Source organism: Mobula birostris, chromosome 2 (assembly GCF_030028105.1).
Source record: "Mobula birostris isolate sMobBir1 chromosome 2, sMobBir1.hap1, whole genome shotgun sequence".
NCBI lineage: Eukaryota > Metazoa > Chordata > Chondrichthyes > Myliobatiformes > Myliobatidae > Mobula > Mobula birostris.
In genome coordinates, this window is record NC_092371.1 from 31,404,276 (window position 1) to 31,476,364 (window position 72,089).

The 72,089-nt window shown below is 43.0% G+C and overlaps 1 protein-coding gene across 1 annotated transcript; it reads right to left on the reverse strand.

Moving 5' to 3' along the window:
* Window positions 1-5,194: 5,194 nt before the first annotated feature.
* On the reverse strand, window positions 5,195-60,144 carry LOC140185836 (protein-glutamine gamma-glutamyltransferase 2-like). The gene is made up of 13 exons (XM_072239607.1): window positions 60,046-60,144; window positions 59,544-59,723; window positions 45,566-45,805; window positions 43,769-43,887; window positions 34,608-34,736; window positions 31,368-31,545; window positions 20,387-20,522; window positions 15,628-15,731; window positions 14,606-14,848; window positions 12,313-12,585; window positions 11,562-11,722; window positions 9,682-9,818; window positions 5,195-7,084 (listed from the first exon to the last, which is right to left on the reverse strand). The coding sequence occupies exons 1-13, from the start codon at window positions 60,053-60,055 to the stop codon at window positions 6,931-6,933; spliced, it is 2,064 nt and encodes a 687-aa protein (XP_072095708.1). The 5' UTR covers window positions 60,056-60,144; the 3' UTR covers window positions 5,195-6,930.
* Between the last annotated feature and the right edge of the window lie 11,945 nt (window positions 60,145-72,089).

Consider the following 72,089-nt stretch of genomic DNA (forward strand, 5'->3'; position numbering starts at 1 on the left):
TCACCCAATGAGAGGGAACTTGATGGTGAGGACAATATGAGTGAGGTTGATGTTCTGGAGCATGTTGATATTAAGGGACAGGAGGTGTTGGATTTGTTAAAATACATTAGGACGGATAAGTCCCCAGGGCCTGATGGAATATTCCCCAGGCTGCTCCATGAGGTGAGGGAAGAGATTGCTGAGCCTCTGGCTAGGATCTTTATGTCCTCATTGTCCATGGGAATGGTACCGGAGGATTAGAGGGAGGCGAATGTTGTCCCCTTGTTCAAGAAAGGTAGTAGGGATAGTCCGGGTAATTATAGACCAGTGCACCTTACGTCTGTGGTGGGAAAGCTGTTGGAAAAGATTCTTGGAGATAGGATCTATGGGCATTTAAAGAATCATGGTCTGATCAGGGACAGTCAGCATGGCTTTGTGAAAGGCAGATCGTGTCTAACAAGGCTGATAGAGTTCTTTGAGGAGGTGACCAGGCATATAGATGAGGGTAGTGCAGTGGATGTGATCTATATGGATTTTAGTAAGGCATTTAACAAGGTTCCACACGGTAAGCTTATTCAGAAAGTCAGAAGACATGGGATCCAGGGAAGTTTGTCCAGGTAGATTCAGAATTGGCTTGCCTGCAGAACACAGAGGGCCGTGGTGGAGGGAGTACATTCAGAATGGAGGATTGTGACTAGTGGTGTCCCACAAGAATCTGTTCTGGGACCTCTACTTTTCGTGATTTTTATTAATGACCTGGATGTTGGGGTAGAAGGGTGGGTTGGCAAGTTTGCAGATTACACATAGGTTGGTGGTGTTGCAAATAGTGTAGAAGATTGTCAAAGATTGCAGAGAGACATTGATAGGATGCAGAAGTGGGCTGAGAAGTGGCAGATAGAGTTCAACCTGGAGAAGTGTGAGGTGGTACACTTTGGAAGGACAAACTCCAAGGCAGAGTACAAAGTAAATGGCAGGATACTTGGTAGTGTGCAGGAGCAGAGGGATCTGGGGGTACATGTCCACAGATCCCTGAAAGTTGCCTCACAGATGGATAGGGTAGTTAAGAAAGCTTATGGAGAGTTAGCTTTCATAAGTCGAGGGATAGAGTTTAAGAGTCGTGATGTAATGATGCAGCCCTATAAAACTCTGGTTAGGCCACACTTGGAGTATTGTGTCCAGTTCTGGTCACTTCACTATAGGAAGGATGTGGAAGCATTGGAAAGGGTGCAGAGGAGATTTACCAGGGTGCTGCCTGGTTTAGAGAGTATGCATTATGATCAGAGATTAAGGGAGCTAGGGCTTTACTCTTTGGAGACAAGGAGGGTGAGGGGAGCCATGATAGAGGTGTACAAGATAATAAGAGAAATAGATAGAGTGGATAGCCAGTGCCTCTTCCCCAGGGCACCACTGCTCAATACAAGTGGACATGGCTTTAAGGTAAGGGGTGGGAAATTCAAGGGGGATATTAGAGGAAGGTTTTTACTCAGAGAGTGGTTGGTGCGTGGAATGCACTGCCTGAGTCAGTGGTGGAGGCAGATACACTAGTGAAGTTTAAGAGACTACTGGACAGGTATATTGAGGAATTTCAGCTGGGGACTTATTTGGGAGGCAGGGTTTGAGGGTCGGCACAACATTGTAGGCCAAAGGCCTGTACCATGCTATACTATTCTATGTTCTAAAACTACTCTTTGCCTTCTGTGGGCAAGCCAGTTCTGGATCCACAAAGCAATGTCCCCTTGGAACTCATGCCTCCTTACTTTCTCAATAAGCCTTGCATAGGGTACCTTATCAAATGCCTTGCTGAAATCCATATACACTACATCTACTGCTCTACCTTCATCAATGTGTTTAGTCACATCCTCAAAAAATTCAATCAGGCTCGTAAGGCACAACCTGCCTTTCACAAAGCCTTGCTGGCTATTCCTAATCATATTATGCCTCTCCAAATGTTCATATATCCTGCCTCTCAGGATCTTCTCCATCAAATTACCAACCACTGAAGTAAGACTCACTGGTCTATAATTTCCTGGGCTATCTCTACTCCGTTTCTTGAATAAGGGAACAACAACTGAAATCCTCCAATCCTCTGGAACCTCTCCCATCCCCATTGATGATGCAAAGATCATCGACAGAGGCTTAGCAATCTCCTCCCTCACCTCCCACAATAGCCTGGGGTACTTCTTGTCCGGTCCCTGTGACTTATCCAACTTGGTACTTTCCAAAAGCTCCAGCACATTCTCTTTCTTAATATCTACATGCTCAAGCATTTCAGTCCACTGTAAGTCATCCCTACAATCGCTAAGATCCTTTTCTGTAGTGAATACTGAAGCAAAGTATTCATTAAATATCTCTGCTATCTCATCTGGTTCCATACACACTTTTACACTGTCACAATTTATTGATCCTATTCTCTCATATTTTATCCTCTTGCTCTTCACATACTTGTAGAATGCCTTGGGATTTTCCTTAATCCTGTCTGCCAAAGCCTTCCCTTGGCCCCTTCTGGCTCTCCTAATTTCATTCTTAATCTCCTTCCTGCTAGCTTTATAATCTTCTAGATCTCTATCATTACCTAGTTTTTGAACCTTTTGTAAGCTCTTCTTTTGTTCTTGACTAGATTTACAACAGCCTTTGTACACCACGGTTCCTGTACCTTACCATCCTTTCCCTGTCTCATTGGAACTTACCAGTGCAGAACTCCACACAAGTATCCCCTGAATGTTTGCCACATTTCTTCTGTATGTTTCCCTGAGAACATCTGTTTTCAATTTATTGTTCCAAGTTCCTGTCTGATAGCCTCATATTTCCCCTTACTCCAATTAAATGCTTTCCTAACCTATCTGTTTTATCCCTCTCCAATGCTATGGTAAAGGAGTTAGAATTGTGATTGCTATCTCCAAAATGTTCTCCCACTGAGAGATATGACACCTGATCAGGTTCATTTCCCAATACCAGATCAAGTACAGCCTTTCCTCTTGTAGGCTTACCTACATACTGTGTCAAGAAACTTTCCTGAACACACCTAACAAACTCCACCCCAACTAAACCCCTCACTCTAGGGACATGCCAATCAATATTTGGGAAATTAAAATCTCGAACCACAACAACCCTGTTATTATTGCACCTTTGCAGAATCTGTCTCCTTAACTGCTCCTTGATGTCCTTGTTACTAATGGGTGATCTATAAAAACACCCAGTAGAGTTATTGACCCCTTCCTGTTTCTAACTTCCACCCATAAAGACTCAGTAGACAATCCTTCCATGTCTTCCTCCTTTTCTGCAGCCGTGACACTATCTCTGATCAGCAGTGCCATGCCCCAACCTCTTTCACCTCCCTCCATGTCCTTTCTGAAACATCTAAAGCCTGGCACTCAAAGTAACCATCCCTGCCCCTGAGCCATCCAAGTCTCTCTAATGTCCACAACATCATAGCCCCAAGTACCTGATCCAAGCTCTAAGCTCATCCACTTTGTTCATAATACTCCTTGCATTAAAATAGACACATCTCAAACCATCTGTTTGAGTGCATCCCTTCTCTATCACCTGACTATCCTCCCTCTCGCACTGTCTCCAAGCTTTCTCTATTTGTGAGCCAATCGCCTCCTCCTCCATCTCTTCAGTTCGGTTCCCACTCCCCCCGCCCCCCAGCAATTCTAGTTTAAACATCCCCACCAGGATATTAGTCCCTCTGGGATTCAAGTGCACCCCATCCTTTTTGTACAGGTCACACCTGCTCCAAAAGAGGTCCCAATGATCCAGAAATCTGAATCCCTGCCCCCTGCTCCAATCCCTCAGCCACGCGTTTATCCTCCACCTCACTCTATTCCTATACTCACTGTCATGTGGCATAGGCAGCAATCCCGAGATTACTACCTTTGAAGTCCTGCTTCTCAATTTCCTTCCTAACTCCCTGTAGTCTGTTTTCAGGAATTCCTCCCTTTTCCTCCCTATGTCATTGGTGCCAATATGTACCACGACTTCTGGCTGTTCTCCTTCCCACTTCAGGATATCATGGACTCGATCAGAAACAACTCGGACCCTGGCACCTGGGAGGCAAACTACCATCCACGTTTGTTTCCTGTGTCCACAGAATCACCTGCCTGACCCCCTAACTATAGAGTCCCCTATCACTACTGCCATTCTCTTCCTTTCCCTACTCTTTTGATCCACAGGGCCAGATTTGCCAGAGACGCAGCCATGGTTGCTTCCCCTAGGTAGGTCGTTCCCCCCAACAGTACTCAAGCAGGAGTACTTATTGTTAAGGGGGACAGCCACAGAACTACTCTCTAACATCTGACTCTTGCACTTCCCTCTCCTGACTGTTACCCACTTATCTGTCTCCCAAGGCCCCAGTGTGACTACCTACCTATAGCTCCTCTCTGTGACCCCCTCACTCTCCCTGACCAGACCAAGGTCATCGAGCTGCATCTCCAGTTCCCTAACGCGGTCCCAAAGGAGGTGCAGCTCAATGCACCAGGCGCAGATGTGGCCGTCCGGGAGGCTGGGAGTCACCAGGACTTCCCACAACTGACACTGAGCACAGAACACCGGCCTCACACACATACTTCCTGTCTGTATTCTACACAGTTAACCTACCTGGCCTCGACCTGTTATCGCTGAAGCCCCGTTGAGCCAAAGCCTTCCTACTCTGTCTCCCTCTACTCCATTGCCTGCCCCTCAGACGCTCATTCTATAAGGTGTCTCCTTTTAAACTCTTCTTGCTGTTCTAACTGGCTGACGTCCACACGCTTGCACAGTCATGCCCCTAGCACTGGTGACATTTTCAAAAGGCAATACCTCAGAAAGGCAGAATATATTATTAAGGACCTCCTACCAGCTAGGACATGCCCTTCTCGGATTACTGCTATCAAAGAGGAGATGCAGGAGAATGAAGGCATTTTTTACATTATTTATTTAATTTTACATTTATCTTTCTTATTAATATCTATAGTATACTGCTGCTGCAAAACAACAAATTTCACGTCATATGTCAGGGATAATAAACCTCATTCTGATTCTGATTCAACATTCTTAATCTTCTGCCACCAAGTTGTTGGCCAGCAGTTGAAGGCAGAGTTCACCGTTCCCTCCGGATGACAGATAAACCTGAAGATAGCAGCCAAATATCCCAAATTGAAGAAAGATCAGCTTAAAACTGGAAACCTTACAACAGTGCAGTAAAAAAAAACATAATACTCCTCTGTACTCTTTGTAAGAGACTTTATTGATTGCAAAATTAGCAAAACTCCATTATGATGTTTTACAAAATGTTTATGATGAAGAAGACAGAAAAACATCCAATAAACAGAATGGCTTACAAAGACTTTGCCAAGTTAAAACTTAGATTTACATCAGATATAGAAATTGCTATTCCCAATAAAACATATAGAAACATAATTCTCATCCTTAATTAACATTCCAAAGGTGAACATAGGGCAGTTTCTGAAACTGATTGAAAGAAGGGATTTGTCCTTACACCTCAACTTCTACAAACTCAGGACACTCTAACACACTTCACAGCCCAAAAATATGAACCCAATGAACGGTGACTGATATAATGTAAAGAACCACAGCATTCTTTGGACACACTACTGTTACACAAACAGTAACGTAAGAAATGACCAAGGTTTAATGACAGCATTTCCAAATAGTGCCCCAGCTTTTCGCATTGCGCTAATGTGCTGAATTGCGCTAATGTGCTAAATTTCACTATATGCTCAGGTCAATGGGTTAGACCTGGAATAAAATTCCATAAGACATGGGAGCAAAATTAGGCCATTCGGCTCATTGAGTCTACTCTGCTAAAGTAAGATGATTGCTACTGATTTAATTCTGAACAATTGGTTCAGTGTTAACGTTCCTAAATTGGTATTAGTGCTATGAATTGCCTTGACCCAGTCTTTGATTGTTCTAACATTTTAAATGATCTATAATGCAGTTGCAGAGATGTTGATCAGTAACTGTTGCCTCATGTGCAAAAAGGTCCATAAACACAGGGCAGTGGTAGCTAATGAAATCTGGGACTCCATCCTCTCGATGAGTTATGTGTTAAATGGAATACAAAGGAGGAAACACAGGACAAAGATACAGAGACCACAGGTTTGACGTCTTTGGTTAGAAGGCAGGGGAATATTATTGGGCTGCAATCAAGCTCAGCTTGTGGCTCAGGGTGAGCGGCAACGCATTCCAGACACCATCAAAAGAACTAAACCCCCATTCCCATTCCCTGACCATATTCATCCTTCCTGAGATAAAGGTAAACAGCTCACAATATATTTCGGCTTTGTTTAAAGGCACCAAAGCAGAGATAAGCAAAGAACAGAAGATTATGTGGACATGATTAATGGGGAAGATGGAAACGCCATATGAACAAGAAGGTTGAAGTGCTCTGCATAATTCTTATGTTACAGCAGCTCTCGGTGTACATTCTAGAAAACTCTCCTGACCATAAAATGAAACAACTGCAGATACTGGGAATCCCAAATAAAATGATGGAAATACAATGTCCGATCCGGCCCCAATCCGTGGATTTCTCCACTGTACTACTTGACCACAGCTCACCCTGCCCTCGCTGCAGTCTCTCTCACTTCCCAACAAGCTTTTGCCTTTTCTTGGGGGACCTTGTGTTGCAGGTCTTCTATCTGACAGGACGTCGCAGCCGATCAGAAGGGAGAGCACGGGAGAAAAATCACCTAACAGGCGTTCTGAAGTTTTATTGGGTTTTCTTCCTTCGCCACACCCCATCACCCCACAAATCACTACACTAAAAGCATCAAGTCTTGTTCCTTCTTCGAATGAGAAGAAAGCTGGAACAAGACTGCACAGCAGTGGTTCACTTTATCATTCAAAGATCATTCTTTATTGCAGTATTTTTTTAAGGAGACAACACCTCTGCTTATTTTTAAAGGCACAGTGTCAGACGCATCACTCCTTTCATTCTGAGTGCCAGGCTTATTTATAGGGTATAACGATGACGTTTTTCACCCCCTTTACGTTATTCAGCCTGTCACAGTAGAAATGCGCAAGTATTTTCCGCGGGCCTGATCTGTGAGGGAAAAATTTAGCCCTTATCTTCACCTCCTGGTGTGGCTTAATGAACTGAACCCTGAAACAAAACAGAGAGAACGGTCAGTGCTTTTTGTTCATTAGACACCGTGAACGAGTCTGTTTTTTTTAAAATTCTGGTTCACATCCGGCAAAATAATGTCAACCATCCAATCACATTTTGTGCTCTACATAATATGTCACAAGTTTCACAGCCACACAAGGCTGAAACGCCCAGTAAGTATTCATACTTAATTCTCTAACTACTTTCTCAGGAGAATTGATTTTGAATGTTAAATTATGAATACTTAATAGACCTTGTCTATACTGCATTTATGTTTGAAATGATACTGGGTTGAAAAGTCTCCAGTACAGATTTAGACAGATTAGGAGAATGGGCAAGAAAGTGGCAAAAGAAATACAGTGTTGGAAAATGCATGGTCATGCACTTTGGTAGTAGAAATAAATGTGCGGACTATTTTCTAAATGGGGAGAAAATCCAAAAATCTGAGATGCAAAGAACTTGGGAGTCCTTGTGCAGAACACCCTAAAGGTTAACTTGCAGGTTGAGTCAGAGGTGAGGAAGGCAAATGCCATGTTAGCGTTTATTTCAAGAGGTCTGGAATGCTAGAGCAGGGATGTGATATTGAGGTTTTATGGCACTGGTGAGGCCTCACCTTGAGTATTGTGTACAGTTTTCGGCTCCTCATCTTAGAAGAGATGCGTTGGCATTGGAAGGGGTCCAGAGAAGGTTCACAAGGATGATTTCAAGAATGAAATGGTTATCATACAAGGAACGTTTGATGACTCTGGGTCTGTACTCACTGGAATTTAGAAGGATTAGGGAGGATCTCATTGAAACCTTTCAAATGTTGAAAGGACTAGACAGAGTAGATGTGAAAAGGATGTCTCCCATGGTGGGAGAAGAGTCTAGGACAAAAAGGCATAGCCTCAGGATAGAGGGGCAACCATTCAAAACAGAGATGTGGAGAAATTTCTTTAGCCAGAGGGTGGTGAATTTGTGGAATTTATTACCACAGGAATCTGTGGAGGCCAGGTCATTGGGTGTATCTAAGGCAGAGATTGATGGGTTCTTGATTGGATATGGCATCAAAGGTTACGGGGAGAAGGCCAGAAATGGGAATGGGGTTGAGGAGGAGAAAAAATGGGATCAGCCATGATTGAATGGCGGAGCAGACTCGATGGGCCAAAAGACCGAATTCTGCTCCTCTGTCTTATGGACTTATAAGACCATAAGAACATAAAACATGGAAGCAAGATTAGGCAATTTGACCCATCAAGCCTGCTTCAATATTCCATCATGCCTCTGTATATACAGCATATCTAACATGCCTAGCATTTGAGTAATCGACAGAGTCAGCCAAAAGGAAAGGTCTTAAAGATGTTTTAGAGGAGATAGAGAGGTTGAGATGTTTATGCAAGGAAAAGGCAATTGGATTATTGCTGATCATTAAAAGTAAACTTGCTATATAGTACTGGCCATAACTTGACGCAAAAGTTCAGTTCCACCTAAGACAGTAGATTGAATTTCAGAGGCATAGTACAGTGCGTTGGGGTTATTAAAACAATGCACAGTTAATGTATTTCTAGGCTGATCTATTTTAATGAGGTGCTTGGGGGATGGACCTCAGCCAGAATTTGGAGAGATGTTAGGAAGTGGAAGTCAAGTGAACACACACAATTCCTTATCGAGGAGTCAACAGTGGAAAAGGTGAGCAGTCTCAACTTCCTGAGCGCTAACGTCTTGAAGGGCCTGTCCTGGGCCCTGCACGATGATGCAGCCATGAAGGCCGCCTGCTGGTAATTTAAGCAGATTCATCATGTCATCAAAGAGTCTGACAAAGCTCTACAAATGTACAGGGGAAAGCTTTCTGGCTGTTTGCCTCACTCCAACACAAGGACTTACAGAGAGTAGTGGGACTCATCACGGGTACAGCTCTCTCCACCATCGAGGACATCTACAAGAGACAATGCCTCAGGAAGGTGGCGTCCATCATTAAAAACCACCACCAGCCAAGCTCAGGGAATTAGCTGGGCTTTGAGTTTACACTTTCAAAGCAAAGATCATACCCTCAGTGGCCACTTTATTAGAAGCACCTCTATTCCTGCTCGTTAATGCAAATGTCTAATCAGCCAATCATGTGGCAGCAACTCAATGTATATCAACATGCAGATATTGGCAAGAGGTTCAGTTGTTGTTCAGACCAAACATTAGAATGGCGATGAAATGTGGTCTCAGTGACTTTGACCATGGAATGATTGTTGCTGCCAGACGGGGTGGTTTGAGTATTTCAGAAACTGCTGATCTCCTGGGATTTTCATGCACAATGTAGAGTTTATTGAGAATGGTGCGAGAAAGAAAAAAAAATCTGGTGAACGACAGTTCTGTGGATCTTGTTAATATGAGAGATCAGAGGAGATCAGCCAGACTGCTTCCAGCTGACAAGAAAGTGACAGTAACTCAAATAACCATGTGTTACAACAGTAGGTACACAAGATAGCTATTACAGTGGCCAATGAGTGTAATTCTAACATTGCTTGAGGACTGTAGCTGAGCATTGATTATGGGCAAGGAAGCTTCAGCCTGAGCCAAAACAGCACCTTACACAAACCCCCTCTGCCATATTTTCTACTTACGGGCACGGAATTCTCTGCTCCTCGGTGAGGCCTGCTCCCTCTACCAGGAAGATACCATCATACAGATTCTCTGGCAGCGGGTTGGTCAAGGAAATTTCTGCCTCCCATTCTTGGTACTGCACTGGCTCTCCGATGATCTGAAAGAATAAACATGTTCAAGTAACAAAGGGTACATTTTGTTCTGTGCAAGATGTTAAATAATTGATTTAAATTGAACTATTATAAAGTACTGAAATCAACAAAATATTTTGTTTTGATTTTCAGGAGCAAAATATGGGCTTAATGCACATCAGGTTTTCAAATTTTATCTGCTGTGGCCTTAGATTCTTCCACATGGAATAATTATCTTAAACTGTGCTATATCAGTTGTATTTGATGAAAAAATATTTGCATCTGGGATTCAGACCACTGATGGGATGCTGGAGGAACAAAAGGCTGGGAGTGACAAAAAGCAATTGGAGCAATGTTAGAGGCAACAGAGGAAAGGGAAGGTAGAACGTGTGGAAAAAGCCCTGATGAAGGGTCTCAGCATGAAATGTCAATTGTTTACTGATTTCCATAGATGCTGCCTGACCTTCTGAGCTCTTCCAGAGTTTGGTGTGTTGCTGTGGAAACAGTAATGTGATGGTAAAGATATTCCTGGCCTGTAGAATGGACTCAATATCTCCAGGAACACAAATGGTAGCACTGAAAGAGTAAAGGGCTAAGCATTGGTCAAAAAATATTACCGGGGAGCTGGTGGGCTTGGAAATTAATAAGTCCAAAGAACCCAATAACGTACATCCCAAAACATCAGACGAAAATGTTTTCAAGAGTTTTGAAGGAGGTTGCTACAGTGGGAGAGGAAACTGGAGCATTGGGGGGGGGGGGTTGGTTGCTGTGGGAAACATACACACCGACAGGGAGACCATGCAAACACCACACTCACAGTTAGGATTGAAGCTTGCTCTGCGCAACTGTGAGGTGGCAGGCTCTACCAGCACTGCGCCATCCAGTCATATTTGGTGTGTTTGACCATAATTGGCAGAGTAAACAATGGCTCCTATTAGTAAGAAAGAATCCAGAATAGGCCCCTGTGCTATCAGTGTCCTGTCCAAGGTTTGGCAAGCCAGTTTCTGTTCAGAATCACTGGTGAATGCCATGAAATTTGTTCTTTTGCAGCAGCAGTGCAGTACAAAACATAAAAATTACTGAGAGTCACAAAATCAACTAAAAAATAATGTGAGAGATACATAGTAACGTACTGTTCGGGGATTGATTGTCCATTCAGAAATATGATGGTGGAGGGGAAGAAACTACTCCTAAAACTGAGGCTACATGGGGAGAAGCAAGGTTTCACAGGACTATGACCACAGTGTTTTTAGAATTGGTTTTGTATTGTCACATGTACCAAGATAAAGTGAAAAGCCTGTCTGCATACTGTTCATAAAGATCAGATCATTACACAGTGCATTGAGAAAGTATAAGGTCAATTAACAGAGTGCAGAATAATGTGTAACAGCTACAGGGAAGTGCAGTGCAGCCAGATGCTCAGGTGCAAGATCATAACAAAATAGAATGTGACGTCAAGAATCCATTGTATCAAATTAGGGAACCATTCATTAGTCTTATAACAGGGGGATAGAAGACGTGCTTGAGCTTGGTGGTACGTACTTCTGTCCAATGAGAGAGAGGAGGAGTGAGAATGTCTGGGGTGAGTGGGGTCTTTGATTATGCTGGCTGCTTTACTGAGGCAGCAGGAAATGTAGACAGTCAGTGGAGGAGAGGCTGGTATCCCCAATGTGCTGATCTGTGTCCACAGTTCAAATATACGGTATCTGATGCATGAAAAATATTACAATGAAACGCAAATTCCTACCAGATTTCCTGGCAATCCTTACCTTAATTTGCAGTTCTGGATTCTGTATTGTGATCACTTTTTTGGCAACCTGTACATCGTTAGTGTCATACTCAATCACAAGGGCTGTGACCAATATCTGGTTGTAGTCTACTAGGAACTTGCTGTAGTCTGCGTAACGCACATGAAAGGTCTCAGTCTTTGCTGAAGGAAGAAAGCAAAGTTTGGTAAAACTTTAAATATTTTTACAGTGGGTTATTCTTGATTTTCTTGCTTCTTCTCTTTGGTTTTCTGTTCTGTAGTATTACAGGGATATATGTATTGCTCTGGCACTCGTGGTGTTGAACAGTGGTGTGCAGAAGAACATCTCTAAACACACAACACATTGAACCTTGAAGTGGGTAGGCTACAGCAGCAGAAGACCATGAGAAAACTCAGTGGTTACTTTTTAAGGTACAGGACATGCATAATAAAGTGGCCTCTGAGCGTGTATTAAGTGAATGCCCCCACAGATGAAAACCTACCCCATTCCTCTACTTTCACTGGAGCCTCCAGGTCTAAGCTATACCTGAGCAGGCAGCTATTCAGTCAGTTCTGTAGCTATCTGTAAGTGCTCATTATGCATTTATCTGCTTTGTTTCTGTTGTTTTTTTTTGTGCATTAATGATTCTTTTATTGCATTGTAGAAACCAAAAGTCAATTGTGAAGGTAAAAGTTGTTTTATTTCCTGGCCCCTTTCTTGATTATCTTCACACCAACTTGCATTTGAGCCATCTCCACAATCACAGAATTACCTTCTTGAGGTTCAGTTGTGAAGTTCTCCAGATCCTTCCAACCACATTCTCCATACGGTTTCCCATTGTACATGATGTTCTGGGCACAGAGCAAGAGCTTGCAGTTCTTTTTCACTGAGGATGAATTCGTGACAACCGCAGAGGCTTCAAAATCACTCCCATTCATACAGGACCTCTTGGCATTCAGTTTTATAGTGAATGGTTTATTCAACTCAGTGGGCATGTTGGCCAACTTGTTTGCTTTGCTGTAAATACGCCTTTCTTCATCAGAACCTTTTTTAAAATTGAACAATTGTTGAATTTATTAGAACAGTTAAGTATGTACTTTTACTTCCGTTTCTGTGTAGACCTTCCCATTATGAACATAACCAGTGGCAAGCTAATGGAGAATGAGATAAAAAAAATATTTTTTCACTCTTTCCTCCCACCAAAATTTTTAAAAATCCTGTGAGTGAGTGAGTGAGTGTGTGCATGTGTGTGTGTGTGTGTGTGTGTGTGTGTGCGTGTGTGTGTGTGTGTGTGTGTGTGTGTGTATGTTTGTGTGTTGGTTGGTCGGTTTAAGCAATCAGTAGTTAGGAGAATAAGTGGCTTCACTGTGACCGTGAGCAAGGGGTGTTGTGTGCATTTGTGCATATGGTATAGAGGAATAGGTTGAGGAGAATGGTTAACCGTACTGTTGAGTAGGGAGAAGGGCTGACTGCTTGCAGGAGAACAAATGTTAATCAGTCCATTGGGATCAGCCTGTTTTAACCCCAGCACTGGGTGTGGGGATCGTTGGGGAGCAGCTGAAAGGATACAGTGCTGCAGAAGGAACGGCATTATTGAAGCGTGATTGAGATGAAGGTGCCAAACGATGGGAGTTGTAGAAGTGAATAAGGAGAAGCAGGAAACATCAGAACCAATAGTTTGACCGGAGGGTTGAGCATGGAAGTGGAAGCAATTGCTACTTGTTGTTGGCTGCCTTGGAGCATATTGTGCTGGGGTACAAAGGGAGGCTTGCAAAACTCTCCGTTAATTAAGTCAATTGTGTCTCTGAAAACCATTACAGTATAGTTCATGAAATATTGTAAAACTATTCTCATTAACACTGAACAACACACACAAAATGCTGGAGGAACTCAGCAGACCAGGCAGCATCTATGGAAAAAGTAGATAGAAGCAAAGTTACAAGGAAATTGATTGAATAACCAAAAAACAGCTTTTTGCTCAATCATTGAAGTACGTAAACGGAGGGAACTCTTCTCAGACAGAACAGTCTGAGAGATTTTCTAGCACACACTCAAAATGCTGGAGGAACTCAGCAGGCCAGACAGCATCGATGGAAAAGAGTTCAGTCAACCTTTCAGGCTGAGACCCTTCAGTAGGACTGGAGAAAAAAAACGAAGAGCAGATTTAAAAGGTGGGGGAAGGGGAGGGGGAGACACAAGGTGATATGTGAAACAACTGGGAGGGGGAGGATTAAAGCAAATAACTGGGAAGTTGACTGGTGGAAGAGATGCAGGGCTGGAGTAGGGGAATCTAATAGGAGAGGACAGAAGGCCATGGAAGAAAGAAAAGAGGGGAGAAGCACCAGAGGGAAGCGATGGGCAGCAAGGAGATAAGGTGAGAGAGGGAAAAGGGGATGGAGAACGGTGAAGGGGTGGGAGGCATTGCCAGAAGTTTAAGAACTCAATGTTCATGCCATCAGGTTGGAGACTATCCAGACAGAATATAAGGTGTTGTTCCTCCAACCTGAGTGTGGCTTCATCGTGACAGTAGAGGAGGCCATATAGGAATGGGAATGGAAAGTGGAATTAAAATGGGTGGTCACTGGGAAACTCCACTTCTTCCGGCACACCAAGAGTCGGTGCTCGGCGAAGTGGTCTCCAAATCCAATCTGCAGGGATTAATTACTCCCTCGCAACTCCCCTGATCATTCGTCCCTCCCCACTGATCTCCCTCCTGGTAAGCGGAACAAGTGCTACACCTCCTCCCTCACTACCACTCAGGGCCCTAAACAGTCCTTGCAGGTGAGGTGACACTTCATCTGTGAGTCTGTAGGGGATCAATTATTGCATTTGGTGCTCCCGCTGCGGCTCCCTGTATATGGGTAAGACCTACTGTAGATTGGGAGACCGCTTGGGGTTTCCTCTGAATGCTCCAGTTTCATCTCACTTTCAAAGGTATACAGGTTAGTAGGATAATTGTTCCCATGCTGTAATTGGACCTGTGGGCTCATTGCTCCAGATGGGCCTGTTACAATACTGTATCTCTAAAAAAAAAATAAAATAATATCAATACTTTCACTGCTTACCTTCTGGATACTTGTAATTGTGCGTAACATCTTCACGCTCATCACTTCCTACTGCCTTTGTGCTGATATACTGACCAACCAGATGACTGTCAACGTTAATCTGTTTCCTTGTGCCGTCGTCATAGACCAGCCATGACACGGAGTCTGCATTGACTTCAGCAAAGACAAATGGAGTATCAAAGTTCAGATCAACGTCTCCATTTTTAATAGCTTTGAGCGAGGAAGGACCACAGCAGTACACCCCTGAGGAGAACAAAGCTTAATGTCACTTCATTGATGACAGTTCACCAACTGAACAATGTGCCTAGTTCATGCACCTACAATACTGTTTACATGTTGGACTTCTTTATTTAAGCATGGATACCATCACTGCAGGACTTGTACGTGTTCAGGACAAAAAAAGCAGGCAGTAAACTTCACTCTGGATATTACCCACGCTGCAAATTGCTTTTCTCAAAAGCTGCCTACTAGACAGTGTTATAGGACTATTAAAACAAAAACGTCACAGCATCTTAAAAGTTTCTTTCCATCGCCTCCCCACTCCGGCATCTAATCTGATTAACCATTCTCGTTAACCCTCTGTGCCCCCTCTATCAACTACCTCAGTCACCGTACTGCATTGTGAACATTTTAAACCACTTTTTATCACGCTGCTACATTGTAAATATTTATATAATTCCTTTATTCTGTTTCATTGTTGAACGTTGCTGTTTTCTATTGCATATTGCGTCAGCACACCACAGCAATTTTCTAGTACATTTAAATTCATATGGTGAGCAAGGTTAATTTTTGATAAATCTGGTGACACAGAATTCAATCCATGGTGTGTGGATTCAATCCCCTACTAGTTCATAGCTGTTGATTCATTAAGTAACAATCTGGACTCGCTGAAAGGGACATAAAAAATATTTTTTCAGAAGAACGGATGTTTTCGCACTCACTGGCCCATTATATTTCTACCGTACCTGACAGAAAAAGGAATCTTAATGTTGTTAAAACACATGCTGTTTACAGCACATTACCATCACTCTTCTCCTGTGGAGTGGGGTCCAAAGCTTGCCAACCATCATAGCCCGGCTTCAGATCAGGACGCTTCATCCAGCACTCCACCCAACAATGGAAGTTCCTTCAGGGTCACAAGAGAACAACTATCGTTAACAACAGCTTGTACAGCTGAGGAAGAGAACATTCTCTTCTCAAAGTGGAAGTTCACAGCTGGTAAAACTGTGAAATCTAGATAATTGATATGATGATATTCATTTAAAGGTTTAATATTTTAAAAGAAGAGTTTGCTCTTCCTATTCTGCCCTGAGGAGAGCCCCCAAAACATTCTGTCTTCCAAGCCTCTCATTTCACAGGTCATATGTTTTAAACTCCATAAAAAAAATCTATCCATATAAATTCTGAAGGAAACCTCCCCAGAACTGATTAAAGATAGTTTTTATTTGTCATATGTACATCGAAACGTACAGTAAAATGCATTGTTTGCATTAGATGAATTCAGCAAGTATTGTGCTGTGTCACAGCAGTCGGAATTGAATCTCGAAAGGCAATCACTGACATTGTAAAGCAATGTGCTAATTGCTACACTAAATTACCTTCACTCACAAGGTTCTCAGCAACTTGATTCTGACCTGCTATGTGTGTTCCATGTTGAACTGCACCTGAGCTAGCTTGCTAAGGATAACTTGAATTTGGGTTCAAATTCTTCAAAGGTAAACTCCGTGATCCATTCACATGTTGAATCACAGATAAAATATTTAGCTGGATGTTTCTTTATAGATCACAATATATGTGGATGAAGAATTTGCAGGACTTTGACCGATAAAAGGACTGGGATATATCTACCAAGAATGCCCATGCAGACTCTGGCTCGGTGGGAGTTTGTTCAGTGTATGAGGCTGTTCACCTCTCATCCCAGAAAACTAACTACCCCAAGATCAAGAATCTCAAAGCAGGACCATCTTGATATTCTTCCTTCCCTCCTTGCACCAACCTTTAAGTGCAATGAAGTGAACTGTCACCTACAGTTGGTATAGTCAGTATAACAGGTCTCCACATCACCGAATAACCAGGTTGTGAGAATCCTCTACATAGCCAGGCATTAATACCCCTCTAACCAGAATGCTTCCTTTAGCCAAAGGAAAATGGAGCTCTAACCCTTGGAAGTTACTTGGATCGTTAACTGAGGGACAGCCCAGAGTTTGGGGTCCCATCACCAGTGAGTAGGTTCAAGGTCTACTGTTTGGTGACCAGCATGTCCTGGGATCAATACCACAGATCGAGGGCCGAAGTCTGGGAGTTGAGGCCCAGTGCCTGCAGGCCTGAATCTGCTGGAGACTGGAGTCAGAGAAGACAGCGTGTACTCGTCTTAGAGGACTGTGAATGAGGGGGAGTGGCAGGGAGGAATGGGACTTGCTTTGCTGTTGACATTTTGCTGCTTGCTGTGTTCTGTGTTGTTTTGCTGAGCACTGCTAGAACGTGCAGCAACACTTGCAGCTGCCCCTAGCACACCATCGTTTGTGCTGGTTGTTAACGCAAATGATGCATTTCATTGTACAGTACGTCTTGATGCACATGTGAAAAATAAACTTGAATCTTGATCTTGAGGTTCATTTTCTGCATTGTTTTCCAACTGAAATAATGTTGCTAACGTCTGGAATCCACTGAGGCGGCAATATAATTGTTTCCAGAAAAGGACGATTTAATAAGTACCATTTGTAATTACACCTACAAAATGCTGAATAGATTCCCTGGTCTTCCTGTGAATGCAGCAAATGGCAGCACAGTCTGTCTGAACAGTGTATGGATTAGTATTGAATTATTATTGTCACCTGTATTAAGTTACAGTGAATAGCTTGTCTTGCATTCCGTTCAGATCATTACACAGTGCATTGACATAAAACAAAAACAATGCAGAGTAAAGTGTATAAGCTACAAAGAAAGCACAGTACAGATAACCAATAAGGTACAAGATTATAAGGAGGTAGATTGTGGGGTCAAGAATCCATTTTATCGCACTAGGGAATCATTTAATAGTAATAAAACAGGTTAAAAACTGTCCTTGAGCCTAGTGGTACATGCTTTCAGGCTTTTGTGTCTTCTATCCTCTGGAAAAGGGGAGATTGTCTGGGGTGGATGCAGTCTTTGATTCTGCTGCCTGCTTTCCTGAGGCAGAGAGAAGTGTAGACAGAGTCCATGGAGTGGAGGATAGTTTGCAAGATGCACTGAGCTGTGTCCAAACTCTCTGCAGTTTCTTACAGTCACAGGTAGACCTGGTGCCATACTAAGCTGTGGTGCATTGTAGTAGGATATTTTCCATGATTCATCAATAAAAATGGGTGAAGCTTGATGGGGACATGCCAAATTTGTTTAGCTTCCCAAGGAAACAGAGACATTGATGAGCATTCTTGGCTGTGCCATCATTCTTAATACATATTAAGTCAAGACACTTGTAGTAATATCTCGCCTGTCACTTGTTTTGGCAATAATGAAGGCTTAATGCAAACAGTTTTGACCTTAGGAGCAAAAAGATATTCATGCATATACTCTGTCATCCCAAACCTTGGTAATGGCAAACAAAAGACAGGAGAAAATGTGAACAATATTCTTTTTGAAAGCCTGGCAAGCTCTCGAGGGGTTCGTAGCCTAGAAATCATTACTATCTCCAGAGGCTGAATAACTGGTCATACAGCAACAGAGCCAAGCCTTTTGATGATCAATTTATCCGAGATGGAGGAAGCAGCAGACATTCCTGGGAGCAGGACAAGATGACAGGGCAAATGGACAGCCTGTTGGATAATTGCACTGGGGCCCAGAGTTTGGGGAGGTCAGTGACCAGAACTTACAGGTCTGGAACCACCATCATCAGCGCCTGAGTTGGATTCTGGGAGAAGAAGTGATCTAGGAGATCTGACAGTGCAGTTAGGCTGGGCAGCTGCGTATGTTGTGACTGGCTGAGTAACTGAATTAAGGAGTTTGAGGAGATTTGCATGTCAACAAAAACTCTTACAGATTTCTACAGATGCATGGTGGAGAACATTCTGATCAGTTGCATCACTGCCTGGTACGGAGACTCCAAGGCACAGGCTCCAGAGAGCTGAAGACTCAGTCAGCTCCATCATGGGCACAACCCTCCCCAACATCAAGGACATCTTTAAGACGGCGTGCCTCAAGAAGATGGCATTCATCATATCGACCTTCACTATCAGGGACTCACTTTTCACATTACTACTAGCAGGGAGGAGGTACAGGAGCCTGAAGATCCACACAAAATTTTAGGAACAGCTTCTTCCCCTCAGCCGTCAGGTTTCTGAATGTTCCATGCACCCATGAACTGAACTTTGTTATTCTTTTTCTTACGCTGTTTATTTATTTGTTTGTTTACATTGTAACTTGTAGTAATTTTTTATGTCCTGCATGGTACTGCAGTCACAAAACAGCATATTTCATGACATACAGTATGTCAGTAATAATAATCCAGGCCTGAGGGTGCAATCTCTGCACTGCTGGCCTACTTTGATAATACAAAATGGAGAGTGCTCAGGGAGGCTGCTGCCTATGGAAGCCATTGAGGACATTGGTGACCAGCTACATAGAGAAGTATACAGAGGATGTTATCATCACAAAACACATCCAGGTGAGGGCAAATCAGAAGGCCTGGCTTATTGAAGAGGTCTGTCTGTACCAGACTGAGGAATTGTGATGGGGCCTTTAGATCAGGGCATGCGACAGCTGTCAGGGAAGCAAGAGCTGTGCTTTCCCGCTCCATCAAGAAGGTGAAATGAGAACATCCTCAGAGAATTTACAACCTCTTCTGTGGTACCAGAGACAGGAGGCAAGGAATTCAGAGGATTACAGACTACAAGTCTACCCTGTGCATCAGTGACCAGGATGCTTCACTCCTTGAGAGGCTGGATGTCCTCTATGCCTGGTTTGACGCGCAGAACAAAGTGTTGGCTGAGGAATGGAAGACACTGGCCAGAGTCAACCCACACAAAGCTGCGGGGCCCGATACTATACCAGGTTGCGTTCAGAAAGACTGCGCAGCCCAGTTGATGGAGATGCTGACAGATATATTCAACATCTCTCTGGAACAATCCATTGTCCCCTGGGTTTTCAAGGTGGCAACCATCATTCCAGTGCCAAAGAAGGCGGCAGTAACCTGCCTAAATGACTATTATCTGGTGGCATTAACATCAACCGTTATGAAATGCTTTGAGCGGCTAGTCATGGAGCATATTAAAGCCTTTCTCACAGCTACACTGGACCCTTTCCAGTTTGCTTATTGCTCAAATCGATGCACTGATGATGCAATAGCCTCTGCCCTCCACTCTGTCCTATCCCACCTGGAAAGTGGGGTCTCATATGACAGGCTGCTGTTTATAGACTTCAGTTCGGCCTTCAGCACCATCATACCCCAGAAACTGGTGGGAAAACTCTCCTCGCTTCTATTATCAACACCTTCTTCTGCAAATTGATACTGGCATTCTTAACAGTAAGGCCACAGTCAGTCCAGGTCGGCAGCAATGTCTCTCGTCCCATTATGCTGAGCACTGGCACACCCCAGTGCTGTGTGCTCAGCCTGCTGCTGTTCACACTGCTGATGCATGACTGTGTCGCAGGGTTCAGTTTAAACCGTGTCATCAATTTTGTGGATAACACAACAGTGGTTGGCATTATCATGAAGATGTATATTGTTAAATTGTTAATCTCAGCCTTACAGATGTTGCGTCTCTTTTCCAATGTATTAATTAATGTAACTGTAGAGATGAAACTTACCAGATGCTATCCCTTGTCTGGTTCACAGATCTTCCCCTCATATCACTGAAGTTGTCAATTCTTAAATCTTTCTCCTTATCATGTGCTGAGTTGAAATTCGTGATGAGCCGTGTTGGAATTCCTAAACATCTTAAAACTGGATAAGAGCAACAAGTTAGCAAAAGTTCTGTGCATATTATCTTAGAGTCTATATACTGTACATTAGTGGCTGGAAAAATGATGCTGTACATTTAGAAAAGCACACCTTTTTGGAACTTTCACATCACAAAATGATTCTCTTTTTGTTTTTTATCCCTGAACCACTTCTCGTGCTCTGTCATTTTACAATTTTTTATTCAGAGATACAGCATGAAATAGGCCCTTCTGGTCCAGCAACCCCTGATTTAACACTAATCTAATCACGAGACAACTGACAATGACCAATTAACCTACTAACTGGACTCCTTGGACTGTGGGAAGAAACCAGAGCACCTGGAGAAGAGTCAAACACTCCAGGGGGAGAATATACAAACTCCCTACAGAAGATACTGGGATTGAACCCCAAACTCTGATGCCCTGGTAGTGCCGCGCTAATCGCTACACTACCGTGGCAACCAAAATTGTCATACTTTCACTTAGACCATAGAAACCACAAATGCTTGGCGATTCACAAGATTTCCTTCAGTTATGGGTCAGCTTGAGAGATATTGAAAGATGGAAGTGAAAAAAAGTGATGTTGAGCTTTAATTTTCCTCGAGTTCTACCCCTACTGTAAGATCTGAAAAAAATTATATACATTTCTCCAGGAAATAATGGAGGATAGCAGAAAAATGCAAACACGAGGAATTCTGTAGATGCTGGAAATTCAAGCAACACACATCAAAGTTGCTGGTGAACGCAGCAGGCCAGGCAGCATCTATTAGAAGAGGTACAGTCGACGTTTCGGGCCGAGACCCTTTCGTGAGTCCTGACGAAGGGTCTCGGCCCGAAACGTCAACTGTACTTCTTCCAATAGATGCTGCCTGGCCTGCTGCGTTCGTTAGAAGAAAAGTGCCATTTTTTTAAAACTTCAGATGGAGGATGTTAGAGATTCAGGAGTTATGGAGTTGTATGAATATTGCAGATATTAATGTGAATGAGAACCAGTCTACAATTCTTAATGTTAATTGCAAGCAGTAATCAATTGTAAGTTAAAAGGACAGCTTTGTACGCGAATAGCACTGTCTATAGAGCATAAGCTGTTGGTTCACAGCAGGGGCTGGCTGCTCAACAGATCTGGTTTATAAAGTAAAATGACGGTGAGACATTTTCATCTATATCAACCAAACACAGACAAGGGGGTAAAGTTAATTGTCCTGCATCACACTAGGCAATATGGGCTCAGTTACTCAGCATGATTGTGACCTAGTTCGAGGAAGCTTACAGATCAGAATGATGTTGTTACTTAGTGCATTAAACAAGGCCACAGGCAGATTTGATCTATTGATATTTGGGATATTTGTGTACTCAGACAATCATTAAGTCTGGGATCTCTGTCCCCTGAAGCTTTTAGGCAATCCATGTGAATGACTTTGTCGCAGCAAAAGAATTTAAACATTGAGAGGTTTCTTCCTCTGTGTGTGTATATATATATAATTCAAAGGAAGCATTGTCAGACTTAGATATGTTAAAGTAAGCAATGCCATTTTAACTATTGAAAGTCTATTAAGTCCACTGCATTGTCTTTTATCTTAAGATTATAAAAAGATGTTGTACTTTGAGTTTGGGAGTTGTCAACAAACAATTGAAGAGACCAGGAGTAAAATTTGTCTTAACCCCCGTCCCCCCATAATTTCTCATCTATATATTGTTTTTAATTTTGGTTACCCTTCCTCACTGTTTTTGTTGCTAATGTGGAATCAGATTTGCAATGTTGCCGTGCCAATGCTGCTACATGCTTTTCATACAGGTGTTGATATTTGAAGGTTTACTAGAATTCCTGCACATGTTAGATTGATCTTAGAGTAGGTTAAAAGTTCAGCACATCATTGTGCCAAAAGGAGCTGCACTGTGCTGCAGTGTTCTATGGCTTAATTCTCCAGAATTAATCACAAATGCAAGGTTTGGCCAAATCCTGTCACCTTTGTAAACAGTAACATCCAACAAATAACTGTTCAGAGTAATAAATTGGCTCAATTAGATACACAGTGGAGAGAATCGTGACTGGTTGCATCACGGCCTGGCAAGGAAACACCAATGCCCATGAATGGAAATGCCTAATAACAGTAGTGGATATGTCCCAGTCCATTAGAGGAAAAAGCCTTCCCCCCCCATTGAACACATCTTTAAGGACTGCTGCCACAAGAAATGGTCATCCATCATCAAAGATCCTCAGTATCTATGGACTCACTTACAAATACTCGACAACTCATGCTCTCAATATTATTTATTACTTATTTATTCATTATTATTATTGTTATTTGTTAATGTGTATTTGCATAGTTTGTCTTCTTTGGTTGTTTATCTGTCTTTGTTTTTGTGAAGTTTTTCATTGATTCTATTGCGTTTCTTTGTATCTACTGTGAATGCCCACAAGAAATTTATTCTCAATGTACAATGATAATAAATTCACTTTGACTTTAATTGTGGAAACTAAGAGGTTCAGAAAGACATAATTCATAGAAAAGCACCACTGATTTTGATGCTAATATTGGGACATTATGAATTTATTTGTCAGAACCAAAATGTGATTCATTGGATAGGTTGGAGCAATATGACATAATTGTTCAAGAAATGCCTTGTGGTCTGAGTTTCAAAATCTAAAGAATTATTTCTAATTTTTAATTACAGAGGAATACTGACCCGTTTATTTACATGACAGTTGAATTAAAATTATTTTTGTGCCAAAAATAAAAGATCTCCGAAATAAATAACAAATAGCTAATTCTTCCGGTTAACATGACCAGCTTCTCTCAAGGTTCATCAACTCCAAAACTTGCTCTGTGCCTGCAGCCAACCAGCTGTTACACTTTGTGTATTTGTAAATCAGGTCTCCACTGGTTTTTATCTCCCTTTATCCTTGTTACGAGACCATGTCATGTGTATACTTCCACAGTTGTAGAAAGCAGAACCTTTCATTGAGGAAATGAAAGATCCTGCCTTCAATCCTACTGTCACAAAAAAAACTAGAAAAAAATTGAGACCATTTGACAAACCCATTGGCTTCACAGTCGTTCTGTGATTCAGAAGTACAGCAGCAACAGCAAAAGTTGAAAAGACTACAGTTTTTAAACACAAAGCTACTCCACAGCAGACAGAATGAGTTGAGTTTTGATTATACTCGGAAAGCAGTAAGAAGGAATAACCTTCCTATCTACAATAACCTCCAAGACTGAAAGTAAATTTTAAACAATAGTTAAATTAGCTTCTTTTAAATGCACACTGTACAAATGCATTTCAATAGTTGCTTAAAAAAAGAAATAATAAAATCCTGATTAGAACAAAGAATCATTCAAAGTTTTTCACAGGCATGTGCTCCGACCTATACTGAGCTTCTTCGTACTTTGGTAGTCAGAAATTCCACCCTAGTTTGCTTTACATTCCACACCACACACTCTCATGGTCCCCTGTCACCATACCAGCCGGGATATCCTGGTGGCCAGCTACTTTAATTCCTCTTCCCATTTCTGCACTGACATGTCTGTCGATGCTCTCCTTCACTGCCACATTGAGGTCAGTTATAGATTAGGAGAGCAGAATGTAGTATTCCACCTTGCTAGTTTCCAACTTGATTGCATGAACGTCAATTTCTTTAACTTCTGGTAACCTCTGCCCTCTGACCCTTTGTTTTCCCTTATTTCACCTATTTCACCACCCCTTCTCTTTCCCCCCTTCCTTCTCCATCTGCCCATCAACCACACATTTCTCCCTCCAGTTCCCCTCCGCATCTCCCTCCCTTTATTCCACAATCCACCAGCCTCTCCTATCAGATTCTATCTTCTTCAGATTTTTGCTGCTTCTACCTATCACTTCCCTCCTTCTCACATCATTCACACTTGCCCCGCTCCCACCCACCTCTTCCTTGTCTCTGCTCTGCTAGTACCTTCCCTGTAATACAGTGGTCCCCAACCACCGGGCCGCGAACCGATACCGGGCCGCAAAGCATGTGCTACCGGGCCGCGAGGAAACAATATGATTTGGCAATATGAAATGATAGGAGTCAGCTGCACCTTTCCTCATTCCCTGTCACACCCACTGTTGAACTTGAACACACGTGAGATCATTACGCACGCGAGGTTATCAGTGACCCAAGACGCAAATGACCCAAGACATGCAAAGGAATGGGTCCATGACCCATTTGTGAATGTCCCTGGTGAATCATCCATGTCAGCGCAGGAAAAAGATCAGCTCCTCGAGCTTGCAAATGACAGCCGGCTGAAAAGTATGTTTGACATAACATCTCTGCCGGCATTCTGGATCAAAGTCCTGAGATAACCTCGAAAGCACTGAAAACATTGCTTCCATTTCCAACATCATATCGCTGCGAAGCAGAGTTTTCTGCAATGAATGCAATGAAAACTAAATTGCGGAATAGACTAGAGATAAGGAACCCTCTTCAAGTATCGCTGTCTCCCATCACCCCTCGATAGGACCGTCTTGTTGCAGGAAAACAAGCTCTGGGCTCCCACTGATTCAGCGATGTTCATATGAGGAAAATATGCGCTGTGTTTTTAATATCCAAACGTTACTTAGAATGTTATGATGCTATTGACTTATAAGTGACTTATAATAATTGACTTATCACTATATTCATGCAAGGAAAATATGCGCTGTGTGTTTAATATTAAATTCGTTAGATAAACCCTTTCAGAAACAAAATTGAGTGTATTAGCCACTTACAAGTGACTTATAGTTGACTTATCACCTATATTCTGGTCGTGATTAACACCCCCCCACACCCCCATTGGCCGGTCCGCAAGAATATTGTCAATACTAAACTGGTCCGCAGTGCAAAAAAGGTTGGGGACCCCTGCTGTAATACAGGAGTTCTTATCTTGTTTAGTCACCTCATGTGTGACACTTTGTCGAAGACCTACTGAAAATCTAAGTAAGCATCCACTGTCCTTTCTTTGTCTAACCTGTCCGTAATTTACTCAAAGAATTCCAACAGATTTGTCAGACAAGATTTCCCCTTAAGAGAACCTTGCTGGTATTGGCCTACCTTATTATGCACCTCCTAGTACACTGAAACTTCACATTAACATCTTGCCCCAGATGATGCCATTTCTTTGGCAGTTGAACGGGGCACGACGGCGCAAGCGCATGTAAGTCGGACCATGAGGCGGCGGGAGTGTGCTTAAAAGAGAGCAGATTAATGGAGCGGGCGACAGAGTAGAGGGAGACAGAGTAGGAAAGCTTTGGCTCGAGCGGCTTCAGCGAGCAGAGGCTGAGGAAGAACTTCACTCCAAGTGGGGTAAGGCTGGGTAAGTTCCTTCAATAAATCTAATTACCTTAAGAGTAAGTAATGGAGGCAGCAGTTAGGGCAGTTGAGTGCTCCGTTTGCAGAAAGTGGGAAGTCAAGGCGAGCACCATCGTCCCTGATGACAACACCTGTGAAAGGTGCATCCAGCTGCAGCCCCTGACAAACCGAGTTAGGGAACTGGATCTGGAACTGGAGGAACTTTGGATCATTCGGGAGGCAGAGGCAGAAATAGAGAGGAGTTACAGGGAGATAGTCACCCCTAAGAGTCAGGAGACAGGTAGCTGGGTGACTGTCAGGAGAGGGAAGGAGAATAGACAGAATGAGCAGAGCATCCCATGGCCATTCCCAACAATAATAAGTACATCGTTTTGGATTCTGTTGATGGAGACACCTACCAAGGACAGGTTGCAGTGGTTGCGTCTCTGGCACCAAGATGGGACCCTCAACTCAGAAGGGAAGGAGGGAAAAGAGGAGAGCAGTAGAGAGCAGTAGTGACAGGGGATTCAATAGTTAGGTGGACAGATAAGAGTTTCTGTGGAAGAGATTGAGAATCCCGGATAGTCTGTTGCCTCCCTGGTGCCAATGTCCGCGATATCTCGGATCGAGTTCTCAGTATTCTCAAGACGTAGGGTGAGCAGCCGGATGTCGTGGTCCATGTAGGGACCAATAACGTGGGTGGGAAGAGTGAGGAGGTCCTGAAAGATGAGTTTAGGGCAGTTAGGCACCAAGTTAAAGGACAGGACCTCCAGGATAGCAATCTCAGGATTGTTACCAGTGCCACTTGCAGTCGGGTTTTAGAAATAGTATGATAGCACAGATCAACACATGGTTGAAGACATGGTGCAGGAGGGAGGGCTTCAGATTTATAGATAATTGGGCAGTTTTCCTGGGAAGGTGGGACCTGTTCTGGAGGGATAGTTTACATCTGAACTGGAGGGGGATAAATATTCTTGCAGGTAGGTTTGCTAGAGAGGCTCCGGTGGATTTAAACTAGATACAAGGGGGGAGGCGGACCAAAGTGTAGGAACAGATGTAGGGAAGAAGAAAAAGGAAATAGTAAATTTGTTTGTACCGTTAGTGATAAACAGAGAGTAAGAGGTGGAAAATTTCTTAAATGCATTTATTTTAATGCTAGGAGCATTATAAGAATGGTGGATGAGCTTAAAGCATGGATTGATACCTGGAAGAATGATGTGGTAGCTATTAGTGAAACATGGTTACAGGAGGGGTGTGATTGGCAACTAAATATTCCTGGATTTAATTGCTTCAGGTGTGATAAAATCGGAGGGACAAGAGTGGGAGGTGTTGCCTTGCTTGTCAGAGAAAATATTACGGCGGTGCTCTGGCAGGATAGATTGGAGGGCTTGTCTAGGGAGGCTATTTGGGTGGAATTGAGGAATGCAAAAGGTGTAGTAACACTTATGGGGGTGTATTATAGACCACCAAATGGGGATCGAGAATTGGAGGAGCAAATTTGTAAGGAGATAGCAGATATTTGTAGTAAGCACGATGTTGTGATCGTGGGAGATTTTAATTTTCCACACATAGACTGGGAAGCCAATACTGTAAAAGGGCTGGATGGTTTGGAGTTTGTAAAATGTGTGCAGGATAGTTTTTTGCAGCAATACATAGAGGTACCAACTAGAGAAGGGGGAGTGTTGGAGATAGGGCAGGTGATGGAGGTTTGCGTTGGGGAGCACTTCAGGTCCGGTGATCACAATGCCATTAGTTTCAATATAATTATGGAGAAAGATAGGTCTGGACCCAGGATTGAGATTTTTGATTGGAGAAAGGCTAACTTTGAGGAGATGCGAAAGGATTTAGAAGGAGTGGATTGGGACAATTTGTTTTATGGGAAGAATGTAATTGAGAAATGGGGGTCATTTAAAGGTAAAATTTTGAGAGTACAGAATCTTTATGTTCCTGTTAGGTTGAAAGGAAAGGTTAAAAGTTTGAGAGAGCCATGGTTTTCAAGGGATATTGGAAAAATGGTTTGACAAAGGAGAGATATCTACAATAAATATAGGCAGCATGGAGTAAATGAGGTGCTTGAGGAATATAAAGAGTGTAAAAAGAATCTTAAGAAACAAATTAGAAAAGCTAAAAGATATGAGTTCGCTTTGGCAAGTAAGGTGAAAATAAATCCCAAGGGTTTCTACAGTTATATTAATAGCAAAAGGATAGTGAGGGGTAAAATTGGTCCCTTAGAGAATCAGAGTGGACAGCTATGTGTGGAGCCAAAAGAGATGGGGGAGATTCTGAACAATTTCTTTTCTTCGGTATTCACTAAGGAGAATGATATTGAATTGTGTAAGATAAGGGAAACAGGTAGAGAAGTTATGGAAACTATGATGATTAAAGAAGCTTTAAAGGAATATAAAAGTGGATAAGTCTCCGGGTCCTGACAGGATATCCCCTAGGACCTTGAGGGAAGTTAGTGTGGAAATAGCAGGGGCGCTGACAGAAATATTTCAAATGTCATTAGAAACCGGGATGGTGCCGTAAGATTGGCATATTACTCATGTTGTTCCATTGTTTAAAAAGGGTTCTAAGATTAAACCTGGCAATTATCGGCCTGTGAGTTTGTCATCAGTGGTGGGTAAATTGATGGAAAGTATTTCTTAAAGATGGTATATATAATTATCTGGATAGACAGGGTCTGATTAGGAACAGTCAACATGGATTTGTGCGTGGAAGGTCATGTTTGACAAACCTTACTGAATTTTTTGAAGAGGTTACTAGGAGGTTGGAGGAACAACACCTTATATTCCGTCTGGGTAGCCTCCGACCTGATGGCATGAACATTGACTTCTCAAACTTCCGCAAATGCCCCACCTTCCCCTCGTACCCCATCTGTTATTTATTTATTTATTTATTTATATACACACATTCTTTCTCTCTCTCTCTCCTTTTTCTCCCTCTGTCCCTCTCACTATACCCCTTGCCCATCCTCTGGGTTGCCCCTCCCCCTTTCTTTCTCCCTGGGCCTCCTGTCCCATGATCCTCTCATATCCCTTTTGCCAATCAACTTTCCAGCTCTTGGCTCCATCCCTCCCCCTCCTGTCTTCTTCTATCATTTCGGATCTCTCCCTCCCCCTCCCACTTTCAAATCTCTTACTAGCTCTTCTTTCAGTTAGTCCTGACGAAGGGTCTCAGCCCGAAACATCTACTGCACCTCTTTCTAGAGATGCTGCCTGGCCTGCTGCGTTCACCAGCAACTTTTATGTGTGTTGCTTGAAATTCCAGCATCTGCAGATTTCCTCGTGATTGCGTGGATAACTGTTTGTCAGATTGGAGGCCGGTGACTAGTGGTGTGCCTCAGAGATCTGTACTGGGTCCAATGGTATTTGTCATATACATTAATGATCTGGATGATGGGGTGGTAAATTGGATGAGTAAGTATGCAGATGATAGTAAGATAGGTGGAGTTGTGGATAATGAAGTAGGTTTTCAAAACTTGCAGAGAGATTTAGGCCAGTTAAAAGAGTGGGCTAAAAGATGGCAGATGGAGTTTAATGCTGATAAATGTGAGGTACTACATTTTGGTAGGACTAATCAAAATAGGACATACATGGTAAATGGTCGGGCATTGAAGGATGCAGTAGAACAGAGGGATCTAGGAATAATGGTGCATAGTTCCCTGAAGTTGGAATCTCATGTGGATAGGGTGGTGAAGAAAGCTTTTGGTATGCTGGCCTTTATAAATTGAATCATTGAGTATAGGAGTTGGGATGTAATATTGAAATTGTACAAGGCATTGGTGGGGCCAAATTTGGAGTATTGTGTACAGTTTTGGTCACTGAATTATAGGAAAGATGTCAACAAAATAGAGAGAGTACAGAGAAGATTTACTAGAATGTTACCTGGGTTTCATCACCTAAGTTACAGAGAAAGGTTGAACAAGTTGGGTCTTTATTCTTTGGAGTGTAGAAGATTGAAAGGGGACTTGATAGAGGTATTTAAAATTATGAGGGGGATAGATAGAGTTGACATGGATATGCTTTTTCCATTGAGAGTGGGGGAGATTCAAACAAGAGGACATGAGTTGAGAGTTAAAGGGCAAAAGTTTAGGGGTAACATGAGGGGGAACGTCTTTACTCAGAGAGTGGTGGCTTCCAGCAGAACGAGCTTCCAGCAGAAGTGGTTGAGGCAGGTTCGATGTTGTCATTTAAAGTTAAATTGGACAGCTATATGGACAGGAAAGGAATGGATGGTTATGGGCTGAGTGCAGGTCGGTGGGACTAGGTGAGAGTAAGACTTCGGCATGGACTAGAAGGGGCAAGATGGCCTGTTTCCATGCTGTAATTGTTATATAGTTATATGATGCATGACCCACTGAGTTTATCAGGCAGATTGTGTGTTTCTCGAGATTCCAACACTGTCGTCTCTTGTGTCTTGAGGTCTAATACATGATTTTTAAAAAAATTTTTATTCGCCATTGTACATGCTCCATGACTAGGCAAGGGTTAAATCGGGGGTTGCTGGACAACATGGCTCGAAGACACGGGAGGGCCTACTCCACACTGTATCTGAACAAACAAACAAATAAATAAGGGCAGTAGTGTGGTTTACTTTTTTCCATTTGTGACTTGTGTATATTTAACAGTTACTTTAAGATTGACATGCCACAGCCAATTTAAGAAGCTGTAATTGGTTGTCCACTACAACAGCTCCGGAATTGTGGAAGTTCTGGAAAGACAAGGGTTAAGAAATGTCTTTTATGCAAGTCTTTGAAGAGCATCACTTCCCTTTGCATAGCGGGAGACTGGAGCCAATCGGCTTGCAGAGACAAGATAAGGATGTAAGGCCCTCACACTAACTAAAGGACAATTACTTTACTAACTTCAAAGTATTGTTGATTGACTTTTAACACTTTTAACACAGCGATTGATCTTGCAAATAAGGAATTTGAACATATGCAAGGTTGCCAATTAGTCAACATCTGTAAATATCTCTGTATAAAAATGGCATTTCTCTGTTCAGACTTCAGAAAGGTGTGGTGACAGGGCCAGGATGTTCTCCTTCTGCACACGTAAATAAAGTGTGTTTTAGGAATGAGTGTGCGTTTTCAAAGTCCAGTCAATCAGTGATGACAGTATGAGGCTTCAGTTTAGCCCAGAATCAAATGCTGCAATAAATAGTTGATTTTCCTTGATGTTATTCATCTAATGTTATGCCCATTCCAGGGTATAGTTGTTCCCAGATCACTCTGTTCTTCCACACTCCTCAGTGTTCTAACACAATCCTACAATCCTCAATGTAAATCTTAGCCTGGTTTGTCCTCCCAAAGTGCAATACCTCACACCTGTCCGCATTAAATTCCACCTGTCATTGTGTCACTAAAGTTCCAGCTTTTCACATGGAATTGTAGATGCAAGGTTCAAATGGAATTATAAAACTGTGTGAGAATCCAGCAGAGATAATGTGTGTCTTATTGGTATGGAATCACATCAGTTCAGCAGTTCCATGGTAATCAATGACGTTAATTCTTATCTCTTACAGTATTTGTAGTCAAACCCCATGGTGCAGAGGAATACATACCCGTACAGGACACAGCAGCAAACACCCAACATTGGCCATAGCGGACAGGATTACAATCTGAGTCATACCATCGGTGGAGGATCGAAACACTTCCATTCCATGATGCAGGAGCTACTCCATTTGAATAGTTACCATCCCACTTACCCGTCAGTATTCCCTTATCATCATTGGAATTCACCTGGAAAGAACAGAGGAACTTTACATCCTTGCATAGATAATAAACATTGATGAAGGATTTGAAATATATCTTTGAAGATTAAGTTCTATACATGGGATATCTGGTGGGCAGTCCACTTGGCCTGTGAGGTGCTCTGTTGGTGAATTCCACTCTGGGCAATTGCATCACTAAATATATGGACAAATCCCTCCTTGCCTGGTTCAGGAAATGTTCCTTTGAAAAGTCAACAGGAAATAATGGCCATGGTGGTGAGGATAATTGACAGGCATCTTGGCCTGACCACTTTCGAGCCAGTGGTTTGAATGCGAATCCTCGACTTGATTTGTGAAATTATTATCTTTTTTCAAATAAACTTAGAGTGCCAAAGCATTTGTCAGGGTAGTAGGGTCTTGCCCTGGATATGTAAGCAATAAACAGTGTGTAGACAATGAGAGAAGAACAGGAATGGGCATCATTTTCTTTTGACAGACAAGCTTATTGCCTCAAGTAGCTAAGTTCAGCACTCTTGCCCGCTTCACTTCATGATACAAACGAGATGCGCATGCCTCATGCTCAGTGGTAAGTGGGAGAGAAATGTTGAAGCCCAGGACTCAGTAGGGAGCTTGAAACCTTTGTCATCAATGAGGAAACACTGGGAAATTAATCTCACAGAAGCTGTGGTTTGCTAACTTGCTTGAAAAGCTCCTCTCCACACACACACACACACACACACACACACACACACAGTTGCAACAATGCCCAGCCAGCTACAATGGTGTTATTTCTTGTACATCCTTAACTACCTTCTACCTTCCACTGTAAAAATGGACCAGTCTCAGTAGCAACATTCAGGACCCAGGAAAACATTTGAACAATCTCTAAACATGCTTCCATTCTTTGCTGTGCCACAATTCTTCTTTTTTCAAATTTCTGATGTGGTGAAATAGGGAAAGAGAGAAGCGGGGAATTCTGGTGCTGTCATATACTCAAGTACTGAATACGTAAATATACAACCATGTTTCATCTTATTTACCACTTTACTCCTTCCGGTTTGGTCGCCGGCTGCTCGACCATGATTTTCGGTCAGGCGCTGGTTGCTCAGAGAGATTTGGCGGAGGGTGGGCACCCGGCGCTCGGCCGGGGGCTGTGGTCGAGTGGTCGACGACTTGGCCAGCTGCCCCACCGGACTTAGTCTGGTCAGGAGGGTGTGACAAGACCTGACAAATTGTGGATGAGCTCCTTGTGAGCCAATGGCCATCTTCCGTGGAAGAGATTAAAGCCTCACCACGTATCTATGAATCGTAAACTATGCACTTAGTTAGAAGAGACATGATGAACTTGGGCACTGCACCGTGTGCCTGGACCTGCCCAAGGCCTCCGCCTAAGAAAGGGCCAAGCTCGAAGAAGCGGCTGCAGCTGGAGGCCGACACGGTCTCGGGCTCGAGTTTGGCTGGGGCGGTGGTGGGCGGTGCCAAGGCGGCCAGCGAGAACAAACTGGAGGAGAGGCTGTACTCGGTGCTGTCGCAAGATCGAAGAAGATGGAGGTGCATAGCTGCCAACCCTGCATTCGGGACAGCACCCACTGACTGACTGACTGACTCCTTCCTGCACATTCTGGGTGAGGTTTCTGAGGAAGCAGGTGCATGGGTTATTTTGGTTTAATATATTTTTAAATATTTGCATTTATCATGAACCACATTCGTTCTCTTTTCTAACTAAAAAAAGGTTATGAATGCAACAAAGTGAGTCTCAACATGAACAGGACTAAAGAGATGATTGTGGACTTGAAGATCACTCCCTATTGCATATCAATGGCTCCCCTCAGGAGAAAATCAGCAGCACCACGTTTCTTGGAATGCACATCACGGATGATCTCACCTATATCCTCAATGCCACCTCTTTAGTTAAGAAAGCACAGCAGTGCTTTCACTTCCTGAGATGGCTGAGGTGAGCAAGGCTCCCCACCACCATTCTGACCACATTCTACCAGAATGTCATCAAGAGTATGCTGACCAGCTCTGTCACTGCAAGGCATCCGACTGCAGGGCCCTGTAACATATTGTGGGGACCACTGAGTGAATCATCAGGGTCTCTCTCCCCCACCCTCCATCCAGGATATATATAAAGTGCTGTGTATGCAGACCCCCTCTCATCTACCCTACAATCTCTTTGCCCTTCTACTGTCAGTCAAAAGTACAGCAGTAGAAAAACAAGGACTGTTAGGCTGGGCAACCGCTTCTTCCCTGCCTCCGGTAGTTTTATGAAGGCAACGAGAAGTAAATTGAGAGTCCATGATGTGCTTAGTTGCATCCATAAGTCTGCAGTTTCTTGAGGCTAAGGATGGAGCAGCTGCCACAGATATCCAGAAAGTATAAAAAACAGCCTTAAAACAATCAAGTGTTGCTGCTTATGTTGGTAATGGAGCCCAACAAAATCATAGGAGATTCCCACCTACTGAGTGTGGGGAGGAATAAATTAACTCCCTCCAACTCTCAGCTCCATGCACTGATGTCTTTCTAGCTAACCAATTGCTTAGTTGGTTTCCATAACCAATCTCGTCAACTGTTACTCTCTCTCTCCCCCATTTTATCCTGAAATCTGACTAGCTTGGGAATAATAGACCCACTGTGAGTCTTTTCGCTGTACTTTGGTACACATGACAACTGGTAATAATCTTTTCTTAATAGTCCTTCTCGTAAATTTAATTATTGCAGTGGCAGCTTAAACATATGACCAGAGTCATACAACGATGTTCAAAGTTCTTCCAAAGTTCAAAGTTCAAATTAACTTGAAAGTCTATCTTCTTGTACTGGGGAGCCACTCAACTTAAAATAGTGCGATAGAAGCTGCCCTTGAACTTCTGGTTCATGCTGGTGTATCTTCTACCCAATGGGCGAGGGGACAAGAGAGAATGTCCATGGTCAGCGGGGCCTTTGATTACGCTGACTGTTTTACCAAGAAGATGGACTTTAAGTAATGAATTCCCAAGTTCATTTGAGGACATCTGTGGCAAACTCTTGGTCTCTTGCCTTTGGAGTTTAAGTTACCAACAGAAAAGGTAGAGGTGAGTTACTGGTGCTTACCATCGCAGACACGATCCTACTGACGTAAGTGGGATCACCTCGTTTGGAGCAGTCTTCCTTTGGATTTTCCAGGCAGTTTTTGCTGTTGTCCAAGACTTTCAGGCAACTATCCAAAATACGATCTTCAAACTGAAAGTAAAATTCAATAACTTTACATGATGAAGTCTGGCTGATGAGTCTGACCTATCTTCCAATAAAAGTATGGTTCATATTCTTGACTGAGACTCCACACCAATGTTGGGGAGTGAATTCCATACAGAATGGCCTCAATCGTTGCTCATATGCCATATCCTTATCCACTTATTTGCAAAAATATATCCCATTGAGGCTCTTCTGCATTCTGCTCAGTGCCATGTTGTTGCTCAGCTTTGCGCCAACAGCACGCTGAAATATATTTTGGTTGATCCTCTCAACCAAAACATAGATAGAGATTTTGAACAGTTGGGCCCCAGGCCTGATTCCAACAGACCTTACTCTTCACACCTGGGGACTCAGTGATCCCACAGGTCCCCTTCACTGATTCCCAGCAGACCACACTGGCTTCCTGAACTGATTCCCAACAGATCCTACTGGGACCCTGGCATTCAACTCAGTAAAACCCACTGGCCCTCTACACTGATTATCAGCAGACCCTACTGGTCACAGCTGGGGATCGCAGTGCTGATCCCAGCAGACCCCACTAGCTCCTGCACTCATTTCCAGCATACTTTACTGGTCAGAGCTGGAGAGTCCCACACTGATCTCAGCAGACCCCTGGTCACTGATGTCCATTGTGCTATTCCCATGTATTCTTATTCCTGATATTCTGGGTGGTATCTAATCCTCATTCCACAGTCTGTCATGCCTTCTACCATGCACTTTGCTTGTTTAATGTGTCTTTGGATGATATTTTACAGAAGGTCATCTGAAACTTTGAATAGACAACTCCTGATAGTTTACTTTCATCTGCTAATTATTCCCTTAAAGAACTTTACACAGATTTGTGTGTGTTCAGAAAACTTTTATAAATGTACATTGTTTCTCCACATTTCTTGAATTATTTTCAAAGTCCTTGAAAAATAGATTCCAGTCCTTTCTCTCTTATTGTTGTCAGGCTATTGTACACCTACCCTTTTACATAGAACATAGAAATCTGCAGCACATTACAGGCCATTCAGCCCACAATGTTGTGCCGACCATGTAACCTACTCTAGAAACTGCTAGAATTTCCCAATGCATAGCTCTCTAATTTTCTAAGCTCCATGTACCTATCTAAAAGTTTCATAAAATATCCGATTGTATCAGCCTCTACCACCATCACTGGCAGTGCATTCCATGCACCCACTAATCTCTGTGTGAAAAACTTACCCCTGACATTCCCCTTGTATCTACTTCCATGCTCCTTAAAACTGTTCCCTCTCATATTAGCCAGTTCAGCTCTGGGAAAAATTCTCTGGCTATCCACACAATCAATATCACTCATCATCTTATACACCTCAATCAGGTCACCTCTCATCCTCTGTTGTTCCAAGGAGAAAAGGCCAAGTTCACTCAACCTATTCTCATAAGGTGTGCTCTCCAATCCAGGCAGCATCCTTGTAAATTTCCCCTGCGCTCTGTCTATAATATCCACATCATTCCTGTAGTGAGGTGACCAGAACTGAACACAGTACTCCAAGTCTGGTCTAACTAAGGTCTTATATAACTTTAACATTACCTCACGGCTCTCAAACTCAATCCCACGGTTGATGAAGGCCATCACAGAATACACCTTCTTAACAACACTGTCAACCTGTGCATCAGCTTTGAGTGTTCTATGGACATGGACCCCAAGATCTCACTGATCCTCCACACTGCCAAGAATCTGACCATTAATATTATATTCTGTCTTCAAATTTGACCTAGCGAAATGAACCACTTCACACTTATCTGGGTTGAACTCCATCCGCCACTTCTCAGACCAGTTCTGCATCCTATCGATGTCCCGCTGTAACCTCTGACAACCCTCTAGACTATCCACAACATCCCCAACTGTTGTGTTATCAGCAAACTTACTAACCCACTCTTCTACTTCCTCATCCAGGACATTTATAAAAATCACGAAGAGGAGGGGTCCCAGAATAGTTCCCACTAGTCACTGACCTCCATGCAGAATACAAACCAAATATAATCACCCTTTGCCTTCTGTGGGCAAGACAATTCTGGATCCACAAAGCAAGGTCTCCTTGGATCCCATGTCTTCTTACTTTCTGAATGACCCTTGCATGGGGAACCTTATCAAATGCCTTATTGAAATGAGGCTGGGACAGGCTGGGTGAGTGGGCAGATGCAGTTTAATGTGGGTAAGTGTGAGGTTATCCACTTTGGTGGTAAGAACAGGAAGGCAGATTATTATCTAAATGGAGTCAAGTTAGGAAAAGGGGAAACACAACGAGATCTAGGTGTTCTTGTATATCAGTCACTGAAAGCAAGCATGCAAGTACAGCAGGCTGTAAAGAAATCTAATGGCATGCTGGCCTTCATAACAAGGAGAATTGAGTATAAGAGCAAAGAGGTCTTTCTGCAGCTGTACAGGGCCCTGGTGAGACCACACCTGGAGTACTGTGTGCAGTTTTGGTCTCCAGATTTGAGGAAGGACATTCTTGCTATTGAGGGAGTGCAGCGTAGGTTCACAAGGTTAATTCCCGGGATGGCGGGACTGTCATATGTCGAAAGATTGGAGCGACTGGGCTTGTATACTCTGGAATTTAGAAGGCTGAGAGGGGATTTTATTGAAACAGATAAGATTATTAAGGAATTGGACACACTGGAGGCAGGAAGTATGTTCCCGCTGATGGGTGAGTCCAGAACCAGAGGCCACAGTTTAAGGATAAGGGGTAGGCCATTTAGAACGGAGTTGAGGAAAAACTTTTTCACGCAGAGAGTGGTTGGTATATGGAATGCTCTGCCCCAGAAGGCTGTGGAGGCCAAGTCTCTGGATGCTTTCAAGAAAGAGATGGATAGAGCTCTTAAAGATAGTGGAATCAAAGGTTATGGAGATAAGGCAGGAACTGGATACTGGTTATGGATGATCAGCCATGATCACAGTGAATGGCGGTGCTGGCTCAAAGGGTCAAATGGCCTACTCCTGCACATATTGTCTATTGTCTATAATCCATATACATAACATCAACGGCTCTACCTTCATTAATGTGTTTTGTTACACCCTCAAAGAATTCATTCAGGCTCGTAAGGCATGACTTGCACTTGACAAAACCACGTTGACTATACTTAATCAGATTATGTCTCTCCAAATGCTCATAAATCCTGCCTCTCGGGATCTTCTCCAATAACTTGCCCACCACTGAAGTCAGACTCATTGGTCTATCATTTCCTGGGTTACCTCTACTCCTTTTCTTGAACAAGGGAACAACATTTGCAGTGTTTCAATCCGCTGGTACTTCTCCCATCCCTATTGATGATGCAAAGATCATTACCAGAAGCTCAGTAGTCTCCTCCTTCACTTCCCACCGTAGCCTGGGGTATATCCCACAACTTATCTAACTTAATATCTTTCAAAAGCTCCATCACATCCTCTTTTATAACATATATATGCTCAAGCATTTCAGTCCATTGTAAGTCATCCCCACAGTTGCCAAGGTCCTTTTCACTGGTGAATACTAAAGCTACGTATTTATGAAGTTACCCTGCTTCCTCCTCCAGCTGCATGCACATGATTCCACTCTCACTCCTGATTGGTCCTATTCTCACACGGGTCATCCTCTTGCTCTTCACGTACTTGTAGAATGTCTTGGGGATTTCGTCAGCAGTGGAGTTATGTTTGATATCTTCTAATACAGAGTACAGCATGGAAACAGATTCTTCAGCCTAACTCATCTGTACTGACTGTGTTGCTCAGCGAGCTAGTTCCATCCATGTACATAACTGATTCATTTAAGAAAGCCATTTGGTGTTTTGTGCAGTAGGCAATTAGCAATGCGAAGTGTAAGAAGCTGTACAGTAGCTCTGTCAGGTTCTTTGATTGAGTACATAGGCATTGATTCGTGGCAGTTTGGTGCATTGCACAACGGCCAATCAATGATCAGAATTGGTTGACAAGAGCAAACTAAAATAGCAAGCAGAGTGCTTTTTTGGAGTGGACAATGTTAGAGAGCAAATTTTGAGACTTTAGCTCTTCAAGGCATCACCAAGGAGAGACGAATGAGAGAAGGTGAAAAAGCTGGAGGTAGATTTTATTTTCCAGTTTATTTATTGCTTCCTTCTTTATATTTGCACAGTTAGAACAGCAGGGATGCCAGATGGGATAGTGGAATACTCCTCTTGTAAGATGTGGAAAGGCAGGGAGACTGCTAATGTTGCTGATGACTACAACTGAGAAAAGTGCATCCAGCTGCAGCTTCTAATAATCTGCGTTACAGAGTTGGAGCTGGAACTGGATGAACTCTGGATCATTCAGGACATACAGAAAGGTAGTTACACACAAGGTGCAGGACACAGGAAACTGGGTGGCAGTCAGGAAAGGGAAAAGTATTAAACAGCTAACGTAGAATAACATTGTGGCCATCTCCCTCAACAATAGGTTTACTACTTTGGATACTGTTGGGGAGGATGACATAGCAGAAGAAATTTGCAGCAGTCAGCTTTTTGGCATAGGGTCTGTCTCTGTGACTCAGAAGGGAAGGAGGGAGAAGAGGCAAGAAGTGGTAACAGGCAAATCATTATTTAGGGGAACAGAAAGGAGGCTCTGTGGACAAGAACAAGATTTCCTGATGGGATGTTGCCTCCTGGATGCCAGGGTCCAGGACATCTCGGTTGACTCCACAGTATTCTTAAGTGGGAGGGTGAACATGGGTAGGATGAGTGACGAGGTTTGCCAAAGTGAGTTCAGGGAGTTAGGTGCTAGGTTAAAGGGCAGGACCTCCAGAGTTGTGATCACAGAAATGCTACCCTTGCCATGTGCTAGGAAGGCTAGAAATAGGAAGATCATACAGTTTAACATGTGGCTGAGGAGTTGATGTAGGAAGGAGTGTGTCAGATCTTTGGACCATTGGGCTCTTCTTATAGGGAATATAGGACCTGTACAGAAGGGATGGTTTGCACCTGAACTGGAGGGGGACTAATATTCTAGCAGAAAGGTTTGCTAGCGCTGTACAGGGAATTTAAACTAGAGCTGCAGGGAGATGGTAACCAGAGTGCCAGAACAGATAGTTGTAAATTGGGAAAACAGATGTTGTTAAGCTCTCAAATAAAGTTTGGAATTAAAAGATTGAGCATGGTGCGACTAATGTCCTCAGCTGTGTATCTTTCTATGCAAGAAGTATTGTAGAAGAGGCAGATGAGCTCAGGGCATGGATTAACATTTTGAATTATAATATTGTCGCCATTAGTGAGATTTGATTGCAGGAGAGGCAGGACTGACAGCACAATATTCTGGTGTTCTGTTGATTTAGATGCGACAGAGCAGGAGGGATTAAAGGGGGAGGGGTGGCATTACTAATGAGGGAAAATTCACAGCAATGCTCTGTCAGGACAGACTGAAGAACTCATCTAGTGAGGATTTATGGGTGGAATTGAGGAATATGAAAGGTATGACCATGTTAATAGGACTATATTATTGACCACCCAGCAGTCCACAGAATCTAGAGGAACAAATTCGGAGAGAGAGATCGCAGAATATTACAAGAAACATAAAGGTGTGATAGTAGGTGATTTTATCTATTGGCTGGAAATCCCATTCTGCAAAAGGAAAAGATGGGATAGGGTTTGTCAAATGTGTTCAGGAAATTCTCCTTAATCAGTACAAAGAAGTCCCAATAAGAGAGTGTGTGATACTGGACCTGCTATTAGGCAAGGTCCAGTACCACAGTGCAGTCGGAAGAAGTTTTTGTAGGAGAACACTTTTCATCCAGTGATCATATTGTCATTAATATCAGTGTAAATATAGAAAAAGGATAGGTCTGGAACAGGTTGAGATTGTAAATTGGAGAAAGTCTAATTTTGATGATATCAGAGAGGATCTGGCAAGTATGGACTGGGACAGGTTGTTTTCTGGCAAAGGTTTACTTCATAACTGGAAGCTTTCACAAGTGAAATTTTGAGAGTACAAAGCTTGTATGTGCCTGTCAGAATAAAAGGTAAAGATTTTTTCTCATTCTGTGCATTGGGTGTTTGATGGTCTTTTTTAAAATGCTTCTTTTGTTTTTTTTTGTTTTGTGGTGGCCTGTAAGGAGAAAAATCTTAAGTCTGTATAACGCATACATACTTTGACAATAAATGTAGTTTGTATTTGAACTTTGATTGCAAGGGATAAGATTGGTCCCCTGGAAGATCAGAATGATAATCCATGTGTGCAGCGAAAAAAGATGGGGGAGAGTATATATTGATATTTTGCATCTGTATTTACTCTGGAAACAGACACAGAGACAGATTATGGAAGTGTGGCAAAGCAGCAGCAAGATCTTGGTACAGATTACAAAAGAGTAGGTGTTTGCTGTCTTTTGGCAAATTAGTGTGGATAAATCCCAAGGGCCTGACAGGTGTTCTCTCAAACCCTGTAGAAGGCAACTGCAGGGGCCCTGGCAGAGATAATTAAAATCCTTAGTGATAGGTGAGGATTGGAAGATAGCCAATGCTGTTCCACTGTTTAAGAAAGGCTCTAATTATAAACCAGGAAATTATAGGCTGCTGAATCTGACATCAGTTAGACCAAAAGACCAAATGGTAAAATGGATACTATATGGATGAAAAAAAAAGATAGCATGTAGGATTAGTATCAGTGCATTCGGGATGCAGAATCAAAAAGAGTAACAAAGGCAGCACGGCTTCCTTAAGGGAAAATCTTGCCTGGTGAACCTGTTGGAATTCTTCGAGGAGATTACAAGCAGCATAGATAAAGTCGATGCAATGGATTTTCAGAAGGCCTTTGACAAGGTACCATACAGGAGGCTGCTTATCAAGTTAAGAGCCCATGGCATTACAAGAAAGTTACAAGCATGTTTAGAGTATTGGCTAATTGGTAGGAGGCAGCGAGTGGGAATAAAAGGATCCTTTTCTGCCATCGAATAGTGGTGCTCCACAGGGTTTGATGTTGGGATGGTTACTTTTTATGTTGTATATCCATGATTTAGATGTTGGAATAGATGGCTTTGTTGCAACATTTGCAGATAATATTAAGATTGGTGGAGGGGCAGGTTGTATTGAGGAAACAGGAAAGCTACAGGAGGTTCTACAATAATTCATCATTGCCTCTTGGATGGCCCCAACATTATTTTTAGGCAGGCATTTTCAGATTCTAATTCACCATCTCATCCGCACCCTCCCTCTGTTTTCTTCACAGCTCCCCCTCTCCTTTGTACTTTAAACTTCGGGTCTTTCCTCTCTTCGCTCTGATGAAGGATGATGACCTGAATTGTTTCTGTCAACACAGACCCTGCCCAGCCTGCTGAGTATTCCCAATATTTTTATTTGTTCTCTTTTCAGATGTTGAAAACCTAGAAATATAAATAGTAATGCCTCCATTTTCTATTTTTATTTCAGGTTTCCAGCATCTGCAGTACTTTTTCCAGCATTTTGATTTTTGATGCTGTCCAAATTGCATGCCATCTTGGACAATGTCTCCCATCCACTACATAATGTACTGGTTGGGCACAGGAGTACGTTCAGCCAGAGACTCATTACACCGAGATGCAACACAGAGCGTCATAGGAAGTCATTCCTGCCTGTGGCCGTCAAACTTTACAACTCCTCCCTTGGAGTGTCAGACACCCTGAGCCAATAGGCTGGTCCTGGGCTTATTTCCTGGCATAATTTACATATTATTATTTAATTATTTAAGGTGCAACTGTAACGAAAACCAATTTCCCCTGGGATCAATAAAGTATGACTATGACTATGACTATAAAGCTTGTTCTAAATCATTAAATGACAGGATACAGCCTCACAACAGTTACTGCATCAATTTCTCTTGGAGACTCAATATGATCACCTCCTATTCTAAACTTGTTGAAAAGACATCACCCCTTATCAAGATGCTTACCTGGAGAGCCTACACTTTATGAACCTCAAGACATGTACCCCAGACCAAACCTACACAAAGTACCACAGAAATGGTCTAATCTAAATACTATATTTCAGTTGCTTTTATTAATTCTATCCTTCATCTCTTTTCCAGTGAAAGTTCAATTTCCATTTGTGTTCTTAATTGCCTGCCATAGTTGTCCATTGCCTTTCTACTTCTCATGAATCAATATACCAACATCCATTGGAATGTCAGATTTATTACTGTTCCTCTCTATATTTCTTCTAAAATTAATAACCTGTCTTATTGCACAATGTACACATCAACCATCTTCCTTCTTTATCTATGGTTTTCATGCCATTGTCCAAAACTTACACCCTCAGTATATTCCATGATTTTCTGCAAGCTGTTCCTTTTTAATGGTAAATCCTTTCTTGATATTGAGCATATGAACTTTTAACATAAATCTTTTGTCTTTCCAATGGTATAATGATGAAAAAAATCACATATAAGTAAGAAATAATTCAAAGTGTGAAGTGATGAATTATTATAACAGGCACATCTCTGTGTGTGTGCATGCATCTGTTTTTACGTGCATCTGCATGTGAATATGTGCATGTGTATGTATATATCTGTGTGCATGTATTTAGTAGTGTGTATGTGTCTATGTATCAATGTGTTTATGTTTGTGTGTGTGTCAAAGTCAAAGTTGGTTTTATTGCCATCTGCACAAGTACCTGTGTAGACAGGTACAGTGAAAGATATACCTGCAGCAGCATCACAGTCACATAGTATCAGAAAACCGGCTTTCACTAGAAAAACATCAATTAAACATAAATTATACACAGTTTTTATAAGAAAGAACACAATCAGAACAAAAAAAAGGCATTTTAATGCAAAGTGATCGAAACAGTCATAGTGTTGCTAAGTGGTGATTAGGATTGTGTTGGTTGGTTCAACAACTGAATGGTTGATGGGAAGAGGTATAATTGTGCCTGTTCATATGCATGTGAACATATATGTGCATGTGACTGTGTGCGTGTGTGTGTGTGTGTGTGTGTGTGTGTATTCACATGCATTTGTGTCCGCACACTGTGTCAGTGCAACCCCTCCTTCTGCTTCTTCACTCGGCACCCGCCACTCATACTGGTAAAGCCTCCATTACCTGCCCAAAATTCCAGGCTCTCCAGTCAATGTTCTTATGCGATCCGATAAATATCACCCCCTGATCATTCAGCACATATTCCCTGCGCTGATCCTCAGAAGGCAGGAAGACACAGTCATCTGCAATACGAACAGAACCAGAGGGATTAACCACTTAACACATACAGTATGTCCACACACCTCCTTCCACCTATGCCTGTGTAACATGGTTGTTTAATACTGAAGGTTGAACCTTAGTCTCGGCCCCCTACTTTACTCCATATAAGCTCACGACTGCATGGTCAGATTTGGATCTAACTCCATCTGCAAGTTTGCAGCTACTACCACAGTAGTGGGCTGTATCTCAAATAATGATGTGTCAGAGTACAGGAAGGAGTTAGAGAGCGTAGTGCAACAACTTTTCCTTTAATGTCAATAAGAGAGCTTCTGTTATAAAGCTATTGAGTACATAAATCTTTACTCTTTTCAACTGTAGAATGATCAAGAAAATCATGAGGGAAGGTGTATTTGTGTGTTTCTGTGTCTGTGTGTGTGCTTGCATGTGTGTGTGCATGTGTTGTTTGTGCACAACTGCATGTGTGCCGATATATGTGTATGTGTATGTTTGTTTGCGTGTTATTTGTGTGCATCTGCATTCGCAAGTGTGTGCTTGTGGGTGTGGGTGTGCTTGCGTCTGCATACACTCAGTGGCCACTTTATTATGTATTCCTGTTCCCAATAAAATGACTACAGAGTGTATCTTCGTGGTCTTCTGCTGCTGAAGCCCATCCACTTCATGCTCTTCTGCACACTACTGATGTAATGCGCGGTTATTTGAGTTACTGTCGCCTTCCTGTCAGCATAAACCAGTCTGGCCATTCTCCTCTGTCCTCTCTCATTAACAAGGCATTTTTGCCCATAGAACTGCCACTCACTGGATGTGTTTTGATCCTTGCACCATTCTCTGGAAACAGAGGGACTTCGTAGTGCAAGTGCATAGATCACTGTAGGTGGCATCACAGGTCGACAGGGAGGTGAAGAAAGCATTTAGCACGCTGATCTTCATCAGTCAGAGCACTGAGCATATGCGTTGTAAAGTTATCTTGCAGTTATAAAAGATGTTGCTGGGTCCACAGCTGGAGTATTATGTGTAGGTTTGGTCACCCTGTTATAAGAAAAATATTAGTGAGCTAGAAAGAGTGCAGAAAATATTTACCAAGATGTTGACTGGACTGGGAGACCTGAATTACAAGGAGAGGACGTGTGGACTGGAACCCTATACCCTTGAGTGCAGGAGATTGAAAAAGGTATAGATAGGGTGAAAGCACAGAACCCTTTTTTCCCAGGGAGGTGGTGCTAAAAACAAGGGGACATACGTTTAAAATCTGAGGTGAGATATTTAAATGGGACATCGGGACAGATAAGACTAGGTTCACTAGGCTATTCAATCAGCATGGACAAGATGGATAGATGGGCCTGTTTCCATGTTATATGACTGATACCTTTGGAAGGCACTGACAGAGCTCCACTGTTGAAGAAAGGAGGAAGGAACAGAACAAGGGCAGCTTCTTCATACAAAGGGTGGTGCGTATCCTGAAGGAACTACCAGGCAACTTCAAAACGCTGTCCAGATAGTACATGGACAGCAGAAGTTTAGAGGGCTATGGGCCAAATGCAAGCAGATGGGACTCGCTCACTCGACAACACTATGTTCACTTTATCCTACACTCAATACCTGTACCTTGACTGAGAGTACAAGTGTTTCAGATTGCTTGATCTTTCAGATTATCGTTTTGATACATTTCAGCCATGTTTGTACCTGAGCACCAGGGGTTGAAGAGGAGGATGAATTCTCCCAGTTGAAACTGACTGGAATGACCCTGTGTTGTGCACACCATCTTCAAGGAGAAGCGTCCGACCTTACTGTTGGGCGGTGAACACATGGACAAGGTCAGCTGATTTCCAACATTGTTTTTGAGGGTAGCATTCCATGAGTTTGCAGATGGTGAACTTGAAAGTTGAAACTCAACTTTTTCAGATGCCTGCACAGCCTCCAAAACTGGAATAAAAAAGAATTAGCGAAAACCAAAGGTGAATTAGACTGTTACTCAAATTACGACAAGAAAGCTCATCAATTTATTGTTCAAAATTAATTGCCAAGCTAATCTATTTACCAATTATTTACAGGCACAAGACATACTGCAGATGCTAGTACAGAAACGAGAGGTATTGCCAATCCTGATGAAGGGTCTTGGCCCGAAACATCGACTACATATTCCTATCCGTAGATGCTGCCTGACCTGCTGAGCTCCTCCAGCATATTGTGCGTATTGATCCCAACTAATTACTGTGAATATTAAACATATGTCATCATTTCGTATGCTTGTTGTTCTACTGGAATTATGTGAGTGCATGGTACTATAGTGGTTAGCGTGGCACTGTATTATAGTACCAGCTACCCAGGTTCAATTCTTCCACTATCCGTAACGAGATTATACGTTCTTCCCGTGACCATGTGGGTTTCCTTCCACATTCAAAAGACATATGTGTTAGTAGGTTAATTTGTCACAGGGGTGTAATTGGGTGGTTCGGGCTCATTGCGCAGAATTTTTAACCCTAAATAAAAATATATAATATTTTTCTTCCTTTCCCGTGCTTCTTTTTTTCTTTCACTCCATTTCTTAACTTTTATTCGGTTGCTCAGCAACCATGGTTTTGGTGCATTGCCACAGTGATGGAGTTCCTTGCTATGTGAGAAAGGACCACCCATCTACTCAACATCTCAGCCATTAAATTATTGGTGAAACATCTTTACCATGTCTGTAAAGTTTCCCCTGGTATGCCAATATGCCTCATGTTCTCTCCCCTTGTAGTAGCCCTTGTAAATTCAGTGGCCACTTTATTAGCAACCTCCTATACCTAAGAAGGTGGCCACCGAGTGTATACTCATTATCTTCTACTGCTATATCCCATTCACTTCAAGGACCAAATTGTGTGTTCATCGATGCTCTTCCACACACCACTGTTATAATGTGTGATTATTTGAGTTACTGTCAACTTGAACCGGTCTTGCCATTCTCCTCCAACCTCTTTCATTAACAAGATGTTTTCACCTACAGAACTGCTGCTCACTGAACGGTTTTTTTGATTTTTGCATCTTTCTCTGTAAACTCTAGAGACTGTTGTGCGTGAAGATCCCAGGAGATCAGCAGTCTCTGTAATACTCAAACCACCCTGTCTGGCACCAACTTTCACTCCATGGTCAAAGTCACTTAGAACACATTTCTTCCCCATTCTGATGTTTGGTCTGAACAACAACTGAACCTCTTGAATCAATGCTTCTACACATTGAGTTGTTGCCACATGTTTAGCTGATTAGATATTTGCATTAATAAGCAAACGTACCCAATACAGTGGGCACTGAGTGTATATCATAGAACCTCTCTTAGTAGAGAAAGTGGATTGACACACTGCTGGTGCACCAAGTTTGACTGTTTTCAATGTAGAACCAATGCACTATCATGCACTTCATACAGAGCAGTCCAGTCACAGGTCAGTTTCGACTCATTGAGTGCACTCCCATCAAATCAAAGAGCAGCTTTAAGCCCCATAAAATTGTTTGTGTACAACTTTATGGGAGTGCTCCACCATCTTTTGGAGTTACAACCAAAGGTATCTCTATACTCGCAGGAAGATCAGCGTGACTCAAATATCTGTTGGGGAACAACTTGCCAGCAGATTTTAGGCAGTGTCAGGACTCTGAAATCCTTGTGGATCTAATCCTGGAGTGCAAAGCTACTGAAAGATGTAGAGGTCTGTCTGCTGGTCCTGCACAGGTTTTAACCTCGTACCTGATTTGGAGCTCACTCATCTGAATGGAGAAGAAGAACTGCATGGCAGAAGGGCAGTTTACTAGTTTGTTTTAACATTTCTAATTATTGAAATATGTTCTGCATACGTTCTGTATTCTGTAACGGAGCAGAACACAGGTTTACCATCCAGGATAGTGCCTCAACATGGCATCCACCCCCAGCAATGGTCATACCAGCACTGTCTCTGCAAGCTGGTGCTGGCAACCAATGGCAACGCTTTGCAGGTAACTCACATAATTACTAGATACTTTAATAGATTTACTTCTTCTGAACTGTGATTGCTGCAGACTGCAGCCTGTAATTTCCATTTAAGGGAAATACTTTTGAATTGACTAAATAAACTGCCGTTTTTTGCAATTTCCTGGGGGATTTAGCAAAATTAATCTCTCGAGAGTGCCAGTACAGCCTTCGCTGGGGTGGACACTGCATCAAGGCCTGATAGTGGAAGATAATCCCATGTTTGGTTCCATTACTCCCCGCTGATTAAAGTGTTGAGCAAGATTAAATTGTCGACACTGAAAACAGAAAACAAAGACTTGTTCAGAGATGTCTGCCTGCGTTTGATTGGCCTACCTCTCTTCTTACTACTACTGTTGGGATGGAAGTGCAGCAGTCTTGAGTCCCATGCCACCAGGTTTGAGAGCAGTTATTGCCCTGCTTCAGGGCCTGCATTTGCCTCAGCGCTGACTGTCTTCACAGCTGGGAACTCTGCAGTTCCTGCACCATGTGTTATTTGTTTACTTTTTTTAACTATTTGTGTGATTTGTCTTCTTTTGCACATTGGATATGTGGCAGTCTATGTTGTGTGTGCTCTTCTCGTGAATTCTACTGAGTTTCTTTGTTTTGTGGCTGCCTGCAACAAGATGAATCTGAAGGTTGTGGATGGTATACATGCTTGATAATAAATTTGAACTTTGTTTTTAACAAAGGAATATGACCTGTGGTTTGCTTTTATACTGCAAACATTTTTGGGCCAGTTGAGATAAGAAACCTGTGAACAAGTACTGATTGACTAATACTTCTGGTTTGTAGACATAGAAACTACTAAAATATAAAACTAAATGTACTACATGGTGCCAGAAGTTACAGACTAACATGTGATTTTAAACACATACATATAAGCAAACATAAAGGTTAAACCACATGGAAAAAAACACATAAAAACAACAATCTGGACTCTAATCCAGCAGGTCCAGAAGTGACTGTTTAGTGTGGGAATACATAACACCCTTTGTAGGACTTAGGTTGTTATAGCCAGAGTTGATAATGGGGACAAGCTCCCACTATCTATTAAGTGCTCCCAATGGCGTGCAGCTCAGATAGCCTTGGGCAACCAAGTCCAGCTCCTGGCCTTCATATGTGGGTTAGCTGCTAAGCCCAGCGAAACCATTTCTACAGACAGGAAAAGGGGCAAAGATGAGTTACTGGTGCCTTGAAACCAGTCGCTTCAGGCATATGGGGCTTGCCAGCTGTGGCTGGCATCTCATCTATGAGAAGGAGAACTCTGATCTCAAATCTCCACTGCCTCGCAGCTATACCCACTCATGAAGAAGGCTTCGGGGTAGACCCTGAGGGAATAATTTGGAGCTGGAGTTCCAAAGGCACTCCTACATTGAGTTCAAAGCTGACTGGCAACTCCAGTGATGCTTCTGGTATCAAACTGTATTGGTCTCTGCCATTCCTTTCGGTTCATCAGATGTGTGGAGACGGGGAGCTTGCTACATGGGCAACAGCTTGCTGTCCATATCGTACTGCCCAGGCTTGCGTATCTAGGCAACTAGGATGCAATATCCATGGTCAGTCAGCTCTGACCAACAAAGGCTTCCACTCCACTTTAACAGAGATACTAATCCATGAAATCAAACAGGCCAAATGTTCAGTATGTCCTGAGGCAGGTAACCTGGAACCAAGGCCCATGCTTATTCCATGCTTTATGCTGAAGCTCAAGGAGAAATCGAAAGATTTCACCAAGCATTAGTACACCTGAACATTAGCAGCATTTACTTAAATGATGTTGACTTGATCCATAGGCAGCTCTGAAAATTAAACCCACTTATTTAGTCAATAAAAATATTTAACTACAGGGATTCCAATAAAGAACTTAATGAACTTTTAGAGATGAAAGATGTTGTTTATACCAGTGACTGAGATGCTAAGAGTTTAATGCTTCTGCATAATCGCAGAGAGGATGTTTTATTTTAAGACTGCCAACACAGGAAGTTTTGGGTGCTGGTTTGATGCTTTATTTATTTTTATATACTAACATCATGCAGAATTTACAGTACTGAAATAGGTCACTACAATTACGCCCCTTCAAGTAACAAACACCCACTCCAAGTGGGTGTTAATGTCCTGCTTGACAAGGGATGGCCTGATGACGGTATGTATATAAGATCAAGAGGGCACAGACAGTCTTTATTTTTCCCAGGGAGAGGGTGCTGAATTCAAGAGAGCACAGGTTTAAGTTCAGAGGTGAGAGACTTAAAATGATTGGAACTGGTTTTGGTTTATTACTGTCACATGTAACGAGGTGTAGTGAAAAACAGTTCTCTTATACTGTTCACACAGATCAATTCATTATACAGTTCATCAAGGTAAAACAATAACAGAATGCAGAATAAAGTGCACCGGCTACAGAGAACGTCTGGTGCAGGGAGACAATAAGTTGCAAGATCATAACAAGGTAGACTGCAAGGTCAAGAGTCCTTCAGCAAGGGTAGTTTTCTCATGCACTGGGTGGTCTGTATTTGGAATGAGCTGCCAGAAATAGTGGTTGAGGCAGGCACATTGGCAACATTTAAAAGCTTTCAAGGTAAGTATTTGATAAACTCAAGAGATTCTGCAAATGCTGGAAATCTTGAGTAACACACACAAAATACTGGAGGAACTCAGGAGGTCAAGCAGCATCAGTCCTGAAGAAGGGTCTCAGCCCAAAAACATTGATTGTTTACACCCCTCCATAGATGCTGCCTGATCTGCTGAGCTCCTTTAGCATTTGTATATGTGTAGATAAGCACATGGATAGAAGTGGGTTAGAGGTCCACGGGCCAAACAGGGGCAGATGACGCTAACCACTAGGAACAGCATTCAGCATGGACATTAGGCTGGAGGTCCTGTTTCCCTGCTGTATAACTCAATAATGCCACGACAATTGATTCTTTCTGCTTCCCACATAATTAAAATTCATCCATACAACTTGTTGTTCATTCCTTCCCTCTGTTCTCTTTTCCACTTATTGACATCTGCATCATTCCCTGCATTTTCCACGTGGGAATAAGTTTGCAGAACTTTCCACTGTTCTCTGTGGATAAAGAAGTTCCTGTTGAATTCTCTGTCAATGATTTCCTTATAAATGGCTCTTACTTTTAGACTCACAGAATCATCTCCTCCACAGCTACCCAGTCAATACCTTTGTAACTTTAAGAAACACCCTCACAACTTTTGCTTTCTTCCTTTGTAAAGAGCATCAGAAGGCTCTAATAGTCATAATGTCCTGTTACTATTGCTCCAGATTCCTGTGTCTCTCACTTCTGAAATTGTTCTTGGAAACCTTTCAAAGTTCAAATTATTTTTTTATCAAAGTATGCACATGTCACCATATATGACTTTGAGGTTAATTTTCTTGCTGGCATTCACAGTAGAACAAAGAAATATAATGGCAGACATCTCTCCCTGCAAAAACTCATTTCAGGAAGGTAGCACCATCAAATTGCGGGAGACTCCTGGAACTCCCGGGAGAGGTGGGATGTCTGCAATAGAGTAGCTCCTTAGCAGCTAGCCAGCTAGTTTAAATAATGTTAGCTATGCTAATGAACGAATGACACCCGTTAAACTTACCTCAATACGTCTTTTACAGTCTTAACCCACTATGGGCAATAGAAAAGTCACTATTGCAAACAGTGCAGCGAGCAACACTGCCATTATTTTGACCCCTATTAGGCAGGGGTACACTTTAGGGTAGCCTGGGGTGACATACGTTTTATATTTTCTTTTTTTGGAACACTCTGCCATGGCGTGCTCTCTCTCTCTCTCTCTCTCTCGCACTCTCTCTCACGCTCTCGCTCTCTCTCTCTCGTGGTCTCTCCAACGCTCTCTCTTGCTTGCTCTTGCTAGCTCGCTCTCAAAAAAATTGATTTCCGTGATGTATATAATTTTCGGGCATCAGGGAGCCACTATTAATATGCGGGAGACTCCCAGAACTTCCGGGAGAGGTGGGATATCTGTAATGGAGTCAATGAAAAACTACACATGAACAAAGAGTGACAAACAACCATTGTGCAAAAGAGACAAGCTGTGCAAATACAGCTGTATTTGTAAGATAATAATAAATAAATCGATAGATGATAGTGAGAACTTGAGTTGCTGAGTCCTTGAAGGTGAGTCCACAGGTTATGAAATCAGCTCATTGTTGAGGTGAATGAAGTTATCCACGTCCTCATAGCTCCTGTCTACAGAAGTTCATTCATCCTCTGATCACTCTTGTTTAAAATTGTACCTTGACCATGGAGATGAACTACAGCTTTGAATAGTTTTTGTCACCAGCTTAAGACAGTTTTGTAAGTCCCAAGTTTTCAACTGAATACTGAAAACCAAATGAAATGAAAAACAAATGGAAACCAAAACAAGACGGCTGAAAGTACTGAAAGCAGGTCATATCTATGGAAAGAGAAACAGAAATAATGCTCTAAGTAAAAAATCCTTAGTCAGAACTAGGAAAGAGATGATAAAAAGTTATTTTTAAGGTGCAGAGAAGTTGTCTGGGGGCGTGGATATGACAAATAGGATGTTTGTGATAGTGTGAGTTTGGATTTGCCAGTGGGATGAACTGTAGGAGTCACCTGGACAGATAACACACCACTACTGGGGAGAAATACACATAATCACAAATCTTAGGAGGAACGGAATTAATTCTCATTTCAGACTGAAGTGGTCAACCTCTTATCCTGAGGTAACTCCCTCAATTCCTGACTCTCCAATGTGAAACAACACAAAGTACCTACCCTGACAGAGCAGCATTTTATTCACTCTGAACATCCACATTTAGCTAGACAGATTAAGGTAGATCAGCCTTATTTGTCACGTGTACCTCGGAACATAGAAACACACAGTGAAATGTGTCATTTGTGTCAACGATCAACACAGCCCGAGTATTGTGCTGGGGCACCAACATAGTGTGCCGTTAACTTTCTAACCCCAACCTGTACATCTTTGGAATGTGCTAATGTACTGGGAGCACCGGGTAGAATAGATGACACCAATAGACTCACAGGTGAAGTGTCGCCTCACCTGGAAGGACTGTTTGGGGCCATGAATGGCAGTGAGGGAGAAGGTGTATGGGCAGATGCAACATTGGTTCCGGTTTCAAGGATCAGTACCAGGAGGGAGATCAGTGGGGAGGAACGAGTGGATATGTCCACCTTGTACTACCCACAGCCTTTCATATGGCACGTGTTCAAGTGTCTTATAACTATCATCACGACATTGAACATAATTTCTCTTTCAACAAAGCATGTTGCTTCTGCCTACTCATGCTATACTTTTCCAATGACATTTTTTCTGTGGTAATAATAATGTGACAATAATGTATTTTAAGATTAGTACATCAGAGTAGATTGGGACATGTGAATTAGGTCAATGCATTTTTGAAAACAATTCTGAAATAAACATGAATCAGCAAAAAATAAACCACAACCTACAGACAAGCTTTCGAAAATTCTACAAATCATTTTCTCAGTACTATTTACTTATTTAATTATTTATCTGTAAAAATTGCTTTATTTTCACCTTGGTTGTTTGTCAGCGTTTATGTATAGTTTTTTTTCATAAATCCTATTTTCCTGCAAATGTCTCAAGAAAATGAATCTCAAAGTAGTGTATGGTGACATATAAGTACTTTGACAATAAGTTTACTTTGACTTTGACTTGAAATAAATGGTGACACACAGGCAGACCAGAGGTACCATTTGCGCTGCTGCCTCACAGCCCCATCATCCTGCGTTCAATCCTGACTTTAGGTGCTGTCTGATTTAATTTAATCTCCCCGCAACCATGTGAGTTTCCCCTAGGTGCTTCAGTTTCCTTCCACTTTTGCAGGCTTGTAGGTTTTCGCAAATAAAATGTTGGAAGCATTTTATGTTTTATAAAATCTGTAACAACTTATTTATTGAACTCTAAACACTGAACACAAAGCATGCTAAAAGTACTTTACGTAATTCCATTATCATGTCAGACCAGCCTCTTAAAGTGAACCCCAACTCAATGTTAGTGGCTGTGAACCATGTATATTTCCACTAATTATATTATCGTACAGGCTAACTGACCACTGTCAACTGCCCCTAGTGGGTGGGTGACTGGTAGAATCTGGGGGCCATTGGGGAGAATAAAATTGAGATCAGCAATTGGATGAGTGTCACTCTGTTGCTGGTTGTCATGGATTCTTGAGTCAAAGAGCCTCTTTTTCGTTCAGGGTGCTCCACTTTCCCCCCACTTACCAAAGATGTCTGCTGAGGGTTGGTGAGTTGTGAGCATGCTATGTTGGCGCCAGAAGTATGGTGACACTCGCAGGCTGCCCAACACAGTCCTCGCTGATTTGATTTATCAGAATCAGAATCGGATTTAACATCACTATTTAATATAGTGAAATTTGTTGTTTTGGGGCAGGAGTGCATTGTAATACATAACAATAAAAACTATAAATTATGATAATAAGTATATACAGTGCCTATAAAAAGTATTCACCACCAAACCCCCTGCCCCCCGCCACCGGAAGTTTTCATGTCTTATTGTTTTACAACATTGACTCACAGTGGATTTAATTTGGCTTTTTTGACACTGATCAACGGAAGAGAATCTTTCATATCAAAGTGAAAACAAATTTCTACAAATTGGTCTAAGTTTATTACAATTATTAAACACAAAATAATTGATTGCATAATTACTCACTCCCACCAAGTCAGCAATTATTCGATGTACTTTTGGCTGAAATTACAGCCTTGAGTCTGTGTGGATAGTTTTCTATCAGCTTTTCACATCTGGATATTGCAATTTTTCCCCATTCGTCTTTACCAAACTGCTCAAGCTCTTTCAGATTGCATGGTGATTGTGACTGAACAGCCCTTTTCAAGTCCAGTCATAAATTCTCAATTGGATTGAGATCTGGACTCTGACTTGGCATCTCTGGGACATTAACCTTGTTGTTTTTCAGCCATTCCTGTGTAGCTTTGGCTTTATGCTTGGAGTCATTGTCTTGCTGGAAAACAAATCTTCTCCCAAGTCGCAGCTCTCTTACAGACTGCATCAGATTTTCTTCCAGGATTTTGCTATATTTTGCTGCATTCATTTTACCCTCTACCTTCCCAAGCCTTCCAGGGTCTGCTGCAATGAAGCATTCCCACAGTATAATGCAGCCACCTCCATGCTTCACAGTAGGGATGTGTGTTTTTCATGATGTGTGGTGTTTACCTAATGCCAAAAATAACGTTTAGTCTGATGGCCAAAAAGTTAAATTTTGGTTTCATCAGACCATAGAACTTTCTTCCAACTGACTTCAGAGTCTCCCACATGCCTTCTGCCAAACTCTAGCTGAGATTTCATGTGAGTTTTTTTCAACAGTGGCTTTCTCTTTGCCACTGCCCCATAAATCTGAAACTGGTGAAGAACCCGAGCAACAGCTGATGTAAACTCAGTTTCTCCCATCTCAGCCATTGAAGCTTGTAACTTCAGCTGTCATAAGTCTATTGGTGGCCTCCCTCACTGGTCCCCTTCTTGCATGGTCACTCATTTTTTGAGGATGGCCTGCTCTAAGCAGCTGTACTATACTCTTTCCATTACTTTATGACTGACATAACTATATTCCAAGGGATATTCAGTGACATGGAAATTTTATTGTATCCATCTCCTGACTTGTACTTTTCAGTAACGTTTTCACAGAGGTGCTTGGAGTGTTCTTTTGTCTTGATGGTGCAGTTTTTTGCCAAAATACTGACTCACCAACAGTTGGACCTTCCAGATACAGGCGTATTTTTACTACAATCAATTGAAACACCTTAACAACATGCAGGTCTCTAAAAACAGGTCTCCATTTAACTAATTGTGTGACTTCTAAAACCAGTTGGCTGCACCAATAATGATTTGGTGTGTTATATTAAAGGGAGTAAACACTTATGCAATCAATTATTTTGTGTTTTATATTTGTGATTAATTTAGATCATTTTGTAGAGATCTGCTTCCACTTTGACATAAAAGAGTCCTTTCTGTTGATCAGTGTCAAAAAAGCCAACTTAAATCCATTGTGATTCAATGTTGCAAAACAAAAAAAACAAGAAAACTTCTAAGGAGGGTGAATACTTTTTATAAGCACTGTATAAAGAAATACATAAATTAATTAAACAGTGCAAAAAGAGAGGGAAATATATAGTAAGGTAGTGTTCATGGGTTCTTCGTCCATTCAGAAATCTGATGGCAGAGGGGAAGTAGCTGTTCCTGAAATGACTTGTTTCACTGTATGTTTTGATGTACGTGTGGCAAATAAATTTTAACTTTTTCTTATCTTTCTGTGCTGTATGTCTCGATAACTCTAAGAAATATCTGACATATTTAAGATGGGCTATTAATTTATTTTTCTCCTGATTTTAAACTTGCAAACAGAGAAATATCAGCTCCACATTTCATGAACAAATAAGGATCATTTGTGAAACATGTCTCTATAATAAACGGTTTTCAGATATCTCAAATAGTTTGAAGTAATATGCCTTATCACTAGGAGAGTAGATTGTTTTTCTTGGTTTAAAAGAATAAAGTTACTTGAGTCTTCTATCAAGAATTATTTTCAAGTACCAAGATGGTTTTAACATTAAAGAAAGAGGAAGTAACATTTGTTCATTTCACTTTTCCCAATCACTATTATCCCCACCACTGGACTGTAACTTCAGCCCCCTACACTACTCCCTGTGCACTCACAACTTTGTGGCCCAATTCTGTTCTAGCTCCATCTGCAGATGACACCACTTACAATCGGCTGAATCTCAGATAGCAGTGAGTTGGAGTACAGGAAGGAGATCAGAGAGCCTACTACCATGGTGTCACAACGACAGCCTTTCCTTAAATACCAGCAAAACAAAAGAACTGGTCATTGATACCAGGAAGGGGATATTACACAGGCCCATGTTTATATCAACAGAGTTGAAGTCGAAAGGGTTGGAAGCTAAAGGTTCTCTTTGTCTCTCTTCCATCAGGCGGAAGATACAAACACTTGAAAGCACATACCACCAGCCTCAAGGACAGCTTCTGTCCCACTATTATAAGACTACTGTATATTCCCCTAGTACAGTAAGATGGACTCTTGGCCTCACAAACTAGTTCTCATCGCGGCCTTGCACTTTATAGTCTGCCTGCACTGCATTTTCACTGCAACTCTAACACTTTATTCTACACTTTGATTTTGTTTCCCTTGTATTACTTCAAAGCACAGTTGTAATGAAATTACCTGTATGACCATTTTATTACAATCATAATGAATATTAATTCCAGACATAATGATCGTTATGAACAATTTTTTCACTGCACCTTGGTACATGTAATAGTATTAAACCAATTCCAAATCATGGGATGGTGTTAAACTCCTGACATCTAATGCATTATCTCTGAAGTTCAGGTATAGTTGTCCTACACTGCAGCTCTCTCACTGTGTTGCAAGCATTCTGATCTTGAACTCCATTGAACTTTCTCTATATTCAGTGCTATTCTCACCATAAAAGGTCATGGGGTGATAAAGACCAATTGCAGATTGTGTTAAGTGATGAAAATTTCTGGTGAGACAGCCGTCAATAATTAAGTATTTAATTTGCCTGTAAACCAAACAAAATCAAACCAATAAGTGGAACAGTCAGGAATGGTGCTCCTCTTTCTCCGTCTCTTCTGCTCTGCTGAATTACAACACATTTTAAATTCATTTTTAATGTTCATTTCAGTTACTGAAAATCTTTCGGGCATGGCAGAGTAGTGGTTAGCACAACTCCTTACAGTATGGATGATCCCGGCTTCAATTCCCGGTGCTTCCTGTAAGGAGTTTGTATGTTCTCCCTGTGACTGCAGGGATTTCCTCCAGGTGCTCCGGTTTCCTCCACAATCCAAAGGCATTAGGTTGGTAGGTTAATAGGGCATTGTAAGTTGTCCCGTGGTAAGGCTAAGGTTAAATCGGGGGAGGGGGGGTGGGATTGCTGGACAGCATGACTCGAAGGCCTGGAAGAGCCTATTCCACACTGTATCTCAATAAAGAAATAAATAAATATCAGATCAACAGCTCCACTACATCCTCTCTTAGGGTTCACTGTTAGATTGGAATTGACGTAGCCAACAGGCGAATTACTTACTCAACTTGATACATGATACAGTTGTGAATTCGTATGGGTAGTGGAGAATCGTACGTTCTTATGGAAATCACAAGCAGACTGACTCATACACTTGGCTTCGTGTGGAGCACGTTTGTAAGCAGAGCTGCTGAGTGCAGCTTGTATCTTCAGAAGCCCCTGTGGAGATGCTGAAGATACTGCAGCTATGTGATAAGCAAATGCTGAAGTTTGCCTGTAACATTGATTCATTCTTGCTTTCTTGTTCTGAGCTTGTACTGCAGACTCACATTTGGAAAATGACTGCTTCTCAGTGGTGTTAATGTCGTTATTCCAAAGTAAATTAATTAAACCCTGGTGAACTAATGATTCTGGCTATGACTACTCGAGACAGGCTAATAACAATATTTCCCTTTTTCATAGAAAAATAAAAGAAGGTTAAGTAAAAGTAATCGTAAAATGCCTTGAGAGTGCTAAAAAAACAATTTCAATGCGTGAAGTACTGTTCTACAGATTATCAGACTGGTCTAAGATGCAGAATTATGCAATTTAACAGCAGGATCGGTTTTGATATCAAAGATAAGCATTCTTGAATGTTCAAAGCTATAAAACAATAATATTTTTCAACGCAAACAATATTTTTCAATGCTAAAATGACTTTATTATGAAGGGAAGTGTGCATAATAACTTCAGCAGCAATTCACATTTATTTAAAACTGAAGCTGAGGAGATATTGAAAGCATCCCTTCTTCACCAAGCCTTTACCTTCCCACCAACCTGGCTTCACCTATCACTTTCTCCTCCCCCCAGCACTCCCCATCCCCCGCCATCACTTTTTCATTCTGGCATCTCCCCCTGTCCTTTTCAGTGCTGAAGAAGGATCCTAGCCCAAAATGTTGGCTGTTCATTCATTTCCATAGATGCTGACTGACCTACTGAGCTCCTCCAGCATTTTATGCATTATGCATGTGAGCAAAAGCTTTGTCAGGAAGGTAGAAGTTAAGATGCTTCTTAAAATGGGAAAGAAAGATAGAGATGGAGAGAATAGACTTAGGGAGAGAATTCTAGAGTTTAGAGTCAACAATGAAGTAAGGCCAGCACTGGTAGAGTGCTTCAGTTCTGGGACTTAAAATTACATCATGGTTATGGTGTTGGAGCAGAATGGGACCAAGTCCAAGAGATACTTCAGTAGTGGGGACACAGTGGGAGCGTCTTGGACAAGAGGGTACAACCACAGAATAGAAGGATGTCCTTTCAGAACGAAGGTGAGGAAGAATTTCTTTAACCAGAGGGTGGTGAATTTGTGGAATTCATTTCCAGACAGCTGTGGAGACCAAGTCATTGTGTATACTTAAAGTGGAGGTTGATAGTTTCTTGGTTAGTAAAGGTGTCAAAAGTTACGGAGAAAAGGGAGAATAATGGGGTTGAGAGGGATAATAAATTGGTCATGATAGAATGGCAGAACAGACTTGATGGGCCAAATGGTCTAATTCTGCTCCTATGTCTTATGGAAATCAATTATTCCCCATATCCCAAACCAAACCAAGACGTATCTGAATCGCATCTTGCCCCCTTTTACCTGTTTCCACGATGAAGGAGATCTGGTCACTTGATGGCTTGTAGCCCCGCGAGGCGAAGTTCACAATGATAGTAAAGCGACTGCCCCGTCTGACAATCAGTCGCTTGAAGCCGAAATTGTCCGTGTTGTGCTCCGTGTTATTGACCTGATACTGCAGATCTGTGCTAGCCACCTCGAGTACTGTGAAAAAGACACATACAAGAGCGTGTTGTTGAATAAACTAACCCAAACTGTTATTTCTTTGAATTCTGCAAACCACAAAGCGATGACTAACTATCTCATTCTCTTCATTCACTAGCAATTTCTAGTAGAGCATCGTGAAATATATGCAATAATTCAACAATTACTTCAAACTCAACACATTTTTAACTTCTTTCTAAGCCCTAATAATTTACAGTACGGTTAGTATTTGTAAGTGGAAAGCAGTACTTTGCCCGCAAGTTTTATTTTCTGTTAAAGAAAATCTGCGGTTGTCTTTTCCATGGTCCTGAAGCGCATTTACCTTGTGCCATTTTTGCTGCAGGCTGCTCTCACGCCGAACCACTTCGTCTTAATCTGCGCGCTCCCTGTCAGGACTGCAAACTTTTATAGCCAAACCTGCGCGCCCCAACCACAACTTCCGCTGAATTCAAGCGCGATAGACCCCATATACGGGTGACGCTGAAGCGTGTGAATCAGATTTAAAGCTGGGAGTATTTCACAATTTTGAGTAAACTGTTTAAAACTCTCCCTCTGCTGGTCGAGTCCCCAGTTCCTCGGGGAGAGACGCGACGATTTTGGGTGCACCCACCGGCCACATTTCTCTGCCCTTATATATCCATCTTCAAAGCGGCAAAACCAAACAACGGGGCTCAGGGAGGGACAGATCTAGCAGACTCAGAGACAACGTTACCCCGGCCAGGGAGCCGAGGTGATTTTTTTTAAACTGCGAATTTTGGTGAATCTTGGGGTTCTCAGCTTTAGCCGGCTTTGGAGAGTTCTTTGAAAACAAATTGAGATGAATTTCTGGATACTAAGAAGTTCATGCGCTATAGGGATGATGCTGGTAGACTGCATCAAGGTCCTTGATGGATGAGTGATCAGGCTTCAAGGTTTGGATCTGCGTGGATTATTCCTGCCCCAATCATTGGGCCACAGTTAAAATACTGGGCTAGATGATGAACAAGGTGGTTAAAGTGGCAGGTTTAAGGAGTCACAATGGGAAATCAGGGTCAGCAGTATTGACAGTTTGTAGGTACAAAGGCAAACACTTCAACGTGCAAGGGATTCAGATTTCTGGATCATTGGGACCTCTTTTGGGGCAGGAGTGACCTGTACAAACAGGACAGGTTGCACTTGAATCCCAGGGGGACCAATTTCCTGGCAGAGAAGTTTGCTATGGCTATTGGGGAGAGTTTAAACTAGGATTGCTGGGGTGGGGGGTGGGAACCGAACTGAAGAGACAGAGGAAGGGGCAGTTGCCTCACAGATAGAGAAAGCTTGGAGACAGTGCTAGAGGGAGGATAGGCAGGTGATAGAGAAGGGAAGTGCTCAGACCAATGGATTGAGATGTGTCTACTTTAATGCAAGAAGCATCATGAACAAAGCAGATGAGCTTAGAGTGTGGATCAGTACTTGGAGCTATGATGTTGTGGCCATTACAGAGACTTGGATGGCTCAGGGGCAGGAATGGTTACTTAAGAGTGCCAGGCTTTAGATGTTTCAGAAAATACTGGGAGGGAGGCAAAAGAGGTTGGGGCATGGCACTGTTGATCAGAGATAGTGACATGGCTGCAGAAAAGGAGGAAGTCATGGAAGGATTCTCTACTGAGTCTCTGTGGGTGGAAGTTAGAAACAGTAAGGGGTCAATAACTCTACTGGGTGTTTTTTATAGACCACCCAACAGTAACAGGGACATCGAGGAGCGGATAGTGTCATGGTCCAGTCCGTGAAGTCCGCATTCCGGTTCATGTTCCGGTCCATTGCTCCTTATTCCAGGGTTTCTGGTTTTCCCCAGTTTCTGTTGTAGGCACATGATTCTCATTTTGGGGCTGAGACATAAATACCTCTGCAAACCAGGGATTCCCTGCTGGAATGTTTTCTTCCTCTCCCTGTCTCCCCCCCCCCCCCCGACTCTCTGCCTGGATACCATGCCTGACTCTCTGCCTGCTCACCTAGCCTGGATACCCTGCCTGTATCCCTTGCCTGCACCGCTGTCTAGTTCAATTGCCAGAGCAAGATAAGGAACTGTCTATTGTTGGTTTGTACTGTCTGTGTCCACGCCTTCACTAGGTAGGTCTAGCCGTTTGCCGCTACCTAGTGTTGGGATCTGTCTTTGTATCCATGCCTTCGCTAGGTAGGTCTGGCCGTCTGCCGCTACCTTGTGTTGAGAACTGTCTCGTCATATTCTGCATTCTGTGTCATGAGTCCTGGCCCTATGTCCTGTTCCCAAGGAGGGGTCCCGGCTCTGTGTTCCATGCTCCTGTCTCTTCTGAGTCCAAGGCTCCATGGTCTTGCCCCTTCCTGTCCCTTGCCAGGCCGATTGACGTTACCCTGCAGTTGGTTCTGTCCATTCCTGTCCCTTATCTCCATTGGGTCAGAGTCCCGCATCCTTCCCAGGAGTCCCGCGTCCTGCCCACGAGTCCCGCATCCTGCCCAGGAGTCAGCTCGAAGTACGCTTGCCCCGTCATGTCCTCGTCTGGTCTCCAAGTACTCGAGCCTCGAGACCCCAAGCCTGTCTCCAAGTACTCGAGCCTCGAGACCCCAAGCCTGTCTCCAAGTACTCGAGCCTCGAGACCCCAAGCCTGTCTCCAAGTACTCAAGGCTCAAGACCCCAAGACTCCAGTCCTGTAGTCATGTCATGTCCTTGCCTGGTTCTGGGGCCCGAGCCCGAGGCAAGACCCAGGTTCTGGGTCCTTATCCAGTCTCTGGCTTGGAATCCAAGCCAGGCTCCTAGTTCATAGTTCCTTGTCCGGTTTCCCTGTTTCTTGTCCATGTCCTAGCCTAGGTCCTGCATCCATGTCCTGTTCCTAGTGCTTCAGTGTCTGTGTCTTGTATTTGGGTCCACCAATGCCACCCCATTGTGACAGATAGGGAGACAGATTCTGGAAAGGCGTAATAACAATAGGGTTGTTGTGGTGGCAGTTTCTAATTTCCCAAATATTGATTGGCGTCTCCCTAGAGCAAGGGGTTTGGATGGGGTCAAGTTTGTTAGGTGTGTTCAGGAAGGTTTCCTGACACAATATGTAGATAAGTCTACAAGAGGAGAGGCTGTACTTGATCTGGTATTGGGAAATGAAGCTGGTCAGGTCTCTCAGTGGTAGAGCATTTTGGAGATAGTGATCACAATTCTATCTCCTTTACCATAGCATTGGAGAGGGATAGGAAAATTCAAATTAGGAAAGTGTTTAATTGGAGTAAGGGGAAATATGAAGCTATCAGGCAGGAACTTGGAAGCATAAATTGGGACAGATGTTCTCAGGGAAATGTACGGCAGAAATGTGGCAAATATTCAGGGGATATTTGCATGGCATTCTGAATAGATACGTTCCAATGAGACAGGGAAAGGATGGTAGGGTACAGGAACCATGGTGTACAAAGGCTGTTGAAAATCTAGTCAAAAGGAAAAGAAAAGCTTATGAAAGGCTCAAAAAATGAGGTAATGATAGGAATCTAGAAAATTATAAGGCTAGCAGGAAGAAGCTTAAGAATGAAATTAGGAGAGCCAGAAGAGGCCATGAGAAGGACTTGGAGAGCAAGATTAAGGAAAACCCCAAGGCATTCTACAAGTATGTGAAGAACAAGAAGATAAAATATGAGAGAATAGGATCAATAATGTGTGACAGTGGAAAACTGTGATGGAACCGGACAATACTTAATGAATACTTCGCTTCAGTATTCACTACAGAAAAGGATCTTGGCGATTGTAGGGATAACTTACAGTGGATTGAAAAGTTTGAGCATATAGACATTAAAAAAGAGGATGTGCTGGAGCTTTTGGAAAGCATCCAGTTGGATAAGTCTCCAGGATTGGATAAGATATACCCCAGGCTACTGTGGGAGGCGAGAGAGGAGATTGCTGAGCCTCTGGTAATGATCTTTGCATCATAGATGGGGATTGGAGAGGTTCCAGAAGATTGGAGGGATACAGATGTTGTTCCCTTATTCAAGAAAGGGAGTAGAGATAGCTCACGAAATTATAGACCAGTGAGTCTTACTTCAGTGTTTGGTAAGTTGATGGAAAAGATCCTGAGAGGCAGGATTTATGAACAGTTGGAGAAGCATAATATGATTAGGAATAGTCAGAATAGCTTTGTCAAAGGCAGGTCATGCCTTACGAGCCTGATTGAATTTTTGGAGGATGTGACTAAACACATTGATGAAATTAGAGCAGTAGATGTAGTGTTTATGGATTTCAGCAAGGCATTTGACAAGTGTTACGTACCCCGTAACTGGTTGCCAAACCAGCAGAAATGGATCACTCAGTTGGAGTCTGGATTACTAGAACTAAGAAAGTTTTATTAAAGAAACAAGCAACACAGTAATCGAAAGGATAATAAATGCAACAGTTCAGCAATGATAAACACACATGTGCACAGAATTAAGATAACAGGATCAATCAAGCTCTATCATTGTCTAGGGGTAAATGACCAATTTCAAAGTGACGCAAAGTTCAGTCCAATTTAGTTCAGTTCGCAGTAACCGTTGCCATGGCGATGGACAATGTGGGGGAAGGAGAGAGAGAACAAGAACGAATGATCATTCAAAAATGGCTTCCACACACAGACCTGCGATATTGCTCACAAGCAGCTTTCGGGCAAGTCCTTTGTGATGTCACCTGAGGTCACCGACTGTGACCCCTCCTCCAGATGCGGTCGATCCTCTGCAGTGAACCTGGCACCCAAGCAAGGGCGGACACACACCGGGTTCCCGCTGATCGTACCTTTCCACCCTGTGCGTCTATGGCTTGGTTCTGCAACCAGCCTTCCAAACGACTCCCGCCGACTTGCGGGGGGGCACCGCTTCCAGGGTCTTGTTACCTCGGGTGTCGTGTGTCCTTGCCTTAGCGAGCCTGTCCCTTTTTATCCCCCTGCTGGGGTATCGCCTGTCCATTACACTTCAAACAGTTCAGGGTTCAAAGGGGGAGCCGATCTTGACAATACCCAGACTGATGGCTCCTTCATTAACATCTCCAAATGCTGCCTCATTGTGTTCCTTATCTCTCCCTCCCCTGAGGACAGGTGGCAGACCAACTGCTGATCACACAGGACAGCTAACATCTATGTGTATTCTTGTCACACTTCCCCCCTTTAAGGATTTTTACCGGGGGGGTAAAAATTACAAACGTGAATACATTATTTGATACACACACAAATATACATCTTTATCAGCTATTTGGCTAACACAGCGAGTTTGAAGTTGTCAACATCTTGACAGACAGTCAGCCATCACATTTTCTGTTCCTTTTATATGTTATTAATAATCCCTTAGACCAGACTCCAACTTAGCAAACTTCATAGTGGCCAAAAACACTGATGAATTGCAATCAATGTAACCTCTCATTTGGTTTTGTCCCGGACCACAATAACAAGGGTCGTCCCATTCCGACTTAGTTTTCTCTCGCAAGGGCTTAGTAGGAGGGCGAGGGGTAGTGACCGCAGAGTTATTGCAAAACTTTCTACAGTATCCCACCTTCTCCAAGAGCCTTCTGAGGGCCCTCTTGTCTGTCGGGGTTGGGAGGTCAGCGATAGCCTGCACTGTAGCTTGCATCGCTGCCAGCTGCCCCTGTGTCACCACAATTCCCAGGTAAGTGACCTCCGTGTGGCCGAACTCATCTTTTTCAAGGTTCACTATCAAGCTGGCTTCAGACAGCCGTAGTAAATTGCCAATACACACCTCTGTGTTCATCAGCCCTTTAGTCACTGAATTACTCATTCTATATGGTTGTTGCTTACTAGGTTGACCTATTGTAATAGACACCACCCAACGTCCCAGTTCTTTGCATCGCCTCGGGACAACCGAACACACGGGTGCGAGTCGTTTAATTACTTCTCCTAAAGAGTCGCTTTGTTCGGGGATTAAGGGAGAGACCTTATCAGCAGACCTGGCCAAAACAATAGCCTTCTCCCATCTGATCGATACCATACTAATCTTTTCAGAATGTTTTTTTTTCTCTTATCTGGGGGCCCCTAGCTTCATTGATTTCCGCGCTAACCCTGACTAGGTTTATTAGCATATCAAAAGCCCGTGACCGTCCCAGTTCGCGTCAGCCATAATCAATAACATCCTTCCCCCTGGGCAGCCGGTAAACCTCTTTCATGATTCCACCAATTGTTTCCTCCAGCACCACAAAATGTCCACCGGGGGTACCTTGTGGGCCAGGTTAAAAACCTCATCCCCATAACTCTTTTGCACCACCCCCCATTCCTCATCTGCGGGCACGGCACTTGATCTCCCTTGCTTCCTTAGCATTTCCTCCTCCACACAATAGCCTACTAGTTCCCTTGTCAAGTCTGTGTCAGAGAGAGCTGTCTCTGCCAAAACCATCAACCCCTCGTCTCGCTCCTGCGTCTGCACAAATTCTTTCCTGGCTACTGCTAAGTCTGTCTCAGCTCCCTCACTACCTCTTGTCTCACCACACTCCTTCTTTTCATTTTCTACCCTCTTCTCGTACAAGGTTGGCGGAAACGTCTCAGCTAAATTTACTACCGCGGTCCCGTGATGAACCTGTGAGTCCATGGGCGGGGCCTCAATGCTGGCAGGCTGACTTGTCAATCTCACAGCTGGGAACACGATTCCCCCGGCGATGTCATTACCGAGCAAGACTTCCACGCCTTTCATCGGTAACTCGGACCTCACCCCGATCGTGACTAGTCCAGAGACCAGGTTGCTTTGTAAGTGTACCTGGTGCAAAGGGACTGTCTCTGTCCCTTCTCCAATACCTTTGACCTTGACTTCCCCAGTCTGGGTCTCTGAGCTAAACTCTAATACACTCCTCAATATTAGTGACTGACACGCTCCCGTGTCTCTCCAGATCCGCACTGGAACTGGTTTTAACCCCTCCTTCACTGACACCAATCCGGCCGAGATAAACTTCTCGCGCCCTTCCTGAACTTTGTCAGACCTGCCCTTCCCTAGCGGTTCGTTTACCAGTTCAATACAGCCAGTCAAAATCGCTGTCTTCCCTTTTCCCGTCTCCTTCTTTGGGGCAAAGCACCTGGACGCAAAGTGTCCGACTTTCCCGCAATTATAACAGACGACCCCAGGAGACTTCCTGCCAGACTGCTCCCGGTCTACCTTATCCTTCTCACTAGTCCCCGGCTTACTTTCTGACTTTTCCGGTGGACTCTCCCCACCGTCCCGACTACCCTTCTGGTAGCCTTTACTCGGGGCAAACTTCATTTTATGCGTCAACGCATACTCATCCGCTAACTTAGCAGTTGCGGCTAACATGGCTGCCTCCTTCTCATCTAGGTAGGGTCTCATACCCTCAGGGACACAACCTTTAAACTGCTCAATCAGGATCAGCTGTAGCAGTCTGTCATAATCCCCCTCTACCCCCTTCGAGGCGCACCAACGCTCACAATATGCCTGCATCTCACGGGCAAACTCTAAATACGTGCGGTCCCACTGTTTCCTCGCATTCCAGAACCTCTGCCGGTATGCCTCCGGGACCAACTCATAAATCCTGAGGATGGCCTCTTTCACCACCTCATACCTCTGGGCACCTTCCGCGGACAAAGCTGAGTAAGCTTCTTGGGCTTTCCCTTTCAGTACACTTTGAAGCAAAACAACCCACTTATCCCTCGGCCAGTCCTGACTTATAGCCACTTTTTCGAAATGGAGAAAGTACCGATCCACGTCGGTATCGTCAAATGGGGGAACCAGCCTAACCTCCTGGGTCGCCCGGAACCCTCCACCTTGGTTCGGCATGGGCCCCTGCTCTGCCCTTATCCTTAACTTCTCCAGCTCGAATTCCCTTTCCCTCTGTTTCTCCTCTTGCTCCCACTGTCTCTCTCTCTCCCTCTCTCTCTCCTGCCTTTCTAACTCTCTCTCTTGCCTTTCTAACTCCAACTGTCTGTCCCCCTCTTTCTCTTCTCGCTCCAACTGATGTACCCGGAACTCGTGCTCGAGTCTCAGTTTTTCAAGCTGCACCTGTACCGCGTCTCCAGCAGGTTTTTCAATAGACACCACCTCCAGCTCGCCTTGGGGAAACACACCTTTTGATACATAGTGATCTACGATAGCTCTGTGTATCTCCTCTCTCCTCATTGTCGACTTCCCCTTAGCAAGATTCAACCGTTTGGCCACAGCTACCAATTCCAATTTCCTGGCATCCTCTAATGCCTCCAAGGTCGGCGCCTTTATAAATTCCTCAGCCTCCATTTCTGCTGTTTGTCTTTTCTTTCTTTCGGGAATTTTGACCCAATCAATTTACTCTGTCCCAAATTTAGCATTCAAAATCACGGACGAGAACCCCACTTATGTTATGTACCCCGTAACTGGGTTGCCAAACCAGCAGAAATGGATCACTCAGTTGGAGTCTGGATTACTAGAACTAAGGAAGTTTTATTAAAGAAACAAGCAACACAGTAATCGAAAGGATAATAAATGCAACAGTTCAGCAATGATAAACACACATGTGCACAGAATTAAGATAACAGGATCAATCAAGCTCTATCGTTGTCTAGGGGTAAATGACCAATTTCAAAGTGATGCAAAGTTCAGTCCAATTTAGTTCAGTTCGCAGTAATCGTTGCCGTGGCGATGGACAATGTGGGGGGAAGGAGAGAGAGAACAAGAACAAATGATCATTCAAAAACGGCTTCCACTCACAGACCTGCGATATTGCTCACAAGCAGCTTTCAGGCAAGTCCTTTGTGATGTCACCTGAGGTCCCCGACTGTGACCCCTCCTCCAGATGCGGTCGATCCTCTGCAGTGAACCTGGCACCCAAGCAAGGGTGGACACACACCGGGTTCCCGCTGATCGTACCTTTCCACCCTGTGCGTCTATGGCTTGGTTCCGCAACCAGCCTTCCAAACGACTCCCGCCGACTTGCAGGGGGACACCGCTTCCAGGGTCTCGTTACCTCAGGTGTTGTGTGTCCTTGCCTTAGCGAGCCTGTCCCTTTTTATCCCCCTGCTGGGGTATCACCTGTCCATCACACTTCAAACAGTTCAGGGTTCAAAGGGGGAGCCGATCTTGACAATACCCAGGCTGATGGTTCCTTCGTTAACATCTCCAAATGCTGCTTCATTGTGCTCCTTATCTCTCCCTCCCCTGAGGACAAGTGGCAGACCAACTGCTGATCCCACAGGACAGCTAACATCTATGTGTATTCTTGTCACACAAGGTACCCCATGCAAGGCTTATTGAGTAAGTAAGGAGGCAAGGAATCCAAGGGCTTGCTCACAGAAGGAAAAGAGTGGTTGTAGACAGGTCATACTGTGCATACTGTGCATGGGTGTCGGTGACCAGTGATGTGCCTCAGGGATCTGTTCTGGGACCCCATCTCAAATATGGCTTCCTACTTGCTCCCCACTTCCCTACTTGAAGGATTGATCACAGAACCTTCTAAGAAAATAAAGGTGACATCGTTCCTTCTTTGCGATGGCACTTGTATGCTGGTCCCGGGACAGAACTTCTGACATGTCAACACCAAGGACTTTAAAGTTACTGACTCTATCCACCTCTGATTCCCTAATGAAGACTCTGGCTTCTTCCTACCATAGTCAATAATCAGTGCTGTGGTTTCGCCGACAAGTTAACATGTAACAGTACTGGGGATTACAAGCCATTGTGCTTTTCGACATGCTTTTCAACATTTCACTTTCCATTAGAAGCTTCATGAGTCTTGCATGACCAGTAATGTTCCATTTAAGGCATTTTGCCACACTCCTGTTGAAGTTCAGGAAATGAGTCACTTGCAGCTCTATACCCTTCAGCTGGTCTGCCCAGAGGATAGAATTATTCGTCTTGTAGAAGAAGGATCAATTTCTGAATGCCTGACACAGATTGCAAAACATGTGGGGGCCGGATGATCAAGGTCATCAGGTCATAAGCTACATTTCAACCCACATGTTATGGCTACATCCACAGACCTTTGCATTATGATATGGAGCTTCAACCCCTTGAGAAAAAGATAGCCAATATGATGACTATTCAAAAAATATTACATTGAATAGGTGTTATCACTAGGCACAATCGTCCAATGCAAGTTTAAAAAGTTCCAATGCTTATGATTTTATCGAGGTTTCCAAGTGGAACAGACTCCACAATTATGGACTCACTTTCAAGGACTCTACAACTCATGCTCACATTGTTATTTATTTATTTATTTGTTTATCTATCTTTTTGTTATTTATTATTAGTCCTCTTTGCACATTGGATGTTTGTCAGTTTTTGTAGTATAGTTTTTCATAAATTCTATTGTGTTCTGTTTATTTTCCTGCAAATGCCTGTAAGGAAATTAATCTCACAAGAGCATATGGTGATACACACATACTTTGATAATAAATCTTCTTTTAACTTTGAAGCAGAAGTGGTTTCATGATCTGGAATGTACATCAAAGAATGATGGAGTCACTGTCAAAAGTGACCTGGAATAAATTCTTGATAAAGTCAAGGTGTTATACCTGAACTGGTGATATATGGAGAGAAACTGATTTGCAGAGAGATCTGGGGTGTGGACGTGCACCAATCACTGACAGCAGGCATTGTGTATTGGCATTCACTGCAAGATCGTTTGAGAACAGGAACAAGAATTTATTGTTAAAAATATGCAGAATCTTGCTGAAACTTCATGTGGACCATTAAGTGCAGCTGTAGTCCGTTAACTTGAGAGAAGATCTATTTACCATAGGAGTGTAGCCAGAGTTCATAAAGCTAATTTCTGTGTTATTGGGTTTGTTAAATTTGGAGAGATTGGATCAAGCAGACTTCTTTTTTCCCTGAATTTTATATGAGTTTAATGGGATCTTTTTGAAACTACACAATATTTTGTCAGACCCAGCAGACTGGATGAAAGTAGGATATTTCCCTAGCTGAGAGTAATTAAGGGATTACAGTGTCAGGATTTGGGACAGGAGTTTTGTGGACTGAGTTGAGGAGAAGTTACATTATTATTATTATTAGCTTTATTTGGCACATGTACAAAGAAACATCAAAACTGGGAGTGATGTGCTGGATGGCCAATCAGATGGGAAGAGGGACCCCATTCCAGCACTCTGGGGTGCACAGTGGCAGGGACAAACAGTTGTTTGGGAAGTTCGCCGTCTGAGCCTGGATATAACTGTTGGGCAGCTCTTACCTCTGCCCATATTCTCCAAATCACTGGAGCAGCAATGCACCAGTGAGGAAGGATGGGCTCTGGATTGGCATTGTCCTCAGAGATGACAAACTGGTGGGAGAGAGCATCAGCCTTGGTATTCTTGCTGCCAGTGTGTTAGGTGATGGTGAAATTAAATCGGGTGAAGAAGGGAGCCTAATGGGCTTAACAAGAGTTCAGTCTCTTAGTGTCCCGAACGTAGGAGAAGTTTTCGTGATCTGTCCGTACCAGAAAGGGGTGCTCTGCCCCTTCCAGTCAGCGTTGCCATGCTTCCAGGGCCTCCTTGACAACCAAAAGTTCTCAGTTCCCTACATCATATTTACACATGCAGCAGTCAAGCAACAGGAACAAGGAAAAGAGGGTACAGCTAATTATTCACAGAAGAGCGTTTGGAGAGTACAGCTTCAGTGCGAACATCTGATGCATCAGCCTCAACAATGAATAGACAGGATGGGTCTGGCTCTTGTGGCACCAGGACAGTGGTGAAGCGTTGCTTTATTTCTGAAAATGTTTGGTCTGCTTCACTTCTCCATAGGAATAATGAAGAGGACTTCTTGGTGAGTGTACTTATGGGGGCTATGATGGAACTGAAGTTTCTGATAAAGCAGTGATAAAAGTTTTCCAGCCCTATGAAGCTCCTCACCTGTTTGATTAGATGGATTGGGCCACTCTGTGACAGCTGAGCTTTTCATGGGTCTATTTAAACACTGGAATGGGTGGATATAGAGACTAGGAATGACACCTGATCTTTATGGAGCTCACCCTTCTCTGGTTGTCATGAAGGTTGTTCATGAGGAGTCAGATGAGAACCCTCTGGACATGCTAGACATGTTCCTGACACCCCACAATTTTCCTATGCCACGTCGATGACTGCATCAGTGCAGCTTCCTGCACCCATGCAGAGCTCCTCAATTTTGCTTCCAACTTCCACCCTGCCCTCAAATTTACCTCCTCCATTACCGACACCTCCGTCCCTTTTCTCAATCTCTGTCTCTGGAGACAGCTTATCTACTGATGTCTATTATAAACCCATTGACTCTTAGCCCGTAATGTCGACTGTATTCATTTCCATAGTTGCTGCCTGACCCCCCTATTGGATGATCAAAAATTCTTTTGAGTTCGACTACAAATTGTTCAAAGGACTTGGCCTCAGGAAAACCTTGTTCCCTCGAGGGCTGAACAGGTTTAGTGGGGGTCTATTTAAGGGATTCACCACGTAAGCCAGTTTGCACCCAGCA

Bases quoted from the DNA above. Each gene is read 5' to 3' on its own strand.
- LOC140185836 (XM_072239607.1), bottom strand. The intron at 34,737-43,768 runs GTAATGGAGGCT...TTTTACTTTCAG, and splicing joins GAGCCTGGAATTTTGGGCAG to TTTGAAGATCGTATTTTGGA. The intron at 7,085-9,681 runs GTAAGTAGAAAA...GTTTTGTTTCAG, and splicing joins GAGCAGAGAATTCCGTGCCC to GGTTCAGTTCATTAAGCCAC.